General features: G+C 45.7%; 1 protein-coding gene and 1 pseudogene across 1 annotated transcript; both read left to right on the forward strand.

The window, feature by feature from the left end:
- LOC139362646 (large ribosomal subunit protein eL31-like) overlaps positions 1-165 on the forward strand; it is a 374-nt pseudogene extending 209 nt beyond the window's left edge.
- A 6254-nt stretch (positions 166-6419) lies between these two features.
- On the forward strand, positions 6420-44189 carry LOC105466333 (transmembrane protein 248). Its single transcript, XM_011715314.3, has 7 exons — positions 6420-6645; positions 27741-27917; positions 30558-30843; positions 34093-34243; positions 36507-36690; positions 38786-38929; positions 41075-44189. The coding sequence occupies exons 2-7, from the start codon at positions 27759-27761 to the stop codon at positions 41093-41095; spliced, it is 945 nt and encodes a 314-aa protein (XP_011713616.1). The 5' UTR covers positions 6420-6645; positions 27741-27758; the 3' UTR covers positions 41096-44189.
- The last annotated feature ends 6618 nt before the right edge of the window (positions 44190-50807 follow it).

Genomic DNA, 50807 nt, shown 5'->3' on the forward strand with positions numbered 1-50807 from the left:
AGCTGTCTGGGCCAAAGGAATATCCCATACCGTATCTGTGTGCGGTTGTCCAGAAAACGGAATGAGGCTGAAGATTCACCAAATAAGCTCTATACTTTGGCTACCTATGTACCTGTTACTACTTTGAAAAATCTGTAGACAATGTGGATGAGAACTAATCGCTGATTGTCAAATACATCATATAAAGTTATAAAATTGCCAAAAAAATTTTTCCTTTATTAGGAAAACAATTTCTTGTTGCTCTTCAGGTATCTTTTCTTTTTCTTTCTTTTCTTTTTTTTTTTTTTTTTAAGAGACAGGGTCTTGCTCTGTCACTCAGGCTGGAGTGCAGTGGTGCAGTCATGGTTCACTGCAGTCTCAACCTCCCTGGGCTCAAGCAGTCCTCCCGTTCAGTTCTTTTTGTTTTTGAGACAGAGTCTCCCTCTGTCATCCCAGCTGGAGTGCAGTGGCACAATCTCGGCTCACTGCAACCTCCGTCTCCCAGGTTCAAGCAATTCTGCTGCCTCAACCTCCTGAGTAGCTGGGATTACAGGCGTGCACCACAACGCCTGGCTAAGTTTTGTATTTTAGTAGAGACGGAGTTTCACCATGTTGGTCAGGCTGGTCTCGGACTCCTGACCTCGTGATCTGCCTGCCTCGGCCTCCCAAAGTGCTGGGATTACAGGCGTGAGCCACCGCACCCAGCCTCACTTCAGCTCTTCAAGTAGCTGGGATTACAGGCGCCCGCCGCCACACCCAGCTAATTTTTGTATTTTTTGTAGAGATGGGGTTTTGCCATGTTACCCAGGCTGGTCTTGAACTCCTGGCCTCAAGTGACCTTCCCGCCTCGGCCTCCCAAAGCACCGGGATGACAGGCGTGAACCACTGTGCCTGGCCCAGGTCTCTGATACGGCTTCAGACATACTTTGTGAATTGGCTTGGGTAATGGTAAAGGCTCTCATTTTTGCATGTCCAACTGGAGAAAGATGTACATGTCATTTCTTATTTCATTTTACTCAGCAGGGAAAGAAATTTCCATTCAGACGTTATTATCCATACCCTTATTAGCATTCAGGTAAGGGAGACACTGTCACAATATACATTATATATTTTTAAAAATCACACATTCCAACTTTGAACCAGACTTTACCTTTGATCCCTTTCACAGTGGCATCCCCATACGGCCCTGAATTAATTCTGCTGCCCTTAAGGAGCTCATTAGTAAGCCTAGGCAACACTCTCCACTGTGTTCCTGTCACGGTAAACTTGAAAGAGTTTCTTCTCAATCATGACCACTTCCCACACACGTTTGTGAAAGGTCTCAGGAACCCCACTGGGAGCTGGATCAAGAGGTTCTGTCCTTCTTGTCGATCTTCTTTCTCTATTACCACCTTGATTCTTTTTTTGATAAGGAATGCCACTTAATTTATTATTATTATTATTATTTTAGATGGAGTTTCACTCTATCATCGATGCTGGAGTGCAGTGGCCCGATCTCGGCTCACTGCAACCTCCCCCTCCCGGGTTCAAGCGATTCTCCTGCCTTAGCCTCCCGAGTAGCTGGGATTACAGGCTCCTGCTACCATGTCTGGCTCATTTTTGAATTTGCAGTAGAGACAGGGTTTCACCATGTTGGCCAGACTGGTCTTGAACTCTTGACCTCAAGTGATCCTCCAGCCTCAGCTTCCTTCAGTGCTGAGATTACAGGCATGAGCCACCATGCTCTGCCTTATTTTCTAATTTTCAAACCATCTCAATGTTAAAGAGAAATTTGCAAGTATAGGACAAGGGACTACTGACTTAATATTAAAAGTGGGGGCCTGATGCGATGGCTCACACCTGTAATCCCAGCATTTTGGGAGGCTGAGGTGGGAGGATTGCTTGAGCCTGGGAGTTTGAGACCAGCCTGGGCAGTGGACACTGTTTCTACAAAGCATAAAATAAAGACATTAGCTGGAAGTGGTGGTACGCATCTGTAGTCCTAGCTACTAGGGAGGCTGAGACAGGAGGATTGCTTGAACCTGAGAGGTTGAGGCTTCACTGAGCTATGATTGTGCCACTGCACTCCAGCCTGGGCAAGAGAACAAGACCCTGTCTCAAAATGCACAAACAAAAAAAGTGGGTATTTTGGCATTCAATGCTGTAGGTTCATCGGAAGAATTTTCTGAAATTTCTCTAAGCCTCGGAACTGTATATGCTAATGAGTTTGAGGAGACTTCATGGTGGGAACCCCAGATTCCTAGAAAATTATCTCAAGATTTTGTTGGCTCTTTGTCAATTTCCTTCTTTTTCATGCCATTAAAAAATTAACTGTCTAAAGATTTCCACATGATTAGAGCCCATGTTTTTATCCCTTTTTTTGTTTTGGTTTTGTTTCTTTTGTAAAGCCTTAACCTTAAAAAAAAAGTTTTGTTTAGATCTAATTAACCTACATAAAATTAACTCAATTAAAAGTGTACACTTCAGTGGTTTTTAGTTTAATCACAGAATTGGGCAACCATCATCACAATTTTTTTTTTTCTTGAGACAGAGTCTTGCTCTGTCGCCGAGGCAGGAGTGCAATGGCATGAACTTGGCTCACTGCAACCTCTGGCTCCTGGGTTCAAGCGATTCTCATGCCTCCCAGTTAATCTCGAGTAACTGGGATTACAGGCATGCACCACCATGCCCAGCTAATTTTTGTATTTTTAATACAGATGGAGTTTTACCATGTTGGCCAGGCTGGTGTCAAACTCCTGACCTCAAGTGTAATCGCAAAGTGGTGGGATTACAGGTGTGAGCCACGGCCTGTTTTTGAATATTTTCACCACTTCCCAATTGCCTCTCACCCACCCTAGGCAACCCAACCACTAATCTTTCTGTTCCATAGATGTGTCTATTCTGGACTTTCATAGACATGCAGTCATCCAATACAGGGCCTTTTGTGACTGTCTTCTTTCACTTGGCATAATATGTTCAACATTCATCTATGCTGTAGTATGCATTATTTCTTCATTCCTTTTCATGGCTGAATACCATTCTGCTGTGTGAATTTGCCACATTTTGTTTATCCATTAATCAGTTGATGAACATTTGAGTTGCTTCCACTTTTTGGGTATTATGATGCTGCTATGAACACTCCCGTACAACTTTTTGTTTGGAATTTTTGTTTGCAATTCTCTTGGCTCTCCAGGAGTGGAATTGTGAGGTCAAATGGTAACTTTTTTTTTTTTTTTTTTTTGTGACAAGGTCTGGCTCTGTCTCCCAGGCTGAAGTGCAGTGGTGTGATCTTGACTCACTGCAACCTCTGCTTCCTGGGCTCAAGCCACTCTCCCATCTCAGCCTCCCAAGTTGCTGGGATTACAGGCACCTGCCGCCACATCCGGCTAATTTTTTGTATTTTTAGTAGAGACGGGGTTTCACCATGTTGGCAAGGCTGGTCTCAAACTCCTGACCTTAAACTCCTGACCTCAGGTGATCCACCCACCTTGGGCTCCCAAAATGCTGGGATTACAGGCATGAGCCACCACACGTGGCCAGTAACTTTTTTTTTTTTTTTAATATAAAGCTGTATCTCTTAGAACTTGTTTGTTTGTTTGTTTGTTTGTTTATTGGAGATGGGGTTTGCTATGTTTTCCAGGCTGGTTTTTTTTTTTTTTTTGAGACGGAGTCTCACTCTGTTGCCCAGGCTAGTGTGTAGTGGCGCAGTCTCAGCTCACTGCAACCCCTGCCTCCCAGGTTCAAGTGATTCTCCTGCCTCAGCTTCCCAAGTAGCTAGGATTACAGGTGCCCACCACCATGCCCAGCTAATTTTTGTATTTTTATTTTTTAGTAGAGGCAGGGTTTTACCATGTTGGCCAGGCTGGTCTTGAACTCCTGGGCTCAAGCGATCCTCCTGCCTCAGCCTCCCAAAGTGTTGGGATTACAGGTGCAAGCCACCATGCCTGGCTTCAAATGGTAACTCTATGTTTAACTTTTTGAGAAATTGCCAGATTGTTGTTTAAAAGTGGCTGCACCATGTAATCTTTTTTTTTTTAAAAAAGAATTTTACAATCCAGCTGGACACGGTAGCTCACACCTATAATCCCAGCACTTTGGGAAACTGAGTAAGGAGGATTGCTTGAGGCCAGAAGCTCAAAACCAGCCTGGGCAACACAGTGAGAGACCTTGTCTGTATTAAAAAGCTTTTTTTATTTTTTTATTTTTTTTTACTGGACTCGGGCTCACGCCTGTAATCCCAACAGTTTGGGAGGCCAAGGTGGGTGGATCACTTGAGGCCAGGAGTTCATGATCAGCCTGACCAATGTGGCAAAACACCTTCTGTACTAAAAATACAAAAATTAGCAGGCATGTGGTGGCATGCGCCTGTAATCCCAGCTACTCGGGAGGCTGAGGCAGGAGAATCCCTTGAACCCGGGAGGCAGAGGTTGCAGTGAGCCGAGATCGCGCCACTGCACTCCAGCCTGGGTGACAGAGCGAGACTCCATCTCAAAACAAAAACAAAAAATTTTTTGAAATCCCATACAAGGCAGCTAGGATAAAAGATTTGAGGTTGCTTTTTTACATTCTCCTATGGTCTCAATCACTAAGCCATATATGGTGCCATTGGTGGTGGGGCTCCTTTAATTACATTCAGTCATAGCCTGGTAAGGGACATCTTCTTAGGGAGTTTGGTTCCATCGTTATGTACAGAATTCAATACTGCCTGCACTTGCAGATAATGTGACACCCATTACAACAAGGAAGATAATTCAAATGGTGCAAGATAACAAAAGAGGGCAAGAATCATGGAAATAAGAGGGTATTCCGTGAAGGAACTGAGCCATTGTGTTGATCATTACAGGCTTTACCTGATAAACTTCTGTTAAAGATGGCTGGTGTGGTGGCTCATGCCTGTAATCCCAGCACTTTGGGAGGTGGGAGTGAGCGGATCACTTGTGCCCAGGAGTTTGAGACCAGCCTGGGCAATTTGGGGGAAACCCCATTTCTATGAAAAACACGAAAATTAGCTGGGCACGGTGGTGCACATCTGTGGTCCCAGCTACTCAGGAGGCTGAGACAGGAGCATCAGTTCAGCTTGGGAGGCCCAGGCTGGACTGAGCCATGATCATGCTACTGCACTCCAGTTTGGGTGACAGAGCAAGACCTTGTCTCAAAAGTAACAACAAAACTTTGTTTACCTTTAAAGTGCCCTGTGCTCCTCCCCCATCCCATTCCCCTAACACTTAACATGAAGTTTATGTATCTTTTTCTCGTGCTTCATGTCAGTTCAACCAATTATGTATGCATCTCTAAACAATATGTTGATTAACTTGCCTGTTTTGAATTTTATATAATGGAAACGTAGCACTGTACCATTTTGTGATTTGTTCCCTGCCAATATATTCTGAAATTGACCACCATAATTGTGTGAGCTGTATTAAATAATTTTCACTGGTCTTTTGTATCTGATTAAACATGAAGATGGGCCAGGCGTGGCAGCTCACACCTGTAATCCTAGAGCTTTGGGAGGCTGAGGCAGGAGGGTCACTTGGGCAGAGTAGTTTGAGACCAGCTTGAGTAACATAGGGAGACCCTGTCTCTACAAAAACAAACCAAACCATGAATATGTCAAAGTTGATTTTTACATTTGACTGTATGGACATCTGCTTTTTCTCCCCAATTTTTAGTGAGCCATACTGCTGCTATAAACATTAGTGCTGCTATAAGCATTATTTTGTCTACTTGTGCATAGGTGCAACTGTTTCTCCAGGGTAATATATTCTCAAGAGAGGATGTGTATATCTTTAAGTGTACTGCGTGCGTAATACCAAATTATTTTGCAAAGTGATTGCACAAAATTATAGTTTTAAAATTTTCATTTTCATTTTATTTTATTTATAAATAGAGACAGAGTCTCCCTATGTTACCCAGGCTGGTGCTGGAACTCCAGGACTCAAGGCATCCTCCTGCCTTGGCCTCCCAAAGTGCTGGGATTACAGGCGTGAGCCACCGCTCCTGGTCCAAAATTATATGTTTCTCAGCAGTGATTAATATACAAGCACATCAACAGACACACGCACAGCACACACATGAGCATGCACACACTAACGTGTGCGCACTCCCTACACATCTACGCATGCACACACCCACACTCACACCCATCACACACCACACACGCGCACACATACGCACATGCACCGCACACACCGTTGTACACGATGCACACTGACTACGAGCCACATATACGCACTACGTACACACGCACGCGCACAACACCAGACCCGCACACAGCCCCATAAACGTCCATCACGCACTCCACGCACGTCCGCATGCACGCGACCCATCCCAGAAGCTTGGTCTCCGCCTCCTGCTTCTGACGAAGCTTGTCCCGGCCGCGCCGCCGTCGGACGCCCGGGGTCGGAGGTCACGGCGGCGTTGGAGGTGGCGTGTGTGTTTTTTTTTTTTTCACCCGGAAACCGCGGCTGTTGGAGCCCGAGCTGAGGCGGCGGCGGGAGCCCGGTTGGCGTCTGGTCCTCGCGTCGGCCCTGCGGAGCCGGACGCTGTCCCCGGCGCGGCGGAGAAGATGGTGCCGAGCGGCCCCGGGCCCGCCACGCGCCGCCACGAGTGAGCCCAGCGCGGCCGCGGGCGTCCGCCGAGCAGCTGGCCCGGCTGGGCCCGGGGCGCGCAGCTGCCCGCCGGGGCGGGGTAAGCCGGGGCTGGAGGGCGGGCGGGGGTCGTACCCAGTCGGGGCTGCCCGCGGGGCCGGGAGCGGGGGTCGTGCTGGTCGGGAGCGGCTTCTCCGCCGGCTTCTTTCCCCGCCGGCTTCTTTCCCCGCCGGCTTCTTTCCCCGCTTCTCGGGATGCGGCCCCCGACCCAGTTGCTGGCGGGGGTCGCCCAGCATCGGCCGACCTCGGCCTGGTACCCCCACACTGGGGTTGGCCCAGCCGCGTTCCCCGAGCCAGGGTTCCCTGCCGGCCTTGGAGATGGCGGGACTTCCCACGTCGGGAGCCGAGGCCTGGATAATTCGAATTTGGCACGGGAAACATTTTGGTCGTTTGCCATTTTTCGACTTTGGGGGAGTGTTTGTATTTCTTCTCCGTTTGCCAGTGAAACACATCTCAGAAAGGTGGGAGGGAGAGAGTCACGTATGTGCAAAAAGTTAAATGGCATGGTGGTGTTCCCTGTGTCAAGCTTGGTAAATATCCAGAATGGGGTGGATTCTTTATTCATGTTTTTAATAAAATGAGGAGTGATCGCAAGGTAATCTAGAGGCATGTAGTTTCAGTTCCTGTGATGGGGACCATCAGTAATAAAACCAGGCCTGTGGTGCTGTTTTGAGTCGTGTGAACGCCGTACCCATTGGACAGCTGGTGAGGAGGCCTTTGTGGAAGAATCTAATGTCTGAGTTTGGTTCTCAACTAGCAGAGGACAGCCCTCACTGGCTGATGAATGGTGAGCTTCTTTGAAGCCTGCTGTGTAAGGATTGTGGCTTCCCCCTGAACTGCTCCTTTCTTGCCTCAAAGGTGAGCCGCTATGGGAGATAGTGGGAAGAAAAACTCCGAGGCTGGTGATGAATATGTGATAAAGTGGTTTGTCTCGATAGCACCGTCAGCTTGGGTCAGCATAGGGTCTGAGCATGTGTATCTCATTTGTAGATGAATGTTCCATCAACGCTTGACCGATAAGGGTGTCCACCTACTTCCTCTTTTCATCTAGCGGTTCTGACAGGAAGTAGACCTGTCGCGCACCTCAGTTATACTTACGTGTACATTGACCCCAAGAGCATTTACTCTCTTAAGAGTAAGGATGCAGAGTTTCAACTTGTAGTGAAGATTCTGGGAGAATTCCTGTGGCCTGAATCAGGTGGACTGGAATCACTGCTAGCACCGAAGTCTCAATACTGAAATCACCAAACGCTGGTTGACAGGCACCTTCTCTGTTTAGGCTCTAGATGCATCTGGTGCAAGAAGGAAAGGTGGAGCTAAGTGCTATATATATATACATATATATAGAGAGAGAGAGAGAGACAGAGTCTTGCTCTTTTCGCCCAGGCTGGAGTGCAGTGGTGCAATCTCTGCTCACTGCAACCTCCGCCTCCCAGGTCCAAGCAATTCTCCTGCCTCAGCCTTCCTAGTAGCTGGGATTACAGGCGCCTGCCACCATGCCCAGCTAGTTTTTGTATTTTTAGTAGAGACAAGGTTTCACCATGTTTCTACTAAAAAGGCTGGTCTTGAACTCCTGACCTCAGGTGATCCATCCACCTCTGCCTCCCAAAGTGCTGGGATTACAGGCTTGAACCACCGCACCTGGCCTAAGTGCAAATATAGTAATAGTTTCTGCCTGCAAGGAATGTACTTAGAGGAAGCAATAGGCTAGAAAATGTGGCAGGACTGAATTGCCATAGTGGTATACCAAATGTTAGGGATTTTGTTATGGTTAGGATCAGAAACTTTTTTTTTTTTCTTGAGGCCGAGTCTTGCTCTGTTGCCCAGGCTGGAGTGCAGTGGCGTGAAGTTAGCTCACTGCAACCTCTGCCCCTCAGGTTCAAGCGATTCGTCTGCCTCAGCCACCTGAGTAGCTGGGATTATAGACGCCCGCCACCATGCCCGGCTAATTTTTTGTATTTTTGGTAGAGACGAGGTTTCACTGTGTTGGCCAGGCTGGTCTTGAACTCCTGACCTCAGGTGATTCGCCCGCCTTGGCCTCCCAAAGTGCTGGGATTATAGGCGTGAGCCACCTTGCTTGGCCCAAAACTCATGAAGTAACTTTTGAGGTGGACCTAGAAAGATCGGGAGGATTTGGGCCATTCAGAATTAGCTGGGAAATGAAAAAACTAGGGCCAGTTGGTGGACAAGCACCCAGGCTGGGTAGGTGGGCAGTCAGTGCCTAGAAATATTGGCAGAGGCAGCTAGTTAAGGGTTAAATGCTTTTCTAAGAAAGATAAGCATAAGCTATCCAGTCCAGCTCCTGGTAGATTTCTGGGTTTTTGTTTGTTTTGTTTGTTTTTGTTTTTTTTGAGATGGAGTCTTGCTGTGTTGCCCAGGCTGGAGTGCAGTGAGGCAACCTCCACCTTCTGGGTTCAAGTGATTCCTCAGCCTCCTAAGTAGCTGGGACTACAGGTGCATACTGCCACACCCGGCTAATTTTTGTATTTTTAATGGAGACAGGGTTTCACCATGTTGGCTAGGCTGGTCTCAAACTCTTGACCTCAAGTGATCCACCCGCCTCAGCCTCCCAAAGTGCTGGGATTACAGGTGTGAGCCGCCAGGCCTGGCCTTTGGTTTCTAAATAATTGTTTTCATTTGATGGGTTTGTCTTGTTCTGTAAGAGGCCAGTGGCATAAAACAATGCTTAACTTATTTTATTAAGGACAATGAAAAAGATGCTGATTGTCATTCCTATCTGGTATTGACAATCAGGAAATTAAATTTGACGTCTGTGAATTGTTTCAGTGCCTGTGTTTAGTTTGCAGGAGCACAACTCTAGTCTGGTCTGTGCTCTGGCTACAGCCAAAGGATAAATGGCAAGCTCTTCAGTCCTCTCCAGAGGGTTTTTAATGACATCTGGTCCACGTCACAGAAATGGTGTGTTTCTCTTGCCCAGTCCTGAAGAACCTTTGAAGCCATTCAAACAGGATGCCATGTAATTGCTCTAGATTTTATGACTAATCTCAGGACCTCACTGGCCTCAGCCTTAGACTTTGTTTTATTTCATTTTATTATTATTTTTTTTGAGACGGAGTCTTGCTCTGTCATCCAGGCTGGAGTGCAGTGGCATGATCTCAGCTCACTGCAGCCTCCACCTTCCGGGTTCAAGCGATTCTCTTGCCTCAGCCTCTTGAGTAGCTGGGATTATAGGCGCCCGCCAACACGCCTGGCTGATTTTTGTATTTTTAGTAGAGACAGGATTTCACCATGTTGGTCAGGCTGGTCTGAAACTTCTGACCTCAGGTGATCCACCTGCCTCGGCCTCCCAAAGTGCTGGGATTACAGGCATGAGCCACCACACCTGGCCTTATTTTTATTTATTTATTTTTTTGAGATGGAGTCTCGCCCTGTTGTCCAGGCTGGAGTGCAGTGGCATGATCTTGGCTCACTGCAACCTTTGCCTCCCAGGTTCAAACAATTCTCCTGCCTCAGCCTCCCGAGTAGCTGGGACTACAGGCACACACCACCACAACCAGCTAATTTTTTTGTATTTTAGTAGAGACTGGGTTTCGCCATGTTGGTCAGGCTGGTCTTGAACTCCTGACCTCGTGATCCCCCTGCCTCGGCCTCTCAAAGTGCTGGGATTACAGGCGTGAGCCACCGGCTCCAGCCTTATTTTTTAATTTAAAAAAATAATTATGGCTGGGCGCGGTGGCTCACGCCTGTAATCCCAGCACTTTGGGAGGCCGAGGTGGGCGGATCACGAGGTCAGGAGATCGAGACCATCCTGGCTCACACGGTGAAACCCCGTCTCTACTAAAAAAAAAATAATAATAATAATTATTATTATTATTACGGGACAGAGTCTTGCTCTCTTGTCCTGGCGGGAGTGCTATGGGTGATCATGGCTCACTGCGCCCTCCTCCTCGTGGGCTCAAGTGATACTCCTGCCTCAGTCTCCTGAGTGGCTGGGAGCACAGATGTGCACCACCACACCTGGCTAATTTTTTGATTTTTTGTAGAGGCAGAGTCTCACTTTGTTGCTCAGGCTGGTCTCGCAGTCCTGGGATCAAGTGATCCTCCCGTCTTGGCCTCCCAGAGTGCTGGGATTAAAGGTGTGAGCCACCCCAAAATAACTGTATTAACTATATTTACCACACTGTGCAGTATAACTCAGAAAAAATATGTTCCTTTTTCTCTAATGGACCTTGTACCCTTTGACCATCATCTCCCTGTTCCCCAACCCCCACTTCTGTAACCATAGTTCTGCTCTCTGCTGCAGTGAGTTCCATTGTCTTTTAGATTCCATACAAAAGTGGAATCCTATGTTGTGCTTCTGTGCCTGGCTTATTTCTCTTAGTATAATGTTCGTTGCGTCTGTCCATGTTGTTGCAAATAGTGCTGCAGTGAACATGGGGGTACAGACATCTCTTTGACAATCTGATTTCAATTTGGGGGTGTTATATATTCAGTAGTGGGATTGCTGGATCATAAAGTAATTCCATTTCTAGTTTTTTCTTTCTTTCTTTTTTTTTTCTTTGGGAGACAATCTCGCTTTGTCGCACAGGTTCAAGCAATCTCCTGCCTCAGCCTTCTGAGTAGCTGAATTACAGGTGCACGCCACTACACCTGGCTAATTTTTTGTATTTTTAGTAGAGACAGGGTTTCACCATGTTGGTCAGGCTGGTCTTGAACTCCTGACCTCGTGATCCACCTGCCTCAGCCTCCCAAAGTGCTAGGATTACAGACATGAGCCACCATGCCCAGCCTACTTTTAGTTTTTAAAGGAATTTCTGTACTGTTTTCCATCATGGCTGTACTAATTTACATTCCCACAGTGCATAACGGCTCCCTTAGCTCCACATTCTCACAAACATTTGTCTTTCTTTGATAACAGTCATTCTGACAGGTGTGAGATGATACATCATTGTGGTTTTAATTTGCATTTCTCTAGTGATTGTGAATATGTTGGCCAGCTATATTTGTTGGCCATTTGTTGGTCTTTTGAGAAACATCTGTTCATGTCCCTTGCCCATTTTTTAATTCCTAGGGATTTGGAGAAGATACTTGCAAACTGTACATCTGAAAAGGGGTTAATATCCAAAATGTATACAAAGCTCAAACAACTCAGTAGGAAGAAAACAAAAAATCCAATTGAAAAATGGGCAGCCAGGCACGGTGGCTCACGCCTGTAATTCTAGCACTTGGGGAGGCCAAGGCCGGTGGATTGCTTGAGGTCAAGAGTTTGAGACTAACCTGGCCAACATGGTGCAACCCCGTCTCTACTAAGAGTACAAAAATTAGCTGGGTATGGTGGCGCATGCTTGTAATCCCAGCTACTCAGGAGGCTGAAGCAGGAGAATCACTTGAACCTGGGATTCGGAGGTTGCGGTGAGCCAGGATCGTACCACTGCACTCCAGTCTGGGCGACAGAGCAAGACTCTATCTGAAACAAAAAAAAAAAAAAAGGGAAGGAAAAATGGACAAAGAACCTTGGCTTTTCTTTAAAAAGAAAAAATGGAAAGGAGGAAAGATAGAGGTTTTAGCATACTCAATTTTCATTTAAATTGATTTCGGACGTGGAAATCCTTAAGTTACCTTTCTCATGTACATATCAAATACATTTGACAAGAGGTCTGTAGTGTTTTTTCTGCGTACGATTACATACCTCAATGTGATCCTGGGGAGTACATGACATAGCCTTCGAAGCACTGCCATTTGGACTTTTGTGCTGTTTGGTTGCAAGTGCTGTTTTTCAAACATGTCGCAGTCTTACACACTGAGTTTGGTTACAGCAAGGTTTCCTATTGAACCTTTAGCTTTTATTTGATCTTGGCATCCCTCATGACTTGTTTTCTTAAAAATCGATTAAGCCCCACATTATTAAATTTTAATATGGGAGTACTTTTAATTTTGGTGTTTAAGATGGTCGGCAATTATTTAAAAAACTAAAGAACAAAGATAAATTATTTTCCATCTTGAGACTGTAGTGAATTTTTTTAAGAAGCGGGGGGAATGTCGAATGTTACCATGGTTTTGTATCATGATTTTGAAAATGGAATGATGCATTCATTAACTGTAAGTGAGGAGAAATACATGGAAAGTCTGAGTTTTGGAAGTAAGTCTGGTTCCAGACATGTAATTATATCAGCCTACGTTCTTTTCCTTTTGTCTTTATGAGACTACTGATGTTGCCTAAACTACACGTTTAGCAACTAAAACTATGCTTTCGCTTGTAATTTCTCATTTGATCTTTTTTTTTTTTTTTTGAGACAGGGTCTCTCCCTGTTACCGAGGCTGGAGTGCAGTGGTGTGACCATGGCTCACAGTAGCCTTGAACTCTTAGACTCAACTGATCATCCTGCCTTGCCCTCCCAATTAGCTGGGACTATAGGTGAAACCATGCCCAGCTAATTTTTTTTAATTTGGGTTTTTTTTTTTAAGGGACAGGGTCTCACTGTGTTGTCCAGGCTGGTCTTGAACTCCTGTGCTCAAGCGATCCTCCGACCTTGGCCTCCCAAAGTGTTGGGATTACAGGCGTGAACCACCGCGAGCAGTCTCTCTTTGGTTCCTTTTAAATGTGAGTTATTGTGAAAGTCTGTTCTGCACTCTGAATTGTATCACATGAAGAAACAAGACACTATTGGCAGAAGACGGTGCTAGTCTTTGCTTCATACTTTTAACTGATGAATGAGTGCTGAGATGGGAGTTACCCTGCTAAAGAAATGAGCCGGGCGCGGTGGCTCACGCCTATAATCGCAGCACTTTGGGAGGCCGAGGCGGGCGGATCACTAGGTCAGGAGATCGAGACCATCCTGGCTAACATGGTGAAACCCCGTCTCTATTAAAAAAAAAAAAAAGTAGCCGGGCGTGGTGGCGGGCGCCTGTAGTCCCAGCTACTCGGGAGGCTGAGGCAGGAGAATCGCTTGAACCCGGGAGCCGAGATAGCGCCACTGCACTCTAGCCTGGGCGACAGAGTGAGACTCCGCCTAAAAAAAAAAAAAAAAAAAAAAAAAAAAAAAAAAAAGGAAAATAGGCCGAGCCCAGTAGCTCACGCCTGTAATCCCAGCACTTTGGGAAGCCGAGGCAGGCAGATCATCTGAGGTCAGGAGTTCAAGACCAGCCTGGCCAACATGGTGAAACCCTGTCTCTACTAAAAATAGAAAAATTAGCTGGGCGTGGTGGCGGGCGCCTGTAATCCCAGCTACTCAGGAGGTTGAAGCAGGAGAATCACTTGAACCCAGGAAGCAGAGGTTGCAGTAAGCCGAGATTGCGCCATTGCACTCTAGCCTGGGTGATGAGATTGAAACTCAGTCTTAAAAAAAAAAAAAAGAGTTAAACATTTTAAACTTCAAAAATGTTGATCTCTTAATTGTGCCTTTGTTAAAGTCAATGACTAAAATACATTTAGTATATCTATGGTATGTGAGATTGGGTTTTTTCCCCCTTACTTTGGTATTTGACTTGAAACTGTCTTATCAACCTTGGCATTGTGATTGATGGCATGGCTTTTGGGGTCAGATGAATTAAGTCAGAATCCATTTCTGCCATTTATTTGCAGTGTGACCTAGTACAAATTACTGAAGCTCATTTGCTTCAGTTTTCTCATCTGTAAAGTGGGAATAGTAGTATCTACCTAGCAGTGTTGCAAAGATTAAAAAATATGTTATGTGAAGCGCTTTACACGTGCCTGGGAATGGCGTGTTGGTTAAGTGTTAGCTGTTAGGAATGCTCTCTTCTCACTGCTTCATCCATGTCACCTGGTTTTTACCTCTGTCACCCTAGTGAAAGGGGTTTTGCTTACATCACTATTGATGTCTTGATTGCAAAATTATATGGATGCTTTTCTGCCTTTATCTCATTTGATGGGATTGACTCTTCAAAAAGAAATGTTTTTTTCCTTTTTATTTTCATTTTTTGAGATAGGGTTTAACTCTGTCTCCCAGGCTAGAGTGCAGTGGCGCCGTCACAGCTCACTGCAGCCTCAAACTTCTGGGTTCAGGTGATCCCTACACATCATCCTCTCAAGTAGCTGGGACTACAGGTGTGCACTACCCCACCCAGCTAAATTTTGTATTCTTTGTAGACCCGGGGTCTTCTTGTGTTTCCCAGGCTGGTCTCGAACTCCTGGGCTCAAGTGGTCGGCTGGCCTCAGCCTCCCAGAGTGCTAGAATTACAGGCATGAGCCACTGTGCCCTGCCAGATTGACTTCTTTTTGCAAACCTGTATCATTTATTGGACCGAAGTAGAACTTAATGGTTAATGCATGGGCTCTGAAGGCCAACTGGATTTGAATCCAGGTTCACTTCCCGTGTGATCATGGACACATTAACTGACTTCTATATGCCTTAATTTCCCCATCTGTAAAATGTTTTAGGGATCAGAATTGTTTTAGGGATCATGCGTAATAGGTGCAAAACTCTTAGAGCGGTGCCTCTCTCAAAAAGTAGGCAATGATGGTAGACATTATTATTGTTAAGCACCTTCTCGGTGTCAGGCACTGTCCAAGGTAGGAGGGATGCAGAAACAATATCATGGAAATGAGAGACAAATTTTTGTTTATGTATTTATTTATTTATTTTTTGAGACAGAGTCTCGCTCTGGTGCCCAGGCTGGAGTTCAGTGGCTCGATCTTCTGCCTCCCAGGTTCAAGTGATTCTCCTGTCTCAGCCTCCTGAGTAGCTGGGATCATAGGCGTTCCCCACCGCGCCCAGCTAATTTTTGCATTTTTAGTAGAGACAGGGTTTCACCATGTTGGCCAGGATGCTCTCTAACTCCTGTCCTCAGGTGATCCACCCGCCTTGGCCTCCCAAAGTGCTGGAATTACAGCTGCGAGCACCCCACTCAGACAACAGTTTAACTTGGCTGAGGGAGGCAGTGTCAGTGGGGATGGAGTGAGAGCTGCCTTTGAGAAGACACTTAAAATGTGGAAATGATAGGACTTGGTAACTGGTTGTAGGAGAGTCAGAGTATCAAGGATGACTGGCAGGAGCTGGGCGCAGTGGCTCATATCTGTAATCCCAGCCTTTGGGAGGCTGATGCAGGAGGATCGCTTGAGCGCAGGAGTTTGAGACCAGCCTGGGCATTGTGGCAAAATCCTCTCTCTACAAAAAATACAAAAATTAACCGAGAGTGGTAGCATGTGCTTGTAGTCCCAGCTACTTGGGAGGCTGAGGTGGGAGGATCACTTGTGCCTGGGAAGTCAAGGTGGCTGCCATGCTCATACCACTGCACTCCAGCCTGGGCACCAGAGCCAGACCCTGTCTCAAAAAAAAAAAAAAAAAGAAAGAAAGAATGGCAGGACCCTATCTCAAAAAAAAAGAATGACTGGCAGGGATTACTAGGTAAATCATCGTGTTTTTCCTTATGGGGAGGAGCCAATTTGTTGCCTTGGGATAAGTTTTGGCCTCGTTGGCCTTTGGGTCATCTAAGGAGAGAGCTCTAGTCGGTGAGTGTTTGGATCTGGAGGTGAGTGGATACATAAAATGGGGTTAAGGCATGAATGAGTGTGTCCCCCTTGAGCAGAGGCCCCAGCTGGAACTTGGGAACACCAGCTTTTGAAGGAGCCTGAAAAGGAAGGGGTGGCCAGATGAATGTTAGGAAAACCAGGAGTGGAAGCTGGGAGAGGATCCACCCCACTTCTGTGTCAGATGCTGCTGCAGCAACATGAGTTAGGGACTGTAGCTCCGGCTTTGGACTTGGCAGCCCAGAGATTACTGGAGACCTTGAAGTTCTCCTGTGTCTTCATTGCTTCTCACTTGTCTCTCTGAAGGTTCATTCTGCCTGCACTGCTTTGCGGTGGGGCAGGAAGGTGGTTTCTGCGCAGTGCTCGGGGCAACTAGGTGCTGGAGCTTGCACAGGGTGTCTTTGATACCAATAAGTGTCTTTAACTCTAAGTGTTGGATAATCTGGCATCGCGTCAATGACTGTTGCTTTCTAGGCTCAGGGTTTGTAACCCCAGCCTTAAAGCTCTTCGAGGGTCTCAGATATCACAGGATATTTGAGAAATGCTACTTTCTGCTACGTGAAGGTGAGTTTCTGTCATTCTCTCTTAGCACAAGTCCAATGTATTTCTTTTGGTCGGCGTAGAGAGTGGGCTTGCCCATCCTCTCTTTCTCACCTTTCAGAAACTTCCCATTTAACCTAAGGTAGAAAATCTCATTTAAGATGAATGGTGGGCCTGGTATGGTGGCTTGCACTTAGAATCCCAGCACTTTGGGAGGCTGAGGCGGGTAGATCACTTGAAGTCAGGAGTTTGAGACCAGCCTGGCCAACATGGTGAAACCCCGTCTCTACTAAAAATATCAGAATTAGCCGGACGTGGTGACATGCGCCTGTAGTCTCAGCTATTTGGGAGGCTGAGGTAGGAGAATCACTTGAACCCGGGAGGCAGAGGTTGAGCAGAGATCACACTGCTGCATGCCAGCCTGGGTGACAACGCGAGACAACATCTCAAAAAAAGAGAACGTTTTTGAAACTATAGTAAAGCTAGTTTAAAACTTGGACAAGTAGCCGTGTGGCGTACATATGCGGGCTTTGGAGAGGGAGAGACTGAAAGGTTTCCTGTGTCTGTGGCATAATGAATGTTAACTTACTTTTTTTCTGATAAAACGTTATTAAGTTGCAAAGTTACATTTTTTTTGTTTGTTTGTTTTTAATCACTGTGTTAACCAGGTTGGAGTGCAGTGGCATGATCCTAGCTCACTATAGCTTTGACCTCCTGGGCTGAGGCAGTCCTCCCACCTCAGACTCCCAAGTAGCTGGGCCATTGATGTATACCACCATGCCTAGCTAATTTATTAAAAAATTATTTTTTGTAGAGATAAGGTCTTGTTGTGTTGGCCAGGCTGGTCTCGAACTCCTGGCCTCAAACAATCATTCTACCTCAGCCTCCCACAGTGCTGGGATTATAGGTGTGAGTTATTGTGCCCAACCGGGAGGCCTTCCTCTTTTTTTTTTATTTTTTTTATTTTTTGAGACGGAGTCTCGCTCTGTCACCCAGGCTGGAGTGCAGTGGTGCTATCTTGGCTCACTGCAAGCTCCACCTCCTGGGTTCACGCCATTCTCCTGCCTCAGTCTCCCAAGTATCTGGGACTACAGGCGCCCGCCACCACGCCCAGCTAATTTTTTGTATTTTTAGTAGAGACGGGGTTTCACCGTGTTAGCCAGGATGGATGGTCTCGATCTCCTGACCTCGTGACCACCCGCCTCGGCCTCCCAAAGTGCTGGGATTGCAGGTGTGAGCCACCGTGCCCGGCCGGCCTTCCTCCTTTACTAGCTCCTTTGCTCCCCTTATATTAGGTTGGTACAAAAGTAATTGTGGTTTTTGCCATTACATATTGGCGAAAACCACGATTCCTTTTGCACCGACCCAATTAACTGTGTTTTTGTTAACTCATGTAATAAAAAGTCAGCATCTCCTCCTCCACCTCTGTCCCTTTCACCTGAACCAGTAGTATTTTGAAAGTTTGTAACACAGCCTTTTCCTGGCTACCTGTAAGGAACTGTGTTCTTTTGCAAACTGTGTTGACTGAGATATTAGGGTAACCTTGGTATTGCCTTTTGCTTATGTAAACGCCATCTGTTGTTTACCTGTTGCCTCAGTTTCTCCATCCCTGTTCTTATCTCCTCACCTCGCCAGATGGAGGATTGTGCAGAGCACAGTTTTCCCTGAGAACTTTTTGTTTTTGAGATGCAGTCTTGCTCTGACACCCAGGCTGGAGTGCAGTGATGCAATCATGACTCACTGCATCCTCCGCCTTCTGGGTTCAAGCAATTCTCCTGTCTCAGCCTCCCTATAGCTGGGATTACAGGTGCATGCCACCACTCCCGGGTCATTTTTTGTAGTTTTAGTAGAGACAGGAATTCACTGTGTTGCCCAGACTGGTCTCGAACTCCTGAGCTCAGGCAATCCACCCACCTCAGCCTCCCAAAGTCCTAGGATTACAGGCATGAGCCACCACGCCTGGCCGAGTTTTTTCTTTTTTATGGCAGCTGTATGTGATATTTTAGATTCTGTGGGTGTTTGTTTGTTTGTTTTGAGACAGAGTCTCACTCTGTCACCCAGGCTGGAGTGTAGTGGCACGATCTCCGCCCACTGCAACCTCCCAGGTTCGAGCAATTCGTGCCTCAGCCTCCTGAGTAGCTGGGACTACAACCACGTGCCATCACACCTGGCTAATTTTTTGTGTTTTTAGTAGAGACAAGGTTTTACAAGTTGCCCTGGCTGGTCTCAAACTCCTGACCTCAGGTGATCTGCTTGCCTCGACCTCCCAAAGTGCTGCGATTATAGGCGTGAGCCACTGTGCCTAGCCCCCGCTTTGTTTTGGTGGTTGGGGGGATAGGATCTCACTCTGTTGCTCAGGCTAGAGTGCAGTGGCGTAATCATAGCTCATTGCAGCCTCAAACTCCCAGATTCAAGCCATCCTCCTGCCTCAGCCCCCCATGTAGCTGGGACTACAGGCGTGTGCCACCATGCCCAGATCTTGTGTTTTTGATAGGTACAATACTGGAGAGAAATCCTACTTTATTCAGTTGTGCCCTGCTATTGTTGGATATGTAGTTTTCCATTTTTTAACAATTGCAAACACTCCAAAAATAACTCTGAGTAGTTAAATCTTTGGAGCAATGGGTGTTTCCTTAGTTTTAGTTCTTAGAAGTAGAATGTTGGAGATAAAATATGCCAGATTTTAACACTGTTGATATGTATGGTCAAGTTGGTCTCCAGAAAGTTTATAACACAGCCCTTTCCGCGCCCCTTTTTAAGGAACTTGTGTTATTTGTAACTTGTGGGTTGCTAGAGATACCTGTGGGATAGTCTTGGTATTGCATTTTGCTTGCTTAAAGTGCCATCTGATGTTTAGCATCTTCATTGTGTTAGTCTCAGAGATCTAAGGTACTGTGCTGATAGATTTTCATCACGTGTTCTCACGTGCTTGTGAAATTGCCTTTTGGACGTGTTCTGTGTACCCTAAATCCCTGGACTTTTCAGCGAGGCAGCTTCCCAGTCGTGGTCATTTCTTTCTTTATCTTGGTCAATACCAGGACGCCCTAATTGGAGTTGGAATGAATTTAGGGGGAGGGGTCAGATAGTGTGCTTTCTTTTATCTCTGTTTTTTTTTCCTAAACAGAACTTAATTTATTCATTAATTAAAACTAACATTTGCCACTGTGACGCTCACAGAAACTTTCTTGTAACTCTTTGCAGAAGGAATACATTTATTTAGTCTTCATTGATTTCCTATTTGAAAACACTTGTGAATGGTAGAAGGGAATTTTATGTTTGTAAAATGTTTGGAATCTTAATAGTTTTATTCAAACATTCTTCTATTATTATTATTATTATTATTATTATTATTATTGTTATTTTGAGGTGGAGTTTTGCTCTTGTTGCCCAGGCTGGAGTGCAGTGGCACGAAGTCAGCTCACTGCAACCTCTGCCTCCTGGGTTCAAGTGATTCTGCTGTCTCAGACTCCTGAGTAGCTGGGATTACAGGTGCACGGCACCATGTTCAGCTAATTTTTGTATTTTTAGTAGAAACGGGGTTTCACCATGTTGGTCAGGCTGGTCTCAAACTCCTGACCTCAGGTGATGCACCCACTTTGGCCTTCCAAAGTGTTGGGATTACAGGCGTGAGCCACTGCGCCCGACCCATTCTTTCGCTTTTTTAGTGACTATAATTGTCGCTATAATTGCTTGTGCTGGAAGTTTCCCTAAATTAAATTGGCTTAATTTGACAATATTTGCCATTTTGTGGGTATCTGTGTTGATATAACTGTTTAAATTCTGGTGTAATGTGCTTTTAATGACTATTAGTTTTCCTTGAAGTGAATTCTGATTCAGATTTTTCTACTGTTTTTCTGAACGTTTCATAATTGTAGTTCCAAGAGGTAAATGGTTCCTATTCATTTTTATATAAGGTTAGGTTTTGGGCCAGGTGTAGTGGTTCACACCTACAATCCCAACACTTTGGGAGGCCAAGGCGGGCATATCTCTTGAGGACAGGAGTTCAAGACAAGTCTGGTCAACATGGTGAAACCCTGTCTCTACTAAGAAAAATAAATAAATTAGCCAGGCGTGGTGGCATGCGCCTGTAATCTCAGCTACTCAGGAGGCTGAGGCAGGAGAATCACTTGAACCCAGGAGGCGGAGGTTGCAGTGAGCTGAGATTGTGCCCCTGCACTCTAGCCTAGGCAACAGAGTGAGACTCTTGTGGCCAAAAAAAAAAAACCAAAAAAAATTAAGTTTTTGTTCTAGCTCAGTAAATTGAACTCTGATTTACTGTTGACATTTTTATTTATGAATCCTATTAATCTAAACCTAACTAGTCTTGTTTCTATATTATTATTGTTATTATTATTTTTGAGATGGAGTCTTGCTCTGTCACCCAGGCTGGAGTGCAGTGGCGCGATCTCAACTCACTGCAACCTCTGCCTCCCGGGTTCCAGCAGCTCTGCTGCCTCAGCCTCCCAAGTAGCTGGGATTACAGGTGCATGCCACCACACCTGGCTGACGTTTGTGTTTTTAGTAGAGATGGGGTTTCACCATGTTGGCCAAGCTAGCCTCAAACTCCTGACCTCAGGTAATCCACCCACCTTGGCCTCCCAAAGCGTTGGGATTACAGGCGTGAGCCACCACGTCTGGCCCCCATTTACTTTAAATCATCTCTTAGATTACTTACACCACCTAATGTAATACAAGTACTATGTAAGTAGTTTTTATGCTTTTTTTTGAAATGGAGTCTTACTCTGTTGTCCAGGCTGGAGTACAGTGGCACGATGTTGGCTCGCTGCAACCTCTACTTCCCAGATTCAAGGGATTCTCATGCCTCAGCCTCACGAGTAACTGGGATTATAGATGCACACCATCATGCCCAGCTAATTTTTATTTTTTTTTTAGTAGAGATGGGATTTCACCATGTTGGCCAGGCTGGTCTCAAACTCCTGGCCTCAAACAATCCACCTGCCTCAGCCTTCCAAAGTACTGGGATTACAGGCATGAGCCATCATGGCTGACCTCTTGATTTCTTTTTTAGATTGCTCTCTATTGGCACATAGAAATGCTACTAATTTTTATAGGTTGATTTTTGTATTCTGCAGCTTTACTGAAAATTGGTCTATCAGTTCCAGTTTTTTGATGGAGTATTTAGGTTTTTTCCAAATATAAGATCATACCATCTGCAAACAAGGATAATTTACCTTCTTCCTTTCCAGTTTGGACGCCCTTTATTTCTTGTCTGATTGCTCTAGCTAGGACTTCTGGTGCTCTGTTGAATTACAGTGGTGAAAGTGGGCATCCTTTTCGTGTTCCAGATCTTAGAGGAAACATTTTCAGTTTTTCCCCATTCAGTATGTTACTAGTTGTGGTCCTGTTGTATATGGCTTTTATTGTGTGAGGTATGTTCCTTCTAAGCCCAGGTTTTTGAGGGTTTAGTATCATGAAGAGATGTTTAATTTTATCAAATGCTTTTTCAGCATCAGTTGAATTCATCGTGTGGTTTTTGTCCTTTATTCTGCTGATATGATGTATCTCTGATTTATTTGCATATGTTGAACCATCCTTGCTTCCAAGGGATAAATCCCACTTGGTCAGGACGAATGATCTTTTTAATGTTTTGTTGAATTTGGTTTGCCCAGTATATTTTGGAGATTTACAACAATCTTCATCAGGGATATCTGCCTGTAGTTTTCCCTTTTTTTTTTTTTTTTATGTATCTTTGGTTTTGATATCAGGGTGATACTGGCCTCCTATAATGAGTTTGGAAGTACTCCCTTTTCCTCTGCTTTTTGAGATAGTTTGTGTAGGATTGGTATTCTTCTTTTAGTGTTTGGTAGAATTCAGCAGTGAAGCCATCAGGTCTTGGTAGGTTGTGTGTATAGGAATTCATCCATTTCTTCTAGGTTTCCTAGCCGGTATGAAGTTGCTCCTAGTAGCCTGGAATGATCCTTTGAATTCCTGTAATGTTGTTTTAGTGTCTCCTTTTTCGTATCTGATACTATTTATTTGAATCTTGTCTCTCTTTTTTCTGAGTTCATCTGGTTCAAAACACCAACTCTTTGTTTTCATTGATCTTTTGTATTTTTTTGTTTCAAATTCATTTATTTCTGCTGTGAGCTTTATTATTTCTTTTCTACTAATTTTGTGTTTGGTTTGCTGTTGCTTTTCTCATTCCTTAAGATGTGTTATTAGGTTGCTTCTTTGATGTTTTCTACTTTCCTCTTAGTACTGCTTTCACTGGATCACATAGGTTTTGGTATTTTGTGTTTTCATTTCATTTGTTTCAAGATACTTTCGAATTTCCTTCTTAATTTCTTCATTGACCCACTGGCCATCCAGGAGCATATTATTTAATTTCCATGTGTTTGTGTAGTTTCCAGAATTTCTCTTGTAATTGATTTCTAGTTGTATTCCATTGTGGTCAGAGAAGATACTTGAAAGATACTTGATATAATTTCATATTTTTTGAATGTTTTAAGACTTGTTCTGTGGCCTAACATATGGAGTATTTTTGGGAATGATTCATGTGATCTGTTAGGTCCATTTGGTCTATAGTGCAGATTAAATCATTTCTTTGTTGGTTTTCCGTCTGGATGATCTGTCCAATGCTAAAAGTAGAGTGTTGAAGTCTCCAGCTATGATTGTATTGGGGTCTGTCTTTCCCTTTAGTTCTAATATTTGCTTTGTATATCTCAGTGCTCCAGTGTTGGGTGCATATATATTTATAATTGTTACATCATCTTGCTGAATTGACCCTTTGACCTTCTTTGTCTCTTTTTATAGTTTTTGTCTTGAAATCTATTTAGTCTGATTAAGTATAGCTGCTTCTGCTCTGCTCTTTTTTGGTTTCCATTTGCATGGAATATCTTTTTCCATTTCTTTATTTTCTTTTTTTGAGATGGAGTTTTGCTCTTGTTGCCCAGGCTGGAGTGCAGTGGCGTGACCTCGGCTCACCACAACCTCTGCCTCCCATGTTCAAGTGATCCTCCTGCCTCAGCCTCCCAAGTAACTGGGATTACAGACAGGCATGTGCCACCACACCTGGCTAATTTTTTTGTATTTTTAGTAGAGTCGGGGTTTCTCCATGTTGGTGAGGCTGGTCTGAAACTCCTGACCTCAGGTGATCTGCCTGCCTCAGCCTCCCAAAATGCTGAGATTACAGGTGTGAGCCACCATGCCCAGCTATTTCTTTATTTTCATTTGATGTGTGTCTTTATAGGTGAGGTGTGTTTCTTGTAGGCAACACATTGTTGGGTCTGGCTTTTTTATTTATTCAGCCACTGTGTCTTTTGACTGGAGAGTTTAGTCCATTTACATTCAGTGTTGTTACTGATAAGTAAGGATTTACTCCTGCCATTTTGTTGTTTTTGGCTGTTTTGTGATCTTTTCTTCTTTCTTTCCTTCCTTCCTGTCTTCATTTTAGTGAAGGTAATTTTTCTCTGGTGGTATGTTTTAATTTCTTTTTTATGTATCTGTTATATGTTGGACTTTCTTTATAGGGCAGTGAAAACATTTGAAAATTGCTTGTGGAGATTGTTCTTCAATTCGGTGAATATACCAAAAATCGTTGAATTGTATATTTTAAATGGGTGAATTATATGCTATGTGAATTATTTATTAATAATACCATTAAAAATATCAAGAACCTTTCTTTTTCTTTTTCTTTTTTTTTTGAAACAGAGTCCTGCTCTGTCGCCCAGGCTGAAGTGCAGTGGTGCGATCTCAGCTCGCTGCAACCTCCGCCTTCTGGCTTCAAGTGATTCTCCTGCCTCAGCCTCCTGAGTAGCTGGGACTACAGGCACACGCCACCATGCCCAGCTACTTTTTGTATTTTTAGTAGAGACGGGGTTTCACCATATTGGCCAGGCTGGTCTTGAAGTCCTGACCTCGTGATCCGCTTGCCTCAGCCTCCCAAAGTGCTGGGATTACAGGCATGAGCCACTGTGCCCGGCTTCTGAAGAACCTTTCATATGGCAAAAGATACCATAAACCATATTAAAGAAAACCCAGACTTGGATTAATTATATGTAACATAAAACTGTTAAAGGGTTAGTACCTGAAACACAAAAGGAATTTCTAAACATCAATAAGAAGTAGACTAACACCCTATTAGTAAATTACCAGAGGATTCAGGCAGTTCACTTAAGAATGGGCCTAAATGGCTGGTTAAAAAAATGGAAAGATGCTCTGTTTCACGGAGATACAATTTAAAATAATAGAGATATCATTTCACATCTGTCTTTTTGGACCAAATTAATATGCCTTAGGAAATCAAGTGTCGGCACAAATCTCATGGAATGGAGCAGGCTCCTTCATTGCTGGGGAAGTGTAAACTGGTTGATCTCCTTGGAGAGTGGTCTGACAGTATCAGGTTGAAGACGGGCCCTACCCTGTGACCTTGCTGTACTACAGCCACTCTTGTACCTGCTGCAATGCCCTTTGTGGGTGAAACAGTGACAGGAACCCAGCTGGACCCCTCAGACTGGGATAACTCAACCACAGAACAATTTTTACATATATACATCAGTGAAATTCAGCGAACTAGATCAACAGAGATCAACAGAGATGTCAGGAAAACGAATGCTGAGTGAAAATGGCATGGAAAATGTGTTACTGTTGATTTTTAGGGGCTGTTGATGCATCCTTTTGTCTCTGTAAACGCTGATACAGACTTTTTTAAAAATTGCTTTTTGCTAATGTTGTTGCAGTCTGCTCATATTTGTAAGTGCTCATTGTGTGCCAGCTGCTGTTCTAGGGGTCAGGGGCCAGGGCTGTAGCCGTGAACAAGACAGGCAAAATGTCTGCTCTCATTGGGCTCATTAATGAGGGATGACAGACAGTAAACAAGTAGGAAAATAATTGTGCTCTTGGTTGATGCTAAACAATATGAAGGAAATAAAGCAGGGGCTGAGGGTGACCAGGGAAGGCGTGGTCTGAGGAGCTGACTGTTAAACAGAGACTTGCATTTTTTTTTTTTTTAATTGAGACAGAGTCTCACTGTGTCGCTCAGGCTGGAGTGCAGTGGTGTGATCTTGGCTCATTGCAACCTCTGCCTCCCAGGTTCAAGCGATTCTCCTACCTCAGCCTCCCGAGTAGCTGGGATTACAGGTGTGCACCACTACATCTGGCTAATTTTTTAATTTTTAGTAGAGGTGGGGTTTTGCTGTGTTCGCCAGGCTGGTCTTGAACTCCTGACCTCAAGTGATCCACTCGCCTCAGCCTCCCAAAGTGCTGGGATTACAAGTGTGAGCCCCTGCACCCAGCCATAGACGTGCGTTTTAAGAAGAACAAATGTGGAAATGTTTGGGAAAAGCATCCAGGCAGATGCAAAGGTCTTCAGCTAGATCATGGTCAAAAATGGCAAGAAGCATTAAATACTTAGGAATAAACTTAATAAAAGAAGTGCAAACTTAACACTGTGAAAACAGAGAACATTGTTGAAATAAAGAAGCCAAATAGACGGAAAGGCATCCGAGGCTCTCGGACTAACATTGTTAAGAGAGCAGTACTCCCCAAACCCATCACAGATTCAGTGCAATCCCTGCCAGTGTCCCAGCCGATTTCCTTGCAGAAATTGACAAGATGGATCCTGAAGAATAGCAAGTCCAGCGTGGCCAAAGCCCAGGAGGGAGAAGGGGAAGTGGATGGCGATGCAGTCAGGGAGATTGGCAGGGCTTCTGAGTCCTGAAAACTGAAAACCCTGTGGGCCATGACAGGGAGCTATCACCGACCTCTTCTAGGTCTGGTGGAAGCCTTAGGAGCTTTTAAGCAAGGCTGGGATGGCTATGAGCGATATGGCAATGAACAGGACAGAATGTTGAATAAGTAGAATTCAGCTTTTCAGTGGCAGGAAATGAGAGCATCCTTAGTTTCTTTCTGTACATGTTGTTGTGTATTTGTGTCATATTACTGACCCACCTAAACCTTTTCTTAGGTGATACGGAAGTAACAGTATTTATTATAGAGTATTTAGAAGATCGAGGCTGGGTATGGTGACTCACACTTGTAATCCCAGAACTTTGGGAGGCTGAGGCAGGAGGATTGCTTGAGGCCAGGAGTTCAGGAGCAGCCTGGGCAACATAGCGAGACCGCATCTCTCTCTTTTTTTTTTTTTTTTTGAGACGGAGTCTTACTCTGTGGCCAAGGCTGGAGTGCAGTGGCATGACCTCGACTCACTGCAAACTCCGCCTCCTGGGTTCATACCATTCTCCTGCCTCAGCCTCCCGAGTAGCTGGGACTACAGGTGCCTGCCACCATGCCTGGCTAATTTTTTGTATTTTTAGTAGAGATGGGGTTTCACCATGTTAGCCAGGATGGTCTCAATCTCCTGACCTCGTGATCCACCCGCCTCGGCCTCCCAAAGTGCTGAGATTACAGTGTGAGCCACCGTGCCCGGCCGTGAGACCCCATCTCTTAAAAAGTAATAAATTAGCTGGGTATGGTGGTTCACGCCTGTAATCCCAGCACTTTGGGGGGCCGAGGCGGGCAGATTACGAGGTCAGGAGTTAGAGAGTAGCCTGGCCAATATGGTGAAACCCCGTCTCTACTAAAAATACAAAAATTAACTGGGTGTGGCGGCACACGCCTGTAGTCCCAGCTACTTGGGAGGCTGAGGTGGGAGAATCGCTTGAACCCAGGAAGTAGAGGTTGCAGTGAGCCAAGACTACACCATTGCTCCAGCCTGGATGACAGAGTGAGACTCTGTCTCAAAAAAAAAAAAAAAAAGGAATAAATTAGTCGGGCATAGTGGTACATACCTTTAGACCTAGCTACTCAGGAGGCTGAGGTGGGAGGATAGCTTGAGCCTAGGAGTTCAAGGCTGCAGTGAGCTATGATCACACCACTGCACTCCAGCCTGGGTGACAGAGCAAGAGACCCTGTTTTTTAAAACACACACACACACAAAATATTTAGAAGATTCAAACTGAAAGAGAATATGTATTCAGGATCCTGCCACTTTGAGGTAATGGCAATTAACATTTAGCATTTTTTCCTTCTAGTCTTTTGAATGAAGTTATGAGGAGACATTTCTCAAATTCAGTAATGAGTGCCCATCCTGCCGAGCTCACCCCCTCAAAACCTCAAAAGAAAACAAAAGAATCATAGCTTTCCTGTTGGAAAGTCAGTCCTTAAGGCTTCTAATTAATTTCTTTCAGGTGGAGCTGATCAGAATAATGTTCAGCATCAACCCCCTGGAGAACCTGAAGGTGTACATCAGCAGTCGGCCTCCCCTGGTGGTCTTCATGATCAGCGTGAGTGCCATGGCCATAGCTTTTCTGACCCTGGGCTACTTCTTCAAAATCAAGGAGATTAAATCACCAGAAATGGCAGAGGTACAGTATGTTCTGACTTCTCCTGGGCTGGCTGGCCCTTGTGGAGTGGGGCAACACTCTGTGGCTTGTCATATAGCTTTCTTGGGTTTTGGACTTTCTCTCCTAGTGAGAAAGGTCAGTATTTATTCAGAATTTTCTGTTTTCCATCTCCCCAGGACTCAACTTTGTTAGGAAATACCTAGATAGGTATTGTTCAATTTAAATATGCTACCAGTTTCAGTTAGACTATTTCAGCAGTGAAACAGATGCATTTTGGAGAGTACATTTGTAAAATGATCTGTGTCAAAAAGCTGGAGAACTCACCTTTTTAATATTCCATCTCAAATGGGTTCATTGCTGTTTTAGAAAACTGAACATTTGGTATTTTAAAACCACATATCATCATAGAGTTTTATCAGCTGTACTAATCGTTTTTTTCATGAGATAAGGAATTTTAAAGAAATTCAAAACAGGATCTAATTACCAAATATTTTTGTTTTTTGAGACGGAGTCTCGTTCTGTCACCCAGTCTGGAGTGCAGTGGCTTCTCGGCTCACTGCAACCCCCACCTCCCGGGGTCAAGCGATTTTCCTGCCTCAGCCTCCTGAGTAGCTGGGATTACAGGTGCCCACCACCACGTCTGGCTAATTGTTGTCTTTTTAGTAGAGATGGGGTTTTGCTGTGTTGGCCAGGCTGGTCTTGAACTCCTGACCTCAGGTGATCCACCCATCTCAGCCTCCCCAAGTGCTGAGATTACCCGCGTGAGCCACTACACCCAGCCTAATTCCTGTCTTTTAATAGATTCCTTGGGTGCTTTCTCTTACTCTTTTTCCTTTTTCTTGGGTTTGTTGTTGGGTGGAGGTGGGGGTGGGGGTGGGGCTGGGAGTGTGTGGTTGCCACATTGAGTGTGCCTTGCAATGGAGAGGAGAGTTCTGTTCCATGTAATTGAGATCATAGCTTTCTCTTGAGCTCTAGGGCATTCTAGATCTTAAGTGATCTTGGCAAAACGAACCGCCTACACATGTGAACTCTTTCTAGCACAGTTCAAGTAACAAGTTTTAGCTATTTCTACCTTGTAACCCTTTCAAAGAGTTTGTTACTAAGAGACATACTGGCTGGCTTCATTCTCCCTCTTTGCTGACCCTGCCTCAATCTTTAAAGGCTGTGAAAACAGGCTGCCCCCACATCAGGGCTGAAAATGAATATTCTACTCAAAACTAAAGCTCTGCAGCCTCCTGCCATTTCTTTCCTGCAGATCTTGAGTCCATGTTGAGCACTTGGCCAAGGCCAGTGGTTACAATGAAGCCTGGATAATTAGCCCTTAATAATCCAAATTAGGCCTGGCATTGGCTTAATTTAGCTGGCTGTTCAACGTGGACTCCAGCTCTGTAGGAACGCATTGTTGAGATGCTACAGAACTTTGGTTATGATTAGTTTCGTGATTTTTATTTCAAATGAGGATCCTAAGTTGTAGGAAAGGCAGTGGTGTATGGGAAACATTTGGGGCTGTGAATCAGAACTTAATGCCGATTCTACCTTGAACTAGAATTGGAGAGTCCGTAATTTGCCCTGGGCCTCAGTTTCTTCATGTCTAGGACTATGAAGGACTGAGACTAGAATGTTCGTTTTCAGCCCTAATATACTAGAATGGTCAGTTGAGTTTGTAGGTGTTAGGGAAAGGTAATTTAATAGATCCAGTTGCAGTCTTACTAAATGTCACATACAGTTAAACTGATGCTGTAAGGGTAGACTTACTGGGCTGGTTAGGGGTTGCTCAGATGACTTTTTTTTTGTTTATTTGAGATGGAATGTCACTCTGACACCCAGGCTGAGGCTGGAGTTCAGTGGCACGATCTTGGCTTGCTGGGGCCTCTGCCCCACTTCAAATGATTTTCGTGCCTCAGCCTTCCAAGTAGCTGGGACTACAGGCACACACCACCACACCTGGCTGATTATTGTATTTTTAGTAGAAACGTGGTTTCACCATGTTGCTCAGGCTGGTCTTGAACTCCTGACCTCAAATGATCCACCCGCCTTGGCCTCCCAAAGTGCTGGAATTACAGGTGCAAGCCACTGCACCTGGCCCCTTCCTTTTTGAAATTGTTGCTGCTCTAAGGTGTCATCAAAAGTCCATAAGAAGGGGGGCAGTGTCCCAAATGAGTATTAGTATTCACTGCTGTTTCGCGTTCTGGAGAAAGAGAGCAAGATATATGGAACTGATCTTTTGGGACATTATTTTAAGGTGACTTTATTTAAAAAAAAAAAGAATTGTAATTGCAAAATGAGTTTGCATTAATGCTTTTATTCAAGCTTTCTTTTCCAGTTTGGTTCTGAGGCTAGATCATTTTCTCTATGTGTAATACGCTGGATTTTTTTAAAAGAAGATTTTCTTGAATAAATTGATTTGATTTCACAGTTTATTGAGTATCTTGTGCCAGTGAAGAGTTCATATTTTAGGTTATAAATATAAAAGTGATGAGGAAAGCCACGTTGTGCTGCCTGTGAGGAGGTTGGTGGCCGTGTTGTCATGATCTTAAATGACCAGCTCTGAATTGTAGTTTGCTGATGTGCTGCAGTGCCACACCAGGGTCTTACCTGTGTTCCCGCAGCGGGAGGCAGGTGCTGTTCACACTCATTTCTTTTTCTTTCACTTCCCCAAAGGATTGGAATACTTTTCTGCTACGGTTCAATGATTTGGACCTGTGTGTATCAGAGAATGAAACGCTAAAGCATCTCACAAATGACACCACAACTCCGGAAAGCACAATGACCAGCGGGCAGGCCCGAGCTTCCACCCAGTCCCCCCAGGCCCTGGAGGACTCGGGCCCTGTGAATATCTCAGTCGCAATCACCCTAACCCTGGACCCACTGAAACCCTTCGGAGGGTATTCCCGCAACGTCACCCATCTGTACTCAACCATCTTAGGGCATCAGATTGGACTTTCAGGTATGCAGTAGCCACTCTCCATTCAGGCTCCTCAAGCAACCACTGTTACAAAAAGAGGAGGCACCGTGTGTGTTTTTACTGACTATATTGTACTAAATTGTAGTCTTGCACATGTGTCTTTTTTTGTTGAGTTTGAACTACATGAACCATTTCTACACCATCATTACATGGTAAAGTACCTGGCTTGAAGTAGCTTCTCAAAAGCCTGTAGGAACAAGAAACTGTGAAAAAACTATAAGGCCTGTCTAATATTTACAAACATGTAATTTTTATTCAGGCTTATCCTGTTGGAGTTTTCATTATTTACTACGCATCTTCTATTGCTATTAGTTTTTAATGGCCATTGTTAGTCCAACACTGTGCTGAGCTGCTGGGAAGAACTAGAAAATGGCTAAGATGACTGGGCGCAGTGGCTCGTGCATGTAATCCCAGCACTTTGGGAGGCCAAGGTGGGTGGATTGCCTCAGCTCAGGAGTTTGAGACCAGCCTGGGCAAAGTGGTGAAACCCCATCACTACTAAAATACAAAAATTTGGCCAGGTGCAGTGGCTCACACCTGTAATCCCAGCACTTTGGGAGGCCAAGGTGGTCAGATCACAAGGTCAGGAGTTCGAGACCAGCCTGACCAATATGGCAAAACCCCATCTCTACTAAAAATACAAAAATTAGCCAGGCATGGTGGCGGGCACCTGCAGTCCCAGCTACTTGGGAGACTGAGGCAGGAGAGGCTACTTGGGAGACTGAGCTTGAACCCGGGAGGCAGAGGTTGCAGTGAGTTAAGAATCACACCACTGCACTCCAGCCTGGGCGACAGAGAGAGACTCTGTCTCCAAAAAAAAAAAAAAATTGCCGGGCATGCAGGCATGGTGATGCGCCGCACTTGTAGTCCCAGCTACTCAGGAGGCTGAGGCAGGAGAATTGTTTGAACCCGAGAGGTGGAGGTTGCGGTGAGCTGAGATCATACCACTGCACTCCAGCCTGCGCGACAGAGCGAGACTCCATCTCAAAAAAAGAAAAGAAAATGCCTAAGATGGGCCCGGGTGCAGTGGCTCACGCCTGTAATCCCAGCACTTTGGGAGGCCAAGGTGGGTGGATCACTTGAGGTCAGGAGTTCAAGACTTGTCTGGCCAACATGGGGAAACCCTGTCTCTACTAAAAATACAAAAAAAATTAGCTGGACATGGTGGCGGGCGCCTGTGATCCCAGCTACTCTGGTGACTGAGGTGGGAGAATCACTTGAGCTCTGGAGGCAGAGGCTGCAGTGAGCCGAGATCACACCACTGCACTCCAGTCTAGGCAACAAAGCGAGACTTCACCTCAAAAAAAAAAAAGAACCTAAGATGTAGTCTCTTCCTTTTGGAATTTTGGGGTTATGGAAGAGACAAAGATAAACGTGAGTTAATGTTTATCAAGCACTTATAATAGTCCTCTCACAAAGGAAATGCTATGAAAGTGCTTGATAAGGGATATGAAAAATACATGCTTATAAAATGTGGAGCACTGCCCTGTGACCAGTACTAAACCCATGACAGACTGTAAGCGACGCAGGAGAAGGGCTAGAAGGCAGTGGAAGCTGGAATAATCGGGAAAGGCTTCATGTGGGACACCTGGGCCTTGGAAGAATAACCTTTTGTTCTTTGGTTACCAAAAGGCTTTTTAAAAAGTTCTTAGGCTGGGTGCAGTGGGTCATGCCTGTAATCCCAGCACATTGAGAGGCTGAGGCAGGAGGATTGAATGAGCTCAGGTGTTGAAGACCAACCTGGGCACATAGCAAACACTTGTCTTTATGAAGAATATAAAAAATTAGCCAGGTGTCGTGGCGTGCACCTGTAGTCCAGCTGCTTGTGAGGCTGAGGTGGGAGGATTGCTTGAACCTGGGAGGTCGAGGCTACAGTGAGCTAAGATTGTACCACTGCACTCCAGCCTGGTCAACAGAGTGAGACCCTGTCTCAAAAAACACACAAAAAACAAACAAACAAAAAAAAAACAAGAAACAAATAAAAAGTCCTTGAAGGAATTTAAGTGCCCACCAGCCTCCTGTTGGCGGTTAGAGGTGAGAATGTTCCCATAATAATCAGGTGACTTCTGGGTTTCCCGTGTAGCAGCAAGTGGACCTATTTCTTATGGCATGGCATAAGGACACCTTCGGGTTTTTTTTTTACTTTTTTTTATTATTGTTATTTTCAGATGGAGTCTCACTCTGTCACCCAGGTTGGAGTGCAGTGGCACAATCTTGGCTCACTGCAACCTCTGTCTCCTGGGTTCAAGCGACTCTTCTGCTTCAGACTCCTGAGTAGCTGGGATTACAGGCTCACGCCACCATGCCCAGCTAATTTTGTATTTTTAGCGGAGACAGGATTTTACCATGTTGGCCAGGCTGGTCTTGAACTTCTGACTTCAAATGATCTGCCCGCCTTAGCCTCCCAAAGTGCTGGGATTATAGGCATGAGCCACCATGCCTGGCTATTGTTTCATTTTAATTTTTAAAATTTATTTTTTGAGACAGTCTTGATCTGTCGCCAGGCTAGAGTGCAGTGGTGTGATCATAGCTCACTGCAGCCGCAAACTCCTGGGCTCAAGCGATCCTCCCTAGTACCTGGGACCACAGGTGTGCACCAGTATACCTGGCTGATTTTTTAAAGTTTTTTATAGAGACAGAGCCTTGCTATCACGTTCAGGTTGGTCGTGAATTCCCGGCCTCAAGTAATCCACCTGCCTCAGCCTTCTAAAGTCAAAGTGCTGGGACTATAGATGTGAACCACTGTGCCTGGCAATACGTTGGTTTTAATTTAAGCTTCATCACTTGCCTTTCTTAACTCTGAAACCCTCTGACCTCTGTTCGTTCATATGTAAAAGGGGGACAACTGCATTTCTTTGGTCATGTTCATGGGAGAAGAGTAAATTTTAAGTGAAATATGTGTAAAAAATGTTTGAAAATGGCTAGACGGGTGTGCAGAAATGGTGGGGATAATTCACCCAGCCCAAGTTTTTCACCTCTTATCTGCCCGAGGTCTGGTTTGGCATCTCCAGGCCATGACTGGAAAGCGGCCACTTCCTTTGCTGCTTTGTAGCTCTGAGTTGAGCAGGCCTCATGGTCAGGGTCAGGACTGCTCTTGTTCCTCAGATCCCACAAAGGCAGGTTCCTGGGCTGATAGATGATTCCTGTGTAGGTTTGATTTCAGGGTTTATTTGTATGCCAGAGAATAACAAATACGTGGTTCTTTATAAAAAAACGATTTCTCTTTCATAGGCAGGGAAGCCCACGAGGAGATAAACATCACCTTCACCCTGCCTACAGCGTGGAGCTCAGACGACTGCGCCCTCCACGGTCACTGTGAGCAGGTGGTGTTCACAGCCTGCATGACCCTCACGGCCAGCCCTGGGGTGTTCCCCGTCACTGTGTAAGTGTACCCGGCGCCCGGTGAACACACGTGACAAGCCCCACTTGCCTGAGTACAGCTGGGCTGCTTCGGCCATAAATTCTCAGGATGGCTTCCTTCACATTTCTTTATAGAATTATCTCTACTCAGACCTATCTAAAGGATTATTTAATTTGTCTAAAAGATTATTTAATTAGGAATTCTAAAGATAGAACTTCCGCGAATAAAATCAAAAGTTGGTGTCCCCTCGAGGCAGTAAAAGCACCTGGATGTTGTTGGACATTCATAGGCTGTCTTTTCCTGCAGAAGTAGAAGCAGCAAGTTACAGAAAAGAGGCTCACTATGGCTGGGTGCAGTGGCTGAGGCCTGTGATCCCAGCACTGTGGGAGGCTGAGGTGGGAGGATCCCTTGAGCCCCGGAGTTGAAGACCAGCCTGGACAACATATAGGGAGACCCTGTCTCTGTTTAAAAAAAAGAAAAGAGAAAGGAGACTCTCTAAAGATAAAGGTTTTCAGCCAGGTGCAGTGTCTCATGCCTATAATCCGAGCACTTTGGGAGGCCAAGGTAGGGGGATCACCTGAGGTCAGGAGTTCAAGACCAGCCTGGCCAACATGGTGAAACCCTATCTCTACTAAAAATACAAAAATTAACTGGGCCTGGTGGCACATGTCTGTAATCCCAGCTACTCGGAGGCTAAGGCAGGAGAATCGCTTGAACCTGGGAGGCAGAGGTTGCAGTGAGCCGAGATCGTGCCACTGCACTCCAGCCTGGGTGACAGCAAGACTCTGTCTCAAAAAAGTAAATAAATGAAACAAAGATAAACATTTGTTCATCTCCATTATCCAGAAAGATAGTTTAAAATCGTCGATTTAAGTTTATCTTGATTTTAGTTTTAAATCAAGTATAAATCAAAACTTATTTTCCGTTAAACAGTTACTAATTTTAAACTGTAACATTTTAAATCATTTCCCGTTAAATAATTACTAACTTTAATTTTACCTACTAATTTGAAAGTTAGTTTTAAAATCAAATATAAATTGAACTTTATTTTCCATTAAACAATTAAGGTTTTTGAAACTTCCTTCAGTGTTTTTGAGCAGCATTCAGTGTTATTGTTTTGCCTTTTAGGTGTTTTTTGTTTTGTTTTTTTGTTTTTTTGTTTTTGTCTCTCCTGTCTGTAAAGGAGATAATTATCTATAAATAAATAGGTGAAATGCATAAGATACAGCCTATTTAAAAGAATTCTGTGGTGAATTCTTTTTAAATAAGAATTATCCTGGGATTTGTCTATTTTAGACATTTGGAGGTTTGTAGGACAAGATCAGATTAAGTTAAACATTACTTTGTGTTACAGTAACTGATACAGAATTTTGTAGGTAAAGTTTCCAGTTGTAACTAAGTGATATGCTTTGGGCTGGGTGCAATGGCTCACGCCTGTAAATCCCAACTACTTGAGAGGCTGAGGCAGGAGAATCAGTTCAACTTGGGAGGTGGAGGTTTCAGTGAGCCAAGGTCACACCAGCCTGGGCAACATAGCGAGACTCTGTCTCAAAAAAAAGAAAATATGATATGGTTTAGCTGTCTCCCCACCCAAATCTCATTTTGAATTGTAGTTCCCATAATCCCCTTGTCATGGGAAGGACCCAGTGGGAGGTAATTGAATCATGGAGGTGGTTACCCCCATGCTGCTGTACTCATGATAGTAAGTGAGTTCCCATGAGACATGATGGTTTTATAAGGGGTTTTCCACCTTTTATTCGGCACTACTCTTTGCTGCCCCATGTAAAGAAGGATGTGTTTGCTTCCCCTTCTGCCGTGATTGTAAGTTTCCTGAGGCTTCCCCGACCATGCTGAACTGTGAGTCAATTAAGCCTCTTTCCTTTATAAATTACCCAGTCCTGGATATGTCTTTATTAGCAGTGTGATAATGGACTAATATACTAAGAGTTTAGCTAATTTGAGAAGATAGGCTTACAAGGAGCTTATGTCCTTTGCATCACATGTGAGAGGACTGTAGGTTGAATTCTGAAGGCAGAAATCCAACACCCAAACTCCTAAATGTCAGGCACCTATTTATTTTTCTGTTATATTTTTATTTTTTTAAAAAGACTCTCAAACTAAAATATGATGGTATTTATGTCAAAGAAGCATGAACATGTAAGTTACATTTTTCCTTTCCACGTGTATTGCCGTGTTTGATGTTTTACCAGCTGCTGTGGGGGTGACACAAGTGAATGACTCAGGCCACTGAGCACGTGTCTTTCTTCCTTCTCTTCCCTTGCAGACAGCCACCACACTGTGTTCCTGACACATACAGCAACGCCACGCTCTGGTACAAGATCTTCACAACTGCCAGAGATGCCAACACAAAATACGCGCAAGATTACAATCCTTTCTGGTGTTATAAGGGGGCCATTGGAAAAGTCTATCATGCTTTAAATCCCAAGCTTACAGTGATTGTTCCAGATGTAAGTGAGAAAAATCGTGTGTGTGTGTGTGCGCGCGTCTGCGTGCATATGCACATGTGTGTGCATGTGCTGCAACTGTTGTATAGGCCCTGCTAACTTCCCTGGGTAAGCGTCTCCTTTGCCACGTTAGATTTCCAGGTGAGTTGGGACACTAGGCGGAGTGGTGGATGCTTGGAAAAACATGCCACCCATTGGTTAAGAAAAATCTGGTTCTTCTCTTCCTTTTCTCTGTTGTTCAGCAGCAGTTATTTCTTGAACAACTGCCTAATCCCTGGGGGGTTACAAGGGATCCTTGTATAAATATTATCTTAGAGGATGTTCACAGACATTCATAGAAGACTGTCTAGTGTCCATGTGAACAAAAATAGTACTGCTTAGAGTTCTGAAAGGTAGAAGTAAGTAGTAGTAGGAGATGAATCTTCGACTAGAGAGTGAGGCCTGAATAGTATTTAACTAAACCAAGAGACAAGGAGAAGAAAATACTTACCTATCTCGTCTAGCAGTTGTGTGCTACCTCAGCTTCCTACTTAGACTTGAGCCCACTTATTTTTTTAGAGACGGGATCTTGCTCTGTCACCCAGATTGGGCTCTAGTGGCACAATCATGGCTCACTGCAGCTTCCGACTCTTGGTCTGAAGCTTCATGGGTGGCTGGGACTACAGATGCATGTCCCATGCTGGGATAATTTTTAAACTTTTTGTAGAGACAGGGTCTTACTGTGTTGCCCAGGCTGGTCTTGAACCCCTGGCCTCAAGCGATCCTCCTGCCTTGGCCTCCGAAATTGCTGGGATGACAGGTATGAGTCGCCGCACCCGGCCTGAGCCCACTTTTTAACACTGCTTTGATATTTTGTAAATGTGTTCCTTTCTGGCAGTGTGTGTTAGCTGGATCTCTCTTCTTTTGGCCTAGCTCTTTGTCCTTTTCTTTTTTGCTTTATTTTTATTTATTTATTTATTTATTTTTTGAGATGGAGTCACGCTCTGTCGTCCAGGCTGGAGTGCAGTGGCACAATCTCGGTTCACTGCAACCTCTGCCTCCTGGGTTGAAGTGATTCTCCTGCCTCAGCCTCCAAAGCAGCTGGGATTACAGGCACCTGCCACCACGCCCAGCTAATTTTTGTATTTTTAGTACAGATGGGGTTTTGCCATGTTGGCCAGGTTGGTGTTGAATTCCTGACCTCAGGTGATCCTCCCACCTCAGCCTCCCAAAGTGCTGGGATTATAGGCATGAGCCATTGCGCCCAGCCTTTGCCCTTTTCTGGGGCTCATTTGTAGGCCAGGGTCCTGCAGGAGCCAGCTGTGGAGGTCAGGCTGGATGGTGGGCTGTGGCCCTTCATGCCTGACCAAGGGCACTCCCTGCCTGTGTTTGGGGCTTGGGGGTTGGTAAAGCAGTGTATTGAGAAGACTGAGCTGCCCTGCTATGTTGTAAGTGACCTGCAGGGAATCCAGGGCTGACCTGAGGCCTGGAGATACTAGAGGGTAAAGGAATGGAAACATGTCTGGGGTCCCTCTAGTAACTTGCAGGGCCTGGGGATTGACTGCATGTGGGAGGTCAAAGGGCAGTGAATCAAGGATGACCTCAGCATTTTCATCCAGGGACGTAGAGAAAAGCAGGAGGAGGGAGGCAACCCTGGGGAGAGGTGAGGGGCCGAGGCCTTCCTGGTGGTGGCATACCCAGTAGTTAGGAATGCAGCCTCAGCTGTCCGCCATGCAGCCTGAGGGCAGTCCCATGACGAGGATGTGTCCAGAAAGGAGTGGGGCTTAAAGACGGAGTGTCTGCAGCCTTTGCAGGGGAGAAGCCTGCTGGAGGGGCAGGGTTCAGGCAGTGTGGGGGTGCAGAAGACAGGGCAGAGGTCAGCCCTAGGGCTAGGAAGGTGTGGGTGCTCTCCAACAGAGGCTCAGGAGCACCATGTCCTCACTTAATGAGATCCAGCTTTGGTCACTTAGGAGACAAAACGAGAAACCTCCTCTTGCAGCTTAAGAAGAAAAGTTGTGGCAAGTCTGGAGGTTGTCAGTCCTGTCTCTCAAAACCCAGCATTAAAACCTTTCAGTCACTCAGAGCAGATGTTTCTGATTTTTTTCTCTTCTTTATTTAGGATGACCGTTCATTAATAAATTTGCATCTCATGCACACCAGTTACTTCCTCTTTGTGATGGTGATAACGATGTTTTGCTATGCTGTTATCAAGGGCAGACCCAGCAAATTGCGTCAGAGCAATCCTGAATTTTGTCCCGAGAAGGTGAGCTGTGGATGGGGTCCAGGCCAGCATTTTGCCAGAGGTCTCTGTATACAGAAAGTCCCAGTTATCCTTACTCCATTTATTGTGGGTGGCACCTTTCATCCAAAGAAATGACAGTTATCCCTCAATATCCGAGGAGGATTGGTTCCAAGACCCTGGTGGATACCAAAATTAATGAATGTCCAAATCCCTTCTGTAAAATGGTACAATATTTGCATATCACCTCTGCACATCCTCTGTAACTTTTTTTTTTTTTTTTGAAGATGGAGTCTCACTCTGTCACCCAGGCTGGAGTGCAGTGGGACTATCTTGGCTCACTGCAGCCTCCGCCTCCCGGGCTCAAGCAATTCTCCTACCCCAGCCTCCTGAGTAACTGGGATTGCAGTCGCATGCCACCATGCCCCACTAATTGTTTGCGTTTTTAGTAGAGACAGGGTCTCACCATGTTGGCCAGGTTGGTCTCAAACTCCTGACCTCAAGTGATCCACCCGCCTTGGCCTCCCAAAGTGCTGGAATTACAGGTGTGAGCCACTGGGCCCAGGTCATCCTCTGTAACTTTAATCTCTAGTTTACTTTTTTTTTTTTTTGAGACAGTTTTGCTCTGTCACCAAGGCTGGAGTGCAGTGGCGTGATCTCCGTTTACTGCAACCTCTGCCTCCTGGGCTCAAGTGATTCTCCTGCCTCAGCCTTGAGAGTAGTTGGGATTACAGGCGTACGCCACCACACTTAGCTAATTTTTGTATTTTTAGTAGAGACAGGGTTTCACCATGTTGGCCAGGCTAGTCTCGAACTGCTGATGTCAAGTGATCCACCTGCCTTGGCCTCCCAGAGTTCTGGGATCACAGGTGTGAGCCACTGTGCCCAGCTTCTAGGTTACTTATAATACCTAATACAATGTAAATACTATGTAAATAGTTGTTACAGTGTATTTTAAAAACTTGTATTATTTTTATTGTTGTATTCGTATGTATTGGTTTTTTTCTTCTGAGTATTTTTGCTGTTTTTAATTTTTTTTTTTTTTTTTTTTTTTTTTTTTTTTTTTTTTTTAGACAGGGTCTTGCTTTGTCACCCAGGCTGGAGTGGAGTGGTGCGATCATAGCTCATAACACAATCATAGCTCACTGCAGCCTTGACCTCCCAGGCTCAAGCGATCCTCAGCCTCCTGAGTAGCTGGGACCACAGGCATGCATCACCACACCTGCTTAATTTTTGTATTTTTTGAAAAGATGGGGTTTTGCCACGTTGCCTAGACTGGTCTTGAATTCCTGGGCTCAAGCGATCTACCCACCTTGACCTCTCAAAGATTACAGTTGATTACAGGTGTGAGCCACCATGCCCAGCCCTCTTTTGTGTATTTTTGGTTGAATCTGTGGGTATGAAACCCACAATTACAGAAGGCCAACTGTAGTTTCTGCCTTCATTAGAAGTGTCTTTACCCTCAACCTAAACTATGGTGTTGGATTTTTAATCATATACCCAAACCTCCATCACCATTAAAGGGAGTGACTTGGCAGTTGTTCTCAAGTCTCCACTGGAGCACTACTGACCCTGGGTAGCTGCCTCCTCTGTAGTTCCATCAGCATAAGAAGTCTTCTAACAGAATGTTTATCAAGGTTTAAAGACAGTTACCTCAGCTGGGTGCACCTGTAATCCCAGGACTTTTGGGAGACTGAGGCAGGAGGATCACTTGAGCCTAGGAGTTCAAGACCAGCTTGGGCAACATGGTGAGACCCCATCTCTACTAAAAGTTAAAAAAATTAGCCACATGTAATGGTGCATGCCTGTATTCCAAGCTACTGGGGAGGTTGAGGTAGGAGGATTGCTTGAGCCTAGGAGTTGGAAACTATAGTAACCTATGATTGCACCACTGCACTCCAGCCTGGACAACAGAGCGAGACTGTGTCTCAAAAAAACAAAAACCAGTTAATTCTGTCTCTGCACAGTGGTTCCAGATGGACTGCATCTTGCAGGAGACTTTGAGATTTCTAGTAATTTCTTCCTAGGTGAAATTTTCTTCTTAGGGATTTAGTAACTTCACTGTCTGGTTGATATGTGCAATCAGTGTGGCGTCCTGGTCTTTGGGTAGGGGCTGAGTTAACCTGGGCTTCCCTTTTTGACTGGTTTCCTTGGCTTGCTGTCTTCCAGGTGGCTTTGGCTGAAGCCTAATTCCACAGCTCCTTGTTTTCTGAGAGAGACTGAGAGAACCATAATCCTTGCCTGCTGAACCCAGCCTGGGCCTGGACGCTCTGTGAATACATTATCTTGCGATGTTGGGTTATTCCAGCCAAAGACATTTCAAGTGCCTGTAACTGATTTGTACATATTTATAAAATTCTATTCAGAAATTGGTCCAATAATGCACGTGCTTTGCCCTGGGTGCAGCCAGAGCCCTTCAGCCCTACCTTGGACTTGAGGACCTACCTGATGGGATGTTTCCACATGTCTCTAGAGAAGGATTTCCTGGATCTAGCTGCGTTGGAGCTGGTCACGACGATGTTTTCACTAAGGTCACGGGTGCGTTGCGTCACTGGTGGGGTTGAAGTTTGGTTTGGTTCTTGTTTCGGCCCAGTATGTAGAGAACGTTTGAAACAGTCTGCACCTTTGATACAGTATTGCATTTCCAAAGCCACCAATCCATTTTGTGGATTTTATGTGTCTGTGGCTTAATAATCATAGTAACAACAATAGTACCTTTTTCTCCATTTTGCTTGCAGGAAACATACCTAAGTTTTTTTTTGTTTGTTTATTTTTTTCCTTTATAAAGAAAAAATAAAATAGTCTCATTTTAATACTAGTCTAGTTAGGACAGACTTGTGCTTTTATCCTGAGTAAAATGTTAAATATTTAAGTCACGTACATGGGTAAAAATCTAAGTTTTATTTTCCACATGGATGACCTGGAACCTGGTCTTGTTGGAGTTGGCACAGAAGGTTCTACTGTCTTCTTGGCCGCTCTTGTCCCTCCCTTCTGTTGTCAAAGTTAAAGCAGCCTCTTCACTCAAAAGGGCTTCAAAATGTAAGTGGCTCTAGAGTTAGAGTGACCGTTTGCTGTTCTGCTTTCTGGAATGCAGATGACAGTATGGAAAGAAAGAATAATTCTAATAGTTGTAATAGGAAAGGATTTCTTTCTTTCTTTCTTTCTTTCTTTCTTTCTTTCTTTCTTTCTTTCTTTCTTTCTTTCTTTCTTTCTTTCTTTCTTTCTTTCTTTCAAGAGTGGGTGGGTTTCTCCTTTTTTTTGCTTTTTATGTGACTAACATATCTTCAGGAGGAAAATGGCAACTAGTACATCAGGAAGAGTTTGAAAACAGTGCCTGTGAAGTTTGAAGGAATGCAATTCTAATTTGCCATTTATCAGGGAAAACCAAAAGCATTTTTCTTGTAACTTTTCTTTTTTTTTTTTTTGAGACAGGGTCTTGCTCTGTCTGTCCCTCAGGCTGGAGCATAGCTCAGTGCAGCCTCCAACTCCTGGGCTCAAGCAATCCTCCCACTTTAGCCTCCTGAGTAGCTGGGACTACAGGCGTGTGCCACCACGCCTGGCTAGTTTTTAAATTTTTTTTGTAGAGACAAGGTCTCCCTCTGTTGCCCAGGCTGGTCTGGAACTCCTCCTAGCTTCAAATGATCCTCTCACCTCGGCCTCCCCAAATCCTGGGATTCCAGGTGTCAGCCACCACACTCGGCCCTCTTATAACGTTTTGTTTGATTGTCTAGTTCCTCTGTCTCATTTTCCTTCTAATCCTTATTCATTTAAGCAAAATTGTACATTATCTTTTTCAGTGCTTTCATGTTGTATTCTTACTATTTTTCTTAATAACTTTTTGCCTTAATAGCTCATTGTCACTAATAACTTCTGTGTTCTCCCAGGCAATGTTATAACAGAAGGGCACTGAAAACCTTGGACATGACCATGAGTACTTCCTCTCCTTAACTCTAGGTTTGTAGTCTGTTTTGAATTAGGATTAGTTCCTTCATTCTGAAATACATTGGCTTAGAACATTTTATCCCGGGCATTTTTGAATGGAAAACAGTTGCGGGCTTTTATTGAAGATTGTTAAAATAATCACCATAGTAACTTGATATGTTAGTATTCCTCTTTTTCCTTTTCGTATGTTTCAAGCGCAGTAATCATACTTGTCTATCCAGTTTCTTTGTACGATACGAGTTGCTTACACGATGCATGGCTCACTTATTAATTTAGTTTTCTCCTTAGAGACTTTGAGACCCTTAGGACACAAGATTGAGAAAGAGCCCTGTGGCTTGGCTCTAGAAACGCTGTTATCATTAGGACCGTCAGATTTTAGATTAAGCTGCTATTGAATTAATAAAATCCCAATGAAGCAGAGTTATAGGGATAGATTTATAGCTGGCAGAGTGGTATCGAAGGAGAAAGACAGTGAAAAAGCCAATTTCACTGGTTCGTTCAGTCCAGCTCGTTGCTAATATTAGTTACCCTTGTTTTAACGACAGAGTGTGGCTGGACTCTGTAGCCAGGGGAGGGACGACACTGTTAGATGTGAGGAAAGGAAGTGCCAAAAATGCCTGGACAGATGGCTCGTCCTGAGCCCAGGACACACACTTTAAAATCCCAGCATTCACCTAAGCAAGTACTTCTCAAAGATCTTACAGAAACACAGAGTCAATCAGTTTTATAAAGGAAGGCTGCAGGGAGAGAGGAGGCCTGGGGGCCTGGGTGAAGAGGCCTAGGACCTGAAGAGACTCCAGCGAGTCTCAGAAAGCCCAGGGGACCTGTCACCATCTGAGCACTTCCCAGGCTCAATGCTCAGCCGGAGTTTGCTGGTGGACCTCAGGATTCGAAGTGTGTGACAGACAGGGTGCTCTTGCTGTTCAGGGCGGCCCCGTGCAGGAGCACTAGCTCACCCTCAGGCATCTCGGACTGGAGGGCCAGCAGAAGGTCAGCAACTTACTCTTAAAATGATTGTTTCAGATCATATTGATCTCTTTCCTTTTTCCTTTTGTCCTTTCACTGTATGACTTGAATCAGTTTTGATTCTATTTGTAAGTGTTTCTTGTCATGAGGCACCTGCCATGTCTGTTGCGTTTTCCTCGGCAGCATGTAGGGCTTCAGCGTCCTGGGTTTTCACCCCTCCTGCAGGCACTGTGGGGTCCTGAGGGCCAGCGGGTCCATTTCACCTCTTGCTGCATGATGGTCAGTAGCTGATCTGTTACGGCATTCACTTCCAGATTAATTTTCTGTGTTTGAAATATGTGCATATGTGCTTTACAGAATAAAACATCTGAATTTATTTGCTCTGCGTCTTCTTCCTCCAACCAGATGGTGTTTTGTTTTGTTTTTGTTTTTGTTTTTGTTTTTTGAGACGGAGTCTCGCTGTGTCGCCTAGGCTAGAGTGCAGTGGCGCAATCTCGGCTCACTGCAAGCTCCACCTCCCGGGTTCACGCCATTCTTCTCCCTCAGCCTCCCGAGTAGCTGGGACTACAGGCGCCTGCCACCATGCCCGGCTAATTTTTTGTATTTTTAGTAGAGACGGGGTTTCACTGTGTTAGCCAGGATGGTCTCGATCTTCTGACCTTGTGATCTGCCCGCCTCGGCCTCCCAAAGTGCTGGGATTACAGGCGTGAGCCCCTGCGCCCGGCCCGGATGGGTGTTTTCTAAGGGAAGAACATGTGTGGTCAGCAGCTGAGGGTTTTTTGCAAGCTGCTCCTTTGAAATGTCGCCTGTCATTTGGACAAGGGGTGGTCATTGTTCCGATGAAGGCAGCCTCACCAAGCACATGCGTCTTCCCCCTGAGGGTACAAAGTCTCCTGTAGCTTGCTGGACCAACAAGTGCTTGCAGGCCTGACCCTAATCCTGCCCCAAGGAAGTAAATAATAAATACAGACCAGCGGGGAGCATTGAATAGACGTAGGAGTTCCAGGACACCCCCTCGGTGACATAAGCCCTCAGCGTGCACTAAGCCTGTATGCCCAACCACAGGTGCCCCGCCCGCTCTGTGGTCTCCTGTTGCAGAGCTCTGGCCGGCTCTAGACCTCCTTTGGCAAGACAGTGCATCCTCCACAGTTTCCATAGCTAAAGGGAGATTAGTGTTCACTAATACAAATCCTTCCCCTTTCCAGCAGCTAGAGGCTCCATGCCCCTTCCCCTCCCTCCCCAGCAGGTGCTGGGGTCGCGAGGTCAGTCTCATGGTTGAGGAAGGTGATACTCAATGAGCTCTTTGTTCCTTCCACCTCCACCTCTCCCTGCCTCCTGCCTGTAACAGGCAAACTGCTTGGAGCGTGGTGTTATTGCCTGTGCTCTCTCCTTGGACTCATATATTCAATGTGTGTGTGATGATTCACCTCCCATCTCAGTACAGAATATGCCTTGGAGAAGCACAGCTCACATCTCTCTGCTGTCTTAGCCTGGTAAAACCTGATACGTGCCAGGTTCTCAAGTCAGATCAGAGGTTTTGCTTTAAAACCATTTCATTTTCCCGGTGGGCCCCCTGTGCTTACAGTTCCCTCAGACTCACAGACGTGCAAGGATTCCCCCAAAAGTGGAATGAACGCACAGACTATAGCACTCCAGAGTCTACTCGAGGTTATTGTGAACTCAGTTGCTGTCTCAAAGAAACATATCCTTGCCTGGAGTTCAAGACCAGACTGGCCAACATAGTGAAACCCTGTCTTTACTGATGAAAATATAAAAATTAGCTGGGCATGGTGGCAGGCACTTGTAGTCCCAGCTACTCGGGAGGCTGAGGCAGGAGAATCACTTGAACCCAGGAGGCAGAGGTTGCAGTGAGCTGAGATCGCGCCACTGCACCCCAGCCTGGGAAACAGAGCAAGACTTTGTCTCAAAAAAATAAAATGAGTGTATCCCTACCCATTTGGGAGCCCACATTCTTTCCACCTATGAAGACCACGCACACTTCACATATCACGCTAGTTGTTGATGATGGGGGAACTAGGGTGGTTTGAAAAATTGCAAGAAGAGGCTGGCCACGGTGCTCACACCTGGAGTCCCAGCACTTGGGGAGGCCAAGGCGGGAGGATCGCTTGAGCTAAGGAGTTTGAGACCACCGTGGGCAACCCCGGCTTTGCGAAAAATACAAAAATTAGCCAGGCATGGTGGTGGCACGTGACTGTAGTCCCAGCTACTTGGGAGGCTGAAGAGGGAGGACCACTTGAACCTGGGAAGTCAAGGCTGCACTGAGTTATGATCACACTCCGGCACTCGAGCCTCCTGGGCGACAGGGTGAGACCCTGTCTCAAAAAAAAAAAAAAAAAAAAATTGCTAGAAGACTTGGCAGTAAATCATGCTACATCCAAGGGGAAAGAAGCAGGGGTTGAGTTTTGCTGTTGACATTCAGCCTCTTTTCTCCAAATTCTTTTTTCTTTTCTTTCTTTCCTTCTCTCTCTCTCTCTCTCTCTGTCTCTGACTCTGTCTCTCTCTCTCTCTCTCCCTCCTCTTTCTTTTTTTGAGACAGGGCCTCACTCTGTCACCCAGGAGGCTGGAATGTAGTGGTTCATTCATGGCTCACTGTAACCTTGAACTGCTGGGTTTAAGCAATCCTCCCGCCTCTGCCTCTCGAGCAGCTGGGACCACAGGTGCACATCACCATGCCTGGATAATTTTTTACATTTTTTGTAGAGACAGGGTCTTGCTATATTTCTCAGGCTGGTCTTGAACTCCTGTGCTCAAGCGATTCTCCTACCTCGGCCTCCCCAAAGTGCTGGGATTACAGGCGTTCACCACCACACCTGGTGCCTCTGAACTCTTTTGCTCATTTAATAACAAACATTTCCCGGGATCCTCTTATTGCCGGTTGCTGTTCTAAGAGCTGGGTATACAACAGTTCCCAGACAGTGCTTGCCCTCTTGGCACTTACCTTCTAGTCGTAAGGAAACAAATAAATACAACATCTGATGGCCGATCGTGGGGAGACGGAGAGGAGCAGGATAGAGAGGATGGACATGACACTTCAGCTGAGGTGCTCACAGAAGGCGTCTTGGGGCCGGGCGCGGTGGCTCACGCCTATCATCCCAGCATTTTGGGAGGCCGAGGTGGGAGGATCACCTGAGGTCAGGAGTTCGAGACCTGCCTGATCAACATGGCGAAACCCTGTCTCTACTACAAATACAACAATTAGCTCAGCGTGATGGCTCATGCCTGTAATCCCAGCTACTTGGGAGGCTGAGGCAGGAGAATCACTTGAACCCAGGAGGCGGAGGTTGCAGTGAGCCAAGATCACACCACTGTACTCTGTACTCTGCCTGGGTGACAGAACAGACCTTGCCTGAAAAAAAAAAAAAAAAAAGACATCTTGAAAGAGGCGCCATTTGTAGACGAATATGGGGAGTTCTAGACCCAGGGACTCCATGTGGAGGCGGCAGGCTGTGCTCCTGGTGCACAGAAGCCATGCTCAGGTGTCCTGGGTCATTGCTAAGTGGAGACTAGAAGTCCTGTAGGGACGTGTCTCCCCATCTGAGGACAGGATTCCCCCAGGCTGCTGCCACAGGGACCCCAGGGGGTGGTCAGCAAGAGGCCTCACAGGGAGACACTCCTCCAGAGATGGTGCAAGAAGGGCACTCCCAGAGCTGAAGCACAGCATGCTGAGTGTGAGCTTAGACCCTGACTCCTACATGCCTGTAACTGTTGCCAAGTGGCTGAGCCTTTTGTTTTGTTTTTGAGATGTAGTCTTGTTCTGTTGCCCAGGCTGGAGTGCAGTGGCGCAATCTCGGCTCACTGCGACCTCCTCCCAGGTTCCAGAAGTTCTCCTGCCTCAGCCTCCCACCGAGCAGCTGAGATTACAGGCGCCCGCCACCACGCCCGGCTAATTTTTATATTTTCAGTAGAGACAGGGTTTCACTGTGATGGCCAGGCTGGTCTCGAACTCCTGACCTCAGGTGATCCACCTGCCTCGGCCTCCCAAAGTGCTGGGATTGCAGACGTGAGCCACTCGTCTGGCCGTGGCTGAGCCTCTTGTGTCTCAGTTCCCTCATCTGTAAAACAAGGATGGTGGGACTCTCTTTAATGTGGTGGGGATTCAGCACGTTAACACAGTGGGTGGCACACAGTGAATGTTTATTTACTTATTTTTCGAGATAGCGTTTCATTCTGTTGCCCAGGCTGGAGTGCAGTGAGTGGCACGATCATAGCTCACTCCAGTGGCACGATCATAGCTCACTGCAGCCTCAACCTCCCAGCCTCAAGCAGTCTTCCTGCCTCAGCCTTCCAAGTAGCTGAGATTACATCCAGGCACCACCATATATAGCTAAGATTTTTATTGTAATTTTTTTTTAGAGGCAGGATCTCTAAAAAACCTGTACCCTTGACCTTGAAAGTTAAAAAAAATTTGGGCCAGGTGCAGTGGCTCATGCCTGTAATCCCAGCACTTTCAGAGGCCGAGGCAGGTCATGAGGTCAAGAGATTGAGACCATCCTGGCCAACATGGTGAAACGCCATCTCTACTGAAAATACAAAAATTAGCTGGGTGGTGGTGGTGCACGCCTATAGTCCCAGCTACTCTGGAGGCTGAGGCAGGAGAATCACTTAAGGCCGGGAGGTGAAGGTTGCAGTGAGCCAAGATCACGCCACTGCACTCCAGCCTGGTGACAGAGCGAGACTCTGTCTCAAAAAAAAAAAAAAAAAAAAAAAAAAAATCAAAAGATATCATCCCAGCTTGGGCAACATAGCAAGACCCTATCTCCACAAAAAATACAAAAATTAACTGGGTGTGGTGGCATATGCCTGTAGTCCCAGCTACTTGGAGGTTGAGGTGGGAGGATTGCTTGAGTCCAGCAGTTTGAGGCTACAGTGAGCTATCTTTTTGGCACCAGGGACTGGTTTTGTGGAAGACAGTTTTTCCATGGATGGGGGGTAGTAGGGGGTGGTTTTGGGATGAAATTGTTCCACCTAGATCATCAGGCATTAGATTCTCATAAGGACCACACAATCTAGATCCCTCCAATGTGCAGTTCATAATAGGTGCTCTTATGAGAACCTAATGCTGGCCGGGCACGGTGGCTCACACCTGTGATCCCAGCACTTTGGGAGGCCGAGGCGGGCGGATCACAAGGTCAGGAGATCGAGACCACGGTGAAACCCCGTCTCTACTAAAAATACAAAAAGTTAGCCGGGCGCGGTGGCGGGCGCCTGTAGTCCCAGCTACTCAGGAGGCTGAGGCAGGAGAATGGTGGGAACCCGGGAGGCGGAGCTTGCCTCCCGGAGTGAGCCGAGATCGCGCCACTACACTCCAGCCTGGGCGACAGAGTGAGACTCTGTCTCAAAAAAAAAAAAAAAAAAAAAAAAAGAGAACCTAATGCTGCCAGTGATCTGACAGGGGGTGGAGCTCAGGTGGGAATGCGATCAATGGGAAGTGGCTGTAAATACAGGTGCAGCTTCACTCGCTTGCCCGCTGTTCACCTCCTGCTGTGCAGCCTGGGCACTGGAGACCACTGAGCTATGATCACCCCACTGCACCCAAGGCTGGGTGACAGAGCAAGACCCTGTCCCAAAAAAGAAAAAAAGACCGGGCGCGGTGGCTCACTCCTGTAAACCCAACATGAGGTTGGTGGATCATCTGAGGTCGGGAGTTTGAGACCAGCTTGGCCAACATGGCGAAAATCTGTCTATACCAAAGATACAAAAAATAGCCAGGCTTGGTGGGGCATGCCTGTAATCCCAGCTACTTGGTAGGCTGAGGCAGGAGAATTGCTTGAGTCCAGGAGGCAGAGGTCATTCTTGTCTCCCAAGCTGGAGTGCAGTGGCGCGATCTCAGCTCACTGCAACCTCTGCCTCCCCGGTTCAAGCAATTCTCCCACCTCAGCCTCCCGAGTAGCTGGGATTACAGCACCTGCCACCATGCCTGGCTATATATTTGGGGTTTTAAAATTTTTTTTATTTTTAGTAGAGTCAGGGTTTCATCATGTTGGCCAGGGTGGTTTTGAACTCCTGACCTCAGGTGATCCACCCACCTCAGCCTCCCAAAGTGCTGGGATTACAGGCATGAGCCACCATGCCTGGCCCCAAAGTACACTTTGCTTCAATTTAGTTTCATTGCTGGAAAATGCAGTGTATGTTAAGACTGTGCAAAAAATCCTTTCTGCAAAATAGAGTTCGGTTCAGGGCTCAAATGAGGATGAACATTTTTCATCTGTGTGAATGTTGAATAAGACACTGGAGTCCTGTGGAACTTGAGATGGATCTTTGCAGAGTCTGTGTCTGTAACCCAGGAGTGGGTTGCTATTATTAATATTATTTTTTAGATAGAGCCTCACTCTGTTGCCCAGGCTGGAGTACAGTGGCATGATCATAGCTCACTGCAGCCTCAACTTCCCCAGCTAAAGTGATCCTCCTGCCCCAGCCTCCCGAGTAGCTGGGACCACAGGCGTGCACCACCATGCCCAGCTAGTTTGTTTTCTTTTTTCTTTTTTTTTGTCTTGCTATGTTGCCTAGGCTGGTCCTGAACTTCTGGGCTCAAGCAATCCACCTCCCTCAGCCTCCCAAAGTGTTGGGATTACAGGCGTGAGACACTGCGCCTGGCCACAGGTTGCTATTATATTATTGTGATGATCAGAAAACCCCCAAATTTCCAAAGGGATCTCAAGGGGGTGGCATCACCCACCACGGTTCTAGCATCCTGCCCAAGACAGAGCGGTTCCTCATTGCCTCAGCCTTTGACTTTCAACCCACCCTGGGCACTTAGGGCAGCTATCATTCCCTGCCCCCGTGGGCCAGGTCCACCAGCCTGAGGGCTGTGCCTCTTCCTCAGGATTGACCTGACTGCCCTGCACCTCAAGATGCTGATGGCGGCTGAGGAGGGACTGGTCTCTTCGTAGCCGTCCTGGAGGGAGAGGGAATGAATCCAGCGGATGAACCTGCCCTAAGGATGTCCATTTGACACTCAAGAAGCCCAGGGTCG

This window comes from Macaca nemestrina, chromosome 4, assembly GCF_043159975.1.
Source record: "Macaca nemestrina isolate mMacNem1 chromosome 4, mMacNem.hap1, whole genome shotgun sequence".
In the NCBI taxonomy this organism is placed as follows: Eukaryota; Metazoa; Chordata; class Mammalia; order Primates; family Cercopithecidae; genus Macaca; species Macaca nemestrina.

What these genes read in the sequence shown, in the direction of transcription:
- LOC105466333 (XM_011715314.3), top strand. Translation starts at nt 27,759, where the DNA reads ATGTTCAGCATCAACCCCCTGGAGAACCTGAAGGTGTACATCAGCAGT. An exon ending in AATCACCAGAAATGGCAGAG is followed by an intron (nt 27,918 to 30,557) that starts GTACAGTATGTT and finishes ACTTCCCCAAAG; the next exon opens with GATTGGAATACTTTTCTGCT. An exon ending in GCATCAGATTGGACTTTCAG is followed by an intron (nt 30,844 to 34,092) that starts GTATGCAGTAGC and finishes TCTCTTTCATAG; the next exon opens with GCAGGGAAGCCCACGAGGAG.